Source organism: Bombina bombina, chromosome 2, assembly GCF_027579735.1.
Source record: "Bombina bombina isolate aBomBom1 chromosome 2, aBomBom1.pri, whole genome shotgun sequence".
In the NCBI taxonomy this organism is placed as follows: Eukaryota; Metazoa; Chordata; class Amphibia; order Anura; family Bombinatoridae; genus Bombina; species Bombina bombina.
The window spans coordinates 1,433,564,351-1,433,636,439 of NC_069500.1; the positions used below are offsets into that span (position 1 = coordinate 1,433,564,351).

Sequence of the window (72,089 nt, forward strand, 5' to 3'; positions counted from 1 at the left end):
CAAAAAGTGACCTCATTTCAGTAAGAACACTCTGAATGTCTTCCTTAGAGGAGAGGTGCAAAATGTCTGTTCTAGTGATATAGGGTGACTGAGGTATTTCAGTTTGGCTGTCCAGTGCTGGTGCAATATCCTGCTTGCCAGCCATGCTGTCTCTGTAGTTGTCTGACCTGGGTTCAATAGGCTTTAGAAATTGGTTAAGGGAGTTAGTGGGCCCAGGTGTCCCTGGTTTACTCTGTCTCTTACAAGGCATTACATCAAGCAAGGGCACTGGAGGAAAAAATAAAAAGTAATGTTCTGCTTTATGTTGGGCCCTGTGTTGTTGGCAGGGAGGGGGTATAAAGTGAAAAAAGCCTGTTCTCCTATATAAAGTAATGGGGATTCAGTGATTGAGAGGGCAACAATAATATCCCAGTTATAATGATATCCCTGTGGGCCGCGATGTAAATTAGGGGTTTGCTGAGTTGTGTGATGTGGGAAGTTGCCACGTGTGCACTAGGCCTGTGATGCAGATCCCTTTGTTGTATAAGGGCCTAATTGAAACTCCCTGTCCCCTTGTGCAGCGCTTGTTGTGGTCTCTTATTAATGGGCAGTAAAGGCTAATCCCTCGGTGTCATATGTTTAGCCCCTCTGTGCACAGACCACTGGACCTCCCTAAGGGCAAATACCAGAGTGACCAGCTGTCGCTATGAGGAGCGGGTATTTCCTTGCGAGCGTTCCCCTCTGAGAAAGGCGCAGTCACGGGGTGTCCCTGTCAGCCTCCGCTCATTCCCCCTGCTGGTCTGGGTTATTAGCGGTCTGGAGGGGAAGCGGGCTCAAACTGTATGTGTACCCGGTGCAAGCTTACCAAGCCAAGATGGCCCCAGGTGCGTAGCTGCGCCCTTCACTGCTCGGTCCCCTAGAGCTGCAGCGGGCAAGAGCGGGCTCTTATGCTGCCGATGTCGGGTCTTCCTCCTTGCTCCAGCGGGTCAGGGTTTTTACCTCAGTCTCCCCTCAGCCTTATGACGTTAAAGAGTGTGGATTATCAGAGCTCTTGCCATATTGCAGCGGTTATTGCTAGCAAAGGAGATAGGAGCCCTTTCAAAATGTGGCCATCTCCCAGCGTGGCCTGGCTCCGCCCCCCCGACCTGGTGACATTTTTAATGGATTTTAAGCTAATCAGTTAGCAGTATAAATTACCTTGATATAATATAATGTTAAAAACATAATTTGTTTGGTATCGGGGAAATCAGAAAAATTATATGATACTACCCCATCTATAATTAATATTGTAATTGATTAATGCAATGTTATAGTATTGTTTAAATGATCATTATATGGGAGATATTTAAGATGAATATTAGGAATGAATCTGTTTGTTTGTCATGTTGCCCCCGATGGCCAAAATCCGGTGTTGCGATGCAAGAATTACAGCCAAAAGACAATTGATTGTTAACAAAAAAACATTTTTCCCTAGCAACCATATATCCCAGTTTGTCCAATCAGAAGGGACAAGGATCCATAAGGGTCTATCCAATTCGTCAGTGATGGTACAAAACAAAAAGGGGTGGGGTAATATCAGATGATAAAAACCCCAAGCATAGAAAAGGCTGGGGGCTGTCTGTGTGTAAAAACTGTGACTGATAAAAACTTGGCTGCATTACATACAGTTACAAAAGGCATAATAGCTACCTTCTTTTCCACATGCAAAAACTAAAATTTTTTCTGAGATGAATTGGATAAACAAAGAAGTTTTTGGGAGGTTGAACTACAATTTGTTTCAAACTGGTGATGTATGGTTGTTCTAATTTTTAATATTTTAAACATAGGTAAACATTAAAAACAAAGATCCATTGTTGCTGTAAATAATAGATTAAAGAGAGCAGTTGTAATTTAGCTTATATTCATAGCCTGTGTATTTTAAACTAATCCAAATTTTAAGTTTATCTTTGAAAATATATATAGAATTGGTTTTACTTATAAGTAACTAAGAATTTATTTCAGTTTAAATAAATGGACATTTAAAGTAACTGTTTACATTAAGAATATATGTACTTTTAGTGTCCTAATTAGAATTGTATTAGAATCAACGGTAGCTATATAGCTGATTGTACTGTTGAATGCTAGTGGATTATATCTTAGTCTCATTGTGATATTTTAAATGCAACTCTGATTTGGAAGGCTAATTTTATGAGATTTGCATAGTACATTTTAATAATTCAAACGTGTATAGTATTGATTCATATTCTTGTTCCTACAAATATATTTCAATGTGTTTATAGATATTAACTAATAATAAAGAATTCAGGAATTTATATTAATTTTATTGTCTTAGTATATGCATATTTGATTGTGGGTTTATTTTAAAGAATAATTATTACATATATTGTGTTATAACCCAGCCATATACTGACAAAAAACAATTCAGTGATACAGACAAAAGCAGACATACCAATGTCATCATACAAAGCTGACGCGTTTCGGCATTATGCCGTACTCTAACCTAGATAATATCTATAATTTTACATCTGACATTTAAAAGCAAAAGAGCCTATTGATTAAAAAAAATAATGTCACAAATCCTGCTCTCTAATAACAGTATAAGCTTAATAAGGTAAACATGAATTTGATGTAATGTATGAACATAGATTCATATTTTACATCAAGTTCACATTTACCTTATTGAGCTTATATTGTTATTAGAGAGCAGAATTTGTAACATTGTTGTTCCTAACCAATAGGCTTTTTTTTGCTGATATTTACATGTTGGATGTCAAATTCTATAACATTGGATTAAAATAAACTTAATTTTTTATTCAAATTGTTACTCTGGTGCTCCTCCGTTCCATGTATTTGTTGTTTCTGGCCTCCTAAGAGTGAAGCACAGAGTGATGTCTGTAATTGTGACGGATGCATGGGTGGAACTAATCACATGCAGTGGTTTCCTGAAGGATCTGAAAGAGGGTGAGGATGTTAGCGGGTAATAGATGTGCATGGTTCGAATAACAGGAGTTCCACCTTAAGACCAGTTTACTGTGTAAAACTTGCTTTGGATACCAATACAGTGTTCAACTGCACAAGGTGGTTTAATAGTAAGCCTGAACTCTCACAAGTGAGTAACTTTATTTTACATGTCTATTATTACATGTTTATTTTCCGATCTTTAATTTGAGGTCAAACAATAAATGTAGCGGTACTCCGCTAGGGGTCTCCCTTCCTCAGTCCAAACCCAGGGATGGCCACCGGATAGTGGGACCAGAGATATAGTTGCTGAGACTGGAGTCAAGCCAGCGGCTGTATCTCCCCCAGCTGAGCTGGTCTCAATGGGCTCCCAGTCAGGTAGCGTCTTCTCTGCCCTGCAGCTCTTTCCTGGCAGGTATCGTCCCCTCTGCCTGTATGCTTCTAGGCAGGAATAAATCCCTCTGCCTGGCTGCTTCTTGGCAGTAATAGATCCCTCTGCCTCCAAATCGTTGGATCAGGTCTATCGTTGCTGAGACCTGGGTCAAGCCAGCGGCTGTATCTCCCCCAGCTGGGCTGGTCTCAGTGGGCTCCCAGGCAGGTAGCGTCTCCTCTGCCTGTCTGATTCTAGGCAGGAATAGATCCCTCTGCCTCACTGCACACCAGTAGCGTCCCCTCTGCCTGGCTTCTTCTCACTCCTTTCTTCAGGTAGGTATTGATTCCTTTCCCTACACTGTCTTTAAAAAGACAATTGGGGCTCACAAGGCCAGCTCTTTGCTTACAGGCCCACAGACTCTGTAGCAGGTCTCTCTTGCAGGGAAAGGTGCAGCGAGCATGCAAGGTCAGAACCTCTGCTACTGGTATACCTGAAAGAATCAGACAGGACCACCTGTTCCAGAAGGAACTACTACTAATGCTTTATTTCACCCAGGACTAGCTTTTACAAACACACTAGAAAGCTTATGGTGACACACACTCCTTAAAATATAAACATAGAAAAACATATAGGAAACAATATAATAAAGGAATATAACTAAGGATTTAGGTAGTTCTAAACAGTAAAAATAATAACCATCTGTTTGTATTTTTGCCCTATGCAAATATATGCAAATTAGGCATTCTTTTTCTTGTACCCATTTTGGTGGTGAACTTGCAACTAATAGAGGGTGCTGTGTTATGTTTTTGGCATAGTTTAACCAATACATGGTGCTGTGTAACACATTGTCCATGTATGTGACTAAAGAACCATCACAATAACAAAAGCCACAAGATTGACTTAAGCCTCAGCCTCCTAATTGCATGCTTGAGGTATAATATAATACTGTCAGATACCTACACTTTTGGGTTGGTGAGTGCCCATCTCTGGCTGTCGAGGTTGTGCAGCATGCAGGGATCACTTGCATGTGTTCTGTGCATACGTAGACATGTTTCTATGTCTGGCAATGAGGCAGGTGTTGTGTCTGGCTCTCATATTTGCTACCCACGTGCATGCACTTCCCATCTTCCTGGTGGTCGGTGTCATAGTTTACTATGCCTATGCACTTATACAAATATTCTGGCATGTGGAACACTGCTAGTAAAGCCCCACAGTCATTATAAGTAGTATCAGTCCACTTTTGTGTTTGTTTTGCCACGTTTGCAGCAATCTATCATTTTACTTTTTCTTAGTCTGTTTTTTCTTTATCCAGCCCTGACCTCAGATTGTATAATGACCTTGACTTTCCTTCTGCCAGCCCTGACCTCGGATTGTATAATATCCCTGTCTTGCCAGCTACCTTCTTTTTCCAGACTCTTGCATCTTCAGCCTTTGTTTGCACTAGTATAATGTAGTCACTGTCACTCCCATTAAAGTCATTTCTCCACCTGATTCCATCTAGAAGCCAGAAATAGGAAGGGTGAACTTTAATTGGTAGTGTAGTTACCTTCCTGAAATTACAAACAAGCCACAAGATGTTGGAAGCTGCAAGAGTCAACTGTCAATTGGAAGAGTTAACTCAACATATGTCACAGCTTAGCCAACTGGTTCGGGGGGAGGGCTTTTAACAGCTGCAAACTCAAGTATCTTTGCTACAATCTACAATTCAGAAGGAGTGTATACCTGTAGCACTTTTAGTACTTCCAGTACTTCTACTGTTTTGCTGCATGTTTACTGTCCGCAAGGAACACTCCATACTAATTTTTTTTGGTCCATGCTAAGTATAGACGTTTTAAGACATCCTGACAGTTATTGTTCTCTCTAAAACCACATACCTATGCCACTGACTTGTTAACAGTTCATACTATCATTACTTTACTAGAAGTACACTCCTTACTGATTGCACTAATTTACTCTCTCTTCAGCAAGGGAGTTTAGATGCTGGCCTGCTTTATGTGGCTGGAATGAAGTGGCTCTTAGGAGTCAACTTTGCCTTGGGTTTATCTGAATCTATTAAAGATGAATTAGCTCATACAGATTAATTGGAGGACGTGCAAGTGTAGACTTGAGTGATTTCATTTATATGTATGAGCTGATAAACATTTTGCTCGAAAGACCGCACATTCTCATTCTGCTCACCTTCCTGCACCGGTAGTTATGCCGGAACCTATGGAGATTGAAATGGCTCAGGGACCTCTTTTCGCCTGAAAAACAGGGCAAAAAGGAAAATGTTGAACCTTTGTATGTATTGCAATGGTACAAATTGCCTGAATTATCTCGGTCGAGAATCCTACTTCTCCAGAAGACTTTGCTTTGCTTGTTATACAGGTTGATCAGAGTATGCATGAGCAAAGATTTCAGAGTCTTAGTAATTTATATGTAGGAGCTGATACACTATTTGTCCAACAGGCCCCACATTCTCATCCTCCTCTTCTTCCATCACCAGTAGTTATGCCGGAACCTATGAAGATTGGTACGGTACAGGGACATTTTTTTCGGCGTAAACAACAGACTGGAAAGAGAATGTTGAGCCTATAAATTGTGCTAATTCAAATCACTTGATTCCTGTTCTTTAAGATGTTGTCACTTTTCTGGTGAGTCTCAACCCCATTTTTTTTTTTATCAGGAATAAAGAAGAAAATAAAAAAAGAGAAAAGTGGAATGGGGGGTTTAGGGTGCACAATCTTAAGCTAAAGTTTATTATTGTCTATTAAAATAAATATAAATATATATATATATACAGTATGTAAATTCCAGTTCAGACACTCTCAGTCTGTGTAGCTGGAATATAAGCCAACTGTGGCTCAACAGAAACCAACAGTTTCTCAATAATTAACGGCTAGATTACAAGTTGTGCGTTATGCATGAAAAAGCCTCATAACGCTGCTTTTTCCCTACCGCTGGTATTACGAGTTTCCGTAATGCAACAAAAATCACCATCTCCGCTCAAATTCATAACGTAAACCCAGACCCAGTAGTTAATCATATACCGGATAAAATGAGTGGACCCTGCGCTAATAACAAATACCTCTAGCTCCCCTCGGAAGGTCCCCTAGTGAACCTTGTGATAAACAGTATTAAAGGTAATGAAGCGAGCGCCACAATAGGCTGAGGTATGGGGTGGAAAGCTATTACATTTCCTAGACTTTTATACGGTATAAAATAAACACTTTAATACATAGCAGACAAATATATTGAAGGTACAATAAAAATCATGGATCCATGTATAACAAATAAAAAAAAGTTAAAATCGCATATAAAAGCACATATAGAGCATATATAAATACAGAGTGTCTTGGTAGTAGGTCTGATAGTAGCAATCCTATATATAAATATGTTTGTGGAAAATAGTGGATATGAATACCAAGGGTTCCTAGAATGATTAACACCAATACAGAAATAAAAGTCCAAATAAAAGTCCAAATAAAAATCTTATCATGAGTGTCCATGATGGTATAATACAAATAGTGATTGACGATATATTGAAGAAAAAATAGTGAAAAAATTATTATAATGGAAAAAATATATATAAAACTGTGAAAAATCGCTGTGAACCAAAATCGCAATTAGAATAGTTCACAGAGTGAAACATTATAAAAATGGGAAAAATCTAAATAAAAGTGGTTTAAAATAAAAAAAAAGTGATATAAAAAAACTAGTATAAAAACCAAAAAATTCTGTATGAAAAAATTCTTGTGTGAAAAACGTAAGTGAAGATAGGCTATAGTGGTAGATTCCTTGATTCTTTAAGATTCGTGGGTACCTCCAGTGTGTTTACAAAACTTCCCTATAATAACCTGTGGGGAAAAGACAAAAACAGTGCTGCAGAATGGTATACCCTTAAGAACAAATAAAGGTCATTCACTTACTATGGTTATGTCGACGCATTTTGGCCTCACAATGGGCCTTTAATCAAGACTAGCATTAACCATTAACTCATGCTACACCTGCTTTTATATATATATATAGATATATATATATATACACCACACCAGTGTCTCACAAAGTGAGTCACACCCCTCACATTATTGTAAATATTTTATTATATATTTTCATGTGACAACACTGAAGAAATGACACTTTGCTACAATGTTAAGTAGTGAGTGTACAGCCTGTATAACAGTGTAAATTTGCTGCCCACCTCAAAATAACTCAAACACACAGCCATTATGTCTAAACAGTTGGCAACAAAGTGAGTACACCCCTAAGGGGAAATGTCCAAATTGGGCCCAAAGTGGCAATATTTTATGTGGCCACCATTATTTTCCAGCACTTCCTTATCCCTCTTGGCCATGGAGTTCTCCAGAGCTTCCACAGGTGGCCACTGGAGTGCTCTTTCACTCCTCCATGATGACATCACTGAGCTGGTGGGTGTTACAGACATTGCGCTACCCTCACCTTCCATTTGAGGACACCCGCAAATGCTCTATAGGGTTTAGGTCTGGAGACATGCTTGGCCAGCCATTCGCCTTTACCATCAGCTTCATTTGCAAGGCAGTGGTTGTCCTTGGAGGTGTGTTTGGGGTCGTTATCATGTTGGAATACTGCCCTACGGCCCGACTCCGAAGGGAGGGATCATGTTCTGCTTCAATATGTCACGAGTACATGTTGGCATTTCATGGTACCTCAATGAACTGTAAGATCCCCAGTGCCGGCAGCACTCATGCAGGCCCAGACCATGACACTACCACCACCATTGCTTGACTGTAGACAAGTCACCACTTGGTCTTTGTACTTCTCACACTGGTTGCCACCACACACGCTTAACACCCTCTGAAAACCAAATAAGTTTATCTTGGTCTCATCGGACCACAGGACTTCAGCAAACTGTTTGCTGGATTTCTTGTGCATCATCTTTATATAGGCTTCCTTCTGGGATGACAGGCTGACCCCCCACCCCTTCACCTCTGCAGCAATGCTGGCAGCACTCATATGTCTTTTTCCCAAAGACAACCTCTGGATATGACACTGAGCATGTACACTCAACTTCTTTGGTCAACAAGCAAGGCCTGTTCTGAGTGGAAGCTGTCCTGTAAACCGCTGTATGGTTTTGCCCACCATGCCTGCAGCTCAGTTTCAGGGTCTTGGCAATCTTCTTATAGCCTAGGCCATCTTTTATGTAGAGCAACAATTCTTTTTTTCAGATCCTCAGAGAGTTATTTGCCATGAGGTGCCATGTGAAGTTCCAGTGACCATTATGAGAGAGTGTGAGAGCAATAACACCAAATTTAACACACCTGCTCCCCATTCACACCTGAAACCTTGTAACACTAACAAAATCACAATGGAAAATGGCTAATTTGGGCACAATTCGGATATTTCCACTTAGGGGGTGGTACTCACTTTTGTTGCCAACAGTTTAGACGTTAATGGCTGTGTGTTGAGTTATTTTGAGGGGACAGCAAATTTACACTGTTCTACAGGCTGGACTCTCACTACTTTACATTGTAGCAAAGTGTAATTTCTTCGTGTTGTCAAATGGAAAGATATAATAAAATATTTACAAAAGTGTGAGGGGTGTATTCACTTTTTGTGAGATTTGTATTTATACCTGTATATATTTATATATTTACATGTTTCTTCCCCTGCAGCAGCAGCTACATCAAGAACACAGTATAAAAATACAACTACTTCTAATTACGTCTGTTCTCAAATAGTTCTAGCAACAACAAAATTTCTCATTAAAACATCAATATTTTAGGAGCACTCCACTCAATAGTGGACCCCTACAAATACACCCCCCCCCCTTTTTCTTCCACAAACAAATATGAACAATTCTGTCCCAGTTGAATCTTAATTTAAGAGTCAATCTGGTTTTCAGCAACAGACCAAATTTAAATGAACCTTTAAACGAGTTATGTATATAAAACCAATTGTGCCTGTTTCTTTAATAATAGGCCTTTTATAAGCCTCTTAGTTTTACTTCTTGAATGTTGGTATTCCCTTTGTGTAATATATATTCTTTCCCAGTAGGGGCCTTTGTAAAGGTTAATCATTGATTTGCTAGCTTTTTCTTTTGTTTTCCTTTTTTTGTCCCCTTCTTACTTTTATTTTCCAAAAAGTGTGAGAATTGGCAGCATTTGTGAGCAGCAGTCTACCATTTTCTTTTATACACTCTGGGTGTCTTTTAAAAAACAGCTTTATACCCGCAGGCCAAGCCTTATCAAGCACCCTGATGGGGTTTTACCCGGTATCTTAATAGTTTTACTGTTTTTTCTTATTTCCCCTTATTCCTTTGTTAGATGACAGGTGGTGCAAGAGAGGCTACTGTTTAGCACTGGGGAATTTCCTTTTTTAGTACTCAAACCAAAAGGTGCACTATGGGTTCGAAAGTGGTCCTTTTTTTCTACCTCCCCTTTGATACTCCAACTACAAATTAGGTGGTCTAAGAGCAACCACTCTTTTACCATTTGGGGAATTTATTCACTCCTAACTATAATTTACTTATTCCCCTGGGATATTTATCAGAAAGAAAATATGAGGTAATATTACTTGTCTCTTAATTTAAGAGTATGACACAGTTTATTTGTTTTGTGTTTATTTTCCACTGTTTGTTTTATAAGTCAAATATATCATTGAACTTTACTGTGACTATTGCACTTATGTTGATGAAATATATATTATGATTGTCCAACAGTCTTTGTGAGGCCCTTTATGAATGAGACTGTGCACATATAATTTTAATGAACCTGTAAATTGCTTGTCTATTCACCCCAATAAGAAAACTATACAGAAAAAAACCTCATTAGTGTTAAAAGTGTAATGGCTAGATTACGAGTTTTGCGGTAACAGGGGTGCGGTGCTAACTTGCAGTTTATTCTCACTGCTCACTTCTCTGCAGCGCTGGTATTACAGGTTTTAACAAACCCGGCGTTAACAGGCAAGAAGTGAGCGTAAAGCAAAATTGAGCTCCACACTTCAGTCCAATACCAGCGCTGCTTAAGTTAGCGGTGAGCTGGTTATACATGCACGTGCACGATTTCCCCATAGACATCAATGGGGAGAGCCGGCTAAGAAAAAGTCTAACACCTGCCAAAAAGCAGCGTTTAGCTCAGTAACACAGCCCCATTGCTTCCTATGGGGAAACAAAATTTATGTTTACACCTAACACCCTAACAGTAACCCCTAAACACCTAAACACCACTAATCTTATACTTATTAACCCCTAATCTGCTGCCCCCGACATCGCCGACACCTGCATTATACTTATTAACCCCTAATCTGCCGCTCCGGACATCGCCACCACCTACATTATACTTCTTAACCCCTAATCTGCTGCCCCCAACATCGCCGACAACTACATTATATTAATTAACCCCTAATCTCCCACGCCCGATGTCGCCGCAACCTACCTACATTTATTAACCCGTAATCTGCTGCCCCCAACGTCGCCGCCACTATTTTAAATGTATTAACCCCTCAATCTAAGTCTAACCCTAACCCCCCTAACTTAAATATAATTTAAATAAATCTAAATAAAAATTACTATTAAGAACTAAATAATTCCTATTTACAACTAAATACTTACCTATAAAATAAACCCTAAGGTAGCTATAATATAACTAATAGTTACATTGTAGCTAACTTATGTTTTATTTTTATTTTACAGGCAAGTTTGTATTTATTTTAACTAGGTAGAATAGTTACTAAATAGTTATTAACTATTTAATAACTACCTAGCTAAAATAAATACAAATTTACATGTAAAATTAAACCTAACCTATGTTACACTAACACCTAACACTACACTACAATTAAATCAATTCCCTACATTAAATACAATTCAATAAATTAAATTAAATTAGCTAAATCCCAAAAACCCACTAAATTACAGAAAATAAAAAACAAATTACAGTTCTTTAAACTAATTACACCTAATCTAAAAAAGCCCTGCGAAATAAAAAAAAAACCCTAGCCTAAACTAAACTACCAATAGCCCTTAAAAGGTCCTTTTGCGGGGCATTGCCCTAAAGAAATCAGCTCTTTCAACTGTAAAAAAAAAAAATGCAAACACCCCCCCAACAGTAAAACCCACCACCCACACAACCAAACCCCCCCAAAAAAGCCTTACTAAAAAAGCCTAAGCTCCCCATTGCCCTGAAAAGGGCATTTGGATGCGCATTGCCCTTAAAACGGGCATTTAGCTTTATTTATGCCCAAAGCCCTAACCTAAAAAATAAACCCACTCAATACACCTTAAATAATCCTAACACTAACCCCCTAAAATTCACTTAACAGGAGAAGTCTTCAGCCAAGCGCAAGATGTCCTCAACGAATCCGGCAGAAGTGGTCCTCCAGATGGGCAGAAGTGGTCCTCCAGACGGGAAGAAGTCTTCACCCAGGTGGCATTTTCTAGCTTCATCCTGCTGGCGCGGAGCGGGTCCATCTTCAAGACATCCGACGCGGAGCATCCTCTTCTTCTGATGGACTAACGACAAATGAAGGTACCTTTAAATGAAGTCATCCAAGATGGTGTCCCTTAGATTCCGATTGGCTGAAAGAATTCTATCAGCCAATCGGAATTAAGGTAGAACAAATCCTATTGGCTGCTTGGATCAGCCAATAGGATTGAACTGTTCCAATCAGCCTATGGAATGTGAGCTCAAACCTATTGGCTGATCCAATCAGCCAATAGGATTTGTTCTACCTTAATTCCGATTGGCTGATAGAATTCTATCAGCCAATTGGAATCTAAGGGACGCCATTATGGATGACGTCATTTAAAGGTACCTTCATTCGTCGTTAGTCCGTCGGAAGAAGAGGAAGCTCCACATCGGATGTCTTGAAGATGGACCCGCTCCGCGCCGGAAGGATGAAGATAGAAGATCCCTTCTGGATGAAGACTTCTGCCCATCTGGAGGACCACTTCTGCCCGTCTGGAGGACCACTTCTGCCGGTGTCGTTGAGGACATTTTGTCGCTTGTCTGAAGACTTCTTACGGTAAGTGAATCTTCGAGGGTTAGTGTTAGGATTTTTTTAAGGGTGTATTGGGTGGGTTTGGTTTTTAGGTTAGGGCTTTGGGCCTGCAATAGAGCTAAATGCCCTAGCTTAGGGTTTATTTTATAGGTAAGTATTTAGTTTTAAATAGGAATTATTTAGTTAATGATAGTAATTTTATTTAAATTTATTTAAATTATATTTAAGTTAGGGGGGTTAGGGTTAGACTTAGGTTTAGGGGTTAATAAATTTAGATTAGTGGCGGCGACGTTGGGGATGGCATATTAGGGGTTAATAAATGTAGGTAGGTGGCGACGATGTTGGGGGCATCAGATTAGGGGTTAATAAGTATAATGTAGGTGGCGGCGATGTCCGGAGCGGAAGATTAGGGGTTAATAAGTATAATGTAGGTGGCGATGTTAGGGGTGGCATATTAGGGGTAAATATTATTTAATAAAGTATACATATAAATATACATAAAAATACTCATGGATCCATGATTACACTAAAAACAGGATAAAAAACAAGATAAAAAACATATATTCCTGAATGGTAAAAGGAACTATCTCCAATGTTAATGCGGTCTATATGGAAAAAAAAAATTCTCCAAAATGGCTGATAAGAATATTAGTCCAAGATGGCGGTCTAGAATGTTAGTCTAGCTATAGGATATAGAGAAGGCGCTGTGAGAAACCTAACATATGTAAATATTATTTAACTAGTGTTTGCGAGGCGGGAGTGCGGCGGTTTAGGGGTTAATATGTTTATTATAGTGGCGGCAATGTCCCGAGAAGCAGATCAGGGGTTACAAATTTTATTATAGTGTTAACAATGCGGGAGGGCCTCAGTTTAGGGGTTAATAGGTAGGTAGTTTATGGGTGTTTAGTGTACTTTTTAGCACTTTAAGTTATGAGTTTTATACTATGGCGTTGCAGTGTAAAACTCATAACTACTGACTTTAAAATGCGTTACAAATCTTGACAGGGTAGGGTGTACTGCTCACTTTTTTGCCTCCCAGGACAGACGCCTATTACTAGCGCTATAGAAGTCCAATAGGAAAAAGGGCTTACAGACTTTACGTAGGTCGGTTTGCGGTAAGGTCAAAAAAGTGTGCGGTGTCCCTAAACCTGCAAGACTCGTAATACCAGCGGTAGTGAAAAAGCAAATTAGGACCTGTTAACACTGCTTTTTCAGCTTACCGCAAAACTCGTAATCTAGCCGTAAAACATTTAATGTTATATTTTTTTATTTCTATCAAGCAAATAAGTTTTTGTGTTAGTTTCAGGTCGAAACAAAATGATAAAACATTTTGGTAAAAATATACAGCCTAGAAGTCCAGTATTAGACGCCAGTAGAGCAAATATCTCTACAGCCACCATCTGTTTTCCCTTTGTGCTGAGATATGCCGGGATCATGGCAATCCACACACTGCAGAACACCAGCATGCTGAAGGTGATGAACTTTGTTTCATTAAAGCTGTCCGGTAATGTCCTGGTATAGAAAGCGGTGTGATGAAACTTGCCGCTGCCAGAAGAAACATATATCCCAGGACAGAGTAAAAAGCAAGTGTAGATCCCTCATTACATTGTATGATAATCTTTCCAGCCTCAGAGTGCATGTTATACTCCTGGTAAGGTGGTGATATTGTCAACCAAACCACACAAATTAATCCTTGGATAGATGACAAACAAATAACTAGAGAATATGATAGTTTGACAGTCACCCATTTTCTCCAGCTGCTGCCAGGTTTAGTAGCTTTGAAAGCAATGCCAACCATGATAGTCTTGGCCAACAAAGAAGACACAGCTACTGAGAAGCTGATTCCAAAGGAGATCTGACGGAGCATACACGTTATATCCACAGGACGGCCAAGGAACAAAAACACACAGAGGTAGCTCAGCATGATGGAGATAAGGAGAAGGAAGCTGAGATTACGGTTATTAGCTTTAACAATTGGAGTATCAATAAAGCAAACAAAAAATCCAAAAACAAGGATTGTTAATAAAGCTAAAATAACTGATAAAAAAGCCAAGAGAATTGCTGTAGTATCATTTGTGTAGGACAAAAATTCTATAATTTTCATAACACATTTATCCTTTTTCTCATTTGGCCATTGATCTTCAAGGCATTTTTGACAGTTTTCACTATCTGTAAGAAAAATAAAAGGATTCAAACATAGTCATTTGTCGTATAGAATAAAGTTTAGCAGATAGAAATTGTCTTATGGCAGCATGCTGATAACCAACTGACAGACCCCATATGGAGTAATATATCTTCAAAACTCTATTAGCCAGGCTATGTTCTATGTGCCACCAATGTCATATGCCACATGAGTCCTCAGCTGGTTCTGATACAGAGCTGCCCCTGGTTACATTAATTCTATTATTTTTATTACAGCCATTTTTAAGTGGTACCAGGTGGATATAGAACAGAAAAAAAACATTTGCACTATATGATGTTTGTACAGAGGGAAATTGTAGAGACTCATGTATTATACACAATTGGCTATTATCCGCCATGGGTGTAATAGGACACTTCCCCGCTCCTCCCGCAAGTAAGCCACGCCCACTGGAGCTTCGTGAGTGTGGTGGTTTTGTTTGAGAGGAATACTTCGGTCTGGTGAGTGGAAGATTTTGGGAAAAACACCTAGCGGCTATATAGGAAATCCAGAGGACTGGGGAAGTGTCCTATCACAGAAAAGCAAAAACCCATACATTTATTGAAAATTCCATTAAAAAAGAATCCATCAGATAGACATGGAGGAAAACAGGCTGTCTTGCACCTATAATGGTTATACAGCTGAATCTTTGCTAATTTTCCATGTAATACATTTTTATTGAGGTTGTTAGGTAACACAACATTGATCACACATTTTACAGGAATATTGAAGGTCATATTCATCACTATTAGGACATAACAGTATAATACATAAACATGTCATTTCCACATATATCTAAACATTGTCAAGGAGGATAATAAACGACATTAGAAGAAATAACTGTATGTATACTGAGCGTAATACATTGGAACCTCTTTTTACACATTATTAATCCATCTCATTTTACATAGGGTCACTCATGGACCTGGACGAACAAGGATTATATTTAGAGGGAATTCTGATGATACATATGGTCCCCTTTAGACCTTTAAATCATAGCAAAGTTATTGAGCAATATAAAACGTTTGAACCTTGGAAATGATATAAACTAGTATATAGGATAAACGAGATAGCATATTATTGAATAAGCCAGTGAATAATATCGAGTTTATGCAAGAACACAAAAGTGTAAATATTATAGTGACATACCGAATATTCTGTAGTAGCTAAGTTTCTAGTGAGTAGTATTTCTAAAGTGAATAAGTACGGTCAGCTATGTTTAGGTCTAATAATCTAGACTAAAAACATAAGACTAAGTTCCTAGGTTAAACTGAGCATCAATCAACTTAGTACATCATATCTGACATTATTATTATTATTATAATTATTATCGGATACACGCTACTATACCCTGAGGCAGAGGCAACTAACGGCTGAATCAGAACACCTGGTGCACGCAGGGGTAGTGAACCGCCTGACAATAGACCAAGCATGGATAGCAGAGGAGCTGTGAGAAGAATACCCCATCAACGCTGATGCTATCACAAGCGCCCTGGGCCTGTACATTTAATTAGCGCCAGAGATGTCCCCCTTATCTTTGGAATTTGGGGCATAGCCTGAGAGGTCCAGGCTGCCTTGTGAGGTAGTGGAACGTAGGGTATCGGTGGGAGAATGGTGTGGCCTAGGCAGCTACAGGAACAGGTTGTTCAGTGTCAACTGAAAACAACATCGCCAGCCAGAAGAGGCACAAATAGCAACCGGTCAAGAGGGATCTCATGATCTACACCTGGGTAAAATCAACCACAGAGCCAATTTTCACCAAATTAGCTGGTGACGTATACGTGGTATACACAGTGAATAAGTAGTGGGGGCAATTGCTCCAATTTGGAGGATAGGAAATAGCTTTTGCAAATCTGAACCGTGCTGGTAGCAGAGGTGCTGTAGGTCCCAGGGGAGTGCTTGTCAATTGGCTCCGGAGTATCTATCCTTGGTGAGTCAGATAGCGCTAAAGACATGGATTCCATCACCCTCCTGCCTGGTGTGAAAGGAGAGGCTTCTCCCCGACATTTACATTGCTTTTTCTACCAGTTTGGCACAATTCAAAGGTTGCATTGCAATCTAATATACGCCTATGGGAGCCTTGATGTGAAGCGCAAGGGGGAATCAATGCATGAAGGAGCTCATAGTATGCTGACTATTCAGCCCACTATATAAAGCCTCTTATATGAAAACATTCCTACTTGCAAAATGTGCTAATTGCACAGGGGACACTATTACTGTCTAAATGGATATGGCACCCAAATTGGTGTTTTTTTTTGAAGGTGTATAAATCTTGTTGGCTAATTAATGTAAAATATATTTTTTTGGTATTCCAGTTGGCTGCACAGCTTGCTTGATATCTTGTTACAGGACCTACTTGGAGTGTGTCTTAAAATTCCGTGGTAAAATTCTGCATAGTTTTTGGCCAATTATCTTTTTGGGTTAAGCAGATCTCAGGGTAACAATATCTGTCATTTATTGGTGAAAGAATTGGATGAGATATGAGACAAGGAGATATGGAGCAGAATTACTAGTCAGAGTAGTAAAGGTTTTTTGTTGTTTCTACTCCTATAATTTAAAATAAAAATAGAAAAGGAAGGAATGAAGGAAAGGGAAAAAGAGAACAAAAAGGGACCTAGGCGCTTGATGGTGACACAAGATACTGTTATTCTCTATCACACCTGCACTCAGGTTGTACTAAATCACTAAAAACACTGTTACACAGATCTAGAATATATATCTAGAACAATAATTTGATGTTATTATTCTTCCCTTCAAAAGCAAGGGGGGGGGGGGTTACCTGTCAAGTCTTAGTATTGTATATAGGCCCACTTAGAGCCTGTCACTTTTTGTACTTTAGTTCACATTTCCTATTGCACTCACTATATTTGCATGTAGTATGCACATTCTACACACATTATGGATAGATTCATCACTAATTATAAGACCAAATCTTCCAACATGCCATCTAAAATTAGAGATAGGAAAAATAGGAGCAGTACTGACAATATTTTAAACTTACTCATATTTTCAACTTCATCAGACACATATAAACTCGACTCCCAAGATATTATCAAACAAATTACAGAATTTATAATACCATAATTTGAACAAAATCAGAATAGATATCTCGAACCTAACCTCTGAAATTAAACAGTTTACACATAGATTGGACGAGGGCCGAACAGCGTATCTCTGATTTAGAGGACGCCAATATCCAACAAGAGATAACTATCAGAGATTAGTCTATACAAATTATAAACATTCAATATAAGTTAAACGAGAATGAAGACCGTGCACAGCGCAATAATGTTAGATTTATTGGCATCCCAGAATCGAATGAGTACCAGGATTTACTCAAATTCATTTCCTTGACGCTGCCACAAAGCTTAGTAATCACTGCTAATCTACTACCGCTTGCAGTTGAAAGAGCTCACCGCATAGGGCCACTAGTGATGTCGTGAACCTAAAAATTTTCGGTTTGCGAAAAGCGGACTCAAATGTCCGCAACTGTTCGCGAACCGTCAAACCGGGTGAACCGCCATTGACTACAATAGGCAGGCGAACTTTAAAACCCACAGGGACTCTTTCTGGCCACAATAGTGAGGGAAAAGTTGTTTCAAGGGGACTAACACCTGGACTGTGGCATGCCGGAGGGGGATCCATGGCAAAACTCCTACGGAAAATTACATAGTTGATGCAGAGTCTGGTTTTAAGCCATAAAGGGCCTAAATCACCTAACATTCCTAAATTGTTTGGAATAACGTGCTTTAAAACATCAGGTATGATGTTGTATCGATCAGGTAGTATAAGCGTTACGCCCGCTTGACAGTGACAGACCAAACTCCCCGTGTAACGCACCACAAACAACCGCAAACAGTCCATTTGCTCAACCACGAGATAGATTTGATAGATAGATAGATAGATAGATACATAGATTACATAGATCAATAGATGCAATATAGATATGATAGATATAAATTACATAGCTCAATAGATGCAATATACATTTGATAGATACGAATTACATAGATCAATAGATGCAATATACATTTGATAGATACGAATTACATCGATCAATAGATGCAATATACATTTGATAGATACAAATTACATAGATCAATAGATGCAATATACATTTGACAGATACGAATTACATAGATCAAAAGATGCAATATACATTTGATAGATACGAATTACATAGATCAAAAGATGCAATATACATTTGATAGATAAGAATTACATAGATTAATAGATGCAATATACATTTGATAGATACGAATTACATATACACCTATCGGGGGCGGTGTATATGGCATGCATTTTAGGAACCAGGAGATGGAAAAAGTTGCTTGGTCGGTCCTCCTACTTCAAATTTAACCGAAACACAAGTGGCTGTAACAAAACAGTCCAGCCACGAGATCGATATATTTGATAGATAGATAGATACATAGATTACACAGATCAATAGATGCAATATACATTTGATAGATACCAATTACATAGATCAAAAGATGCAATATACATTTGATAGATACGAATTACATAGATCAAAAGATGCAATTTACATTTCATTGATACGAATTACATAGATCAAAAGATGCAATATACATTTGATAGATACGAATTACATGGATCAAAAGATGCAATTTACATTTGATAGATACGAATTACATAGATCAAAAGATGCAATATACATTTGATAGATACGAATTACATGGATCAAAAGATGCAATATACATTTGATAGATACGAATTACATAGATCAATAGATGCAATATACATTTGATAGATACAAATTACATAGATCAAAAGATGCAATATACATTTGATAGATATGAATTACATAGATCAATAGATGCAATACACATTTGATAGATACGAATTCCATAGATCAATAGATGCAATATACATTTGATAGATACGAATTGCATAGATCAATAGATGCAATATACATTTGATAGATATGATTGATAGTTAGATAGATTTGATAGATAAATAAATAATTTGATAGATATATAATTTCCCAGACAGAGAATTACAAAGATGTGCGGTCTGAGACCCATGGTAAGGTTACTTCCTTTTGCACAATCGAGTACAGGTTGGGGTCCGGGATTGCCTTTTGTGTAAAGAAATTGTGGCCGGGTATGAATTACATAGATCAAAAGATGCAATATACATTTAATAGATACGAATTACATAGATCAATAGATGCAATATACATTTGATAGATACACATTACATAGATCAAAAGATGCAATATACATTTGATAGATACGAATTACATAGATCAATAGATGCAATATACATTTGATAGATACGATTTTAAGGAGTGTGTGTCACCATAAGCTTACTGGTGTGTTTGTAAAAGATAGTCCTGAGTGAAATAAAGCAATAGTAGTAGTTCCTTCTGGAACAGATAGTCCTGTCTGATTCTTTCAGGTATACAAGTTGCAGAGGTTCTGACCCTGCATTCTGGCTGCACCTCTCCCTGCAAGAGAGATCTGTTACAGAGTCTGTGGGCCTGTATGCAAAGAGATGGCCTGCCTGAAAGGAGCAGCAAGGCAGAGGGATCGATTCCTGCCTATAAGAAACCAGAGGGCACACTACCTGCTGGAAGTGTGCAGTGAGGCAGAGGGATCTATTCCTGCCTAGAAGCAGACAGGCAGAGGGGACCCTACCTGCCTGGGATCCCACTGAGACCAGCCCAGCTGGGGGAGATACAGCCGCTGGCTTGACCCCGGTCTCAGCCACGATAGCCCTGGTCCCAATATTTGGAGGCAGAGGGATCTATTCCTGCCAAGAAGCAGCCTGGCAGGGGATTTATTCCTGCCTAGAAGCAGACAGGCAGAGGGGACGATACCTGCCAAGAAAGAGCTACAGGGCAGAGAGGATGCTACCTGACTGGGAGTCCACTGAGACCAGCCCAGCTGGGGGAGATACAGCCGCTGGTTTGACCCCGGTCTCAGCAACTATATCTCTGGTCCCACTATCCGGTGGCCACCCCTGGGTTTGGACAGAGGAAGGAAGACCCCCTAGTGGAGTACCGCTACATCCGGGAGATGGAAAAAGATGTTTGGACCCCCAGTACAGGTTGTTCTCCTTCAGCCTTTTTATACGAGGGTCCCCAACCCCAAACATGCACGACAGCATGAAAGACCCCATCTGCCATGACTTACTTTTGCACAATCGAGTACAGGTATGGCATCGATTTTAGGAACTCGGAGATTATTTTTAGGAACCGGGAGATGGAAAAAGATGCTTGGACACCCAGTAGAGGTCGTTCTTCTTCAGCCTTTTTATACGAGGGTTCCCGACCCTCAACAGGCACGACAGCATGAAAGACCCCATCTGCCATGACTTACTTTTGCACAATCGAGTACAGGTATGGCATCGATTTTAGGAACCGGAGATTATTTTTAGGAACCGGGAGATGGAAAAAGATGCTTGAACACCCAGTACAGGTCGTTCTCCTTCAGCCTTTTTATACGAGGGTTCCCGACCCTCAACAGGCACGACAGCATGAAAGACCCCATATGCCATGACTTCCTTTTGCACAATCGAGTACAGGTATGGCATCGATTTTAGGAACCTGGAGATAATTTTTAGGGACCGGGAGATGGAAAAAGATGCTTGGACACCCAGTACAGGTCGTTCTGCTTCAGCCTTTTTATACGAGGGTCCCCGACCCTCAACAGGCACAACAGCATGAAAGACCCCATATGCATGACTTCCTTTTGCACAATCGAGTACAGGTATGGCATCGTTTATAGGAACCCGGAGATAATTTTTAGGAACCGGGAGATGGAAAAAGATGCTTGGTCGGTCCTCCTACTTCAAATTTGAGGCACTGCGCGTGCAATCTACTCTGCCACCAGATATGAGTGGTGTGTTAAGTAGTACTATTCTTAACAGTTTAATCACTGTTATATGCCTTTTTTTTATTTGGGTTTTGTAGCCACAGTGCAGCACCAGAGGCCAGAAAAAATTTGGCATTACACATGCCTGAAAAATTAGGTATTGTTGCAGCCGCTGCTGTAGCAGCAGCCAGAAACAATTGATGTTTGTTTCCCAGGCAAAAGTGCCCTTAAACATTGCGGCTTGAACCCTAGTTGGTGGCGGATAAGTCACGCAAGTCATCCGGCATTCGAAGATAAAATACAGCAGCGTGTGGACCATTTTTAGCCCAAGGCAGCTCATCTCATCAGGCCTTTTTTACTCGAATGTATCGCCCAATGTCAGTTCCTTCAGGATCCATCCCTCATTCATCTTAATAAAGGTGAGGTAATCTAGACTTTTTTGACCTAGGCAACTTCTCTTCTCAGTGACAATACCTCCTGCTGCACTGAAGGTCCTTTCTGACAGGAAACTTGAAGCGGGGCAGGGCCAGAAGTTCTATTGCAAATTGGTATAGCTCAGGCCACAGGTCAAGCCTGCACACCCAGTAGTCAAGGGGTTCATTGCTCCTTAGAGTGTTGAGATCTGCAGTTAAGGCGAGGTAGTCTGCTACCTGTTGGTCGAGTCGTTCTCTGAGGGTGGACCCCCGAAGGGCTGTGGCGATGCATAGGATTTAAAAATCTCTGCATGTCCTCCATCAACAACACGTCTGTAAAGCGTCCTGTCCTTGCTGGCGTAGTCGTGGGAGTCGGAGGATTACTTTCAGCTCTTCCCCTGTTAGATTCACGTTGTGCTGTGACATCACCCTTATACGCTGTGTAAAGCATACTTTTTAGTTTATTTTGGAATGCTGCATCCTTTCCGACTTGTTGTAATTCGGTAACATTTCTGGCACTTTATGCTTATACGGGGGTCTATTAGTGTGGACACCCAGTACAGGTCGTTCTCCTTCAGCTTTTTTATACGAGGGTCCCTCAACAGGCACGACAGCATGAAAGACCCCATTTGCACAAGGTTGGATGCCGAGCTACTCATGTCCCGTTCCTCGTCCTCAGTGATGCTCACTGAAGGTATCTTCTTCCCCCCAGCCACGTACAACACCACGGGTACCAGATAGGTGACAACGAGCACCCTGGGATGCCTGTTGAGGTTGGTCTTCCTCTCCTCCTCAAAGCCACATTCCTCCTGTGACTCCTCTTCCTCACAATCCTCTTCCAGTGTTGCCGCAGGTCCAGCAAGCGATGCTGATAAGGCTGTTTTGGTGGTGATGGTGACCACAACTCTTCCTCTTCACGGCTTATCTCCGCCCAGCACTCTTCGCAGGGCACGCTCCAGGAAGCAAACAAATGGTATGATGTCGCTGATGGTGCCTTCTGTGCGACTGACTAGGTTTGTCCACCTCCTCAAAAGGACTCATGAGCCTATAGGCATTGCGCATGAGTGCCCAGTAACGTGGCAAAAAAATTCCCAGCTCCGCAGAGGGCTGTCCTAGCACCCGCGTCATACAAATACTCGTTAACGGATTTTTCTTGTTGGAGCAGGAGGTCGAACATTAGGAGTGTTGAATTCCAACGTGTCCGGGTTGTCGCAAATCAAGCGCCTCACTGGCATGTTGTTTCGCCACTGGATATCGGAAAAGTGCACCATGGCCTGTGTAGGAACGCCTCAAATGGCCACACACCTTCCTGGCCTGCTTCAGGGACGTCCTGTAAGCCCGGGTACTTATGCACAAAGCGTTGTATGATCAGATTACACACATGTGCCATGCACGGGACATGTGTCAACTTGCCCAATTTCAATGCCGCCACCAAATTACTTCCGTTGTCAGAAACCACTTTGCCGATCTCCAGTTGGTGCTGAGTCAGCCACTGATCCACCTGTGCGTTCAGGGCGGACAGGAGTGCTGGTCCGTGTGACTCTGCTTTCAGGCAAGTCAATCCCAAGACGGTGTGACACTGCCTTATCCGGAATGTGGAATAGTACCTGCGGAGCTTGGGGCGGTGCCGTTGATGTGGAGCAAGACGCGAGCAGCAGAAGAGGACTCAGCCGAGGAAGGTTATGGAAGAGGATGGAGTAGGAGGAGTAGAGGAGGTGGCAGCAGGCCTGCCTGCAAGTCGTGGCAGTGTCACCAACTCCTCCTCTGCAGAGGCCACGCATTCCATGCTTGGCAGCCATCAGCAGGTTTACCAATGCGCAGTGTAGGTGATATACCTGCCCTGACCATGCTTTGCAAGACCAGCTATCAGTGGTCATATGGACCCTTGCCCCAACACTGTGTGCCAGACATGCCATTACTTCCTTTCGCACAAACGAGTACAGGTTGGGGATTGCTCCTTTTGTGAAAAGAAATTTCGGCCGGGTACCTTCCACTGCGGTGTCCCAATAGCTACAATTTTTTTTAACGCCTCAGACTCCACCAGCTTGTATGGTAAAAGCTGGCGGGCTAAGAGTTCAGACAAGCCCAGCTGTCAGACGCCGGGCAAGGGGGTGACTTTGTGACATTGGCTTCTTACGCTCAAAACATGTCCTTGACAGACACCTGACTGGGGCAGATGAGCAGGAACTGCTCTGGAAGAGAGAGACGGAGTGGCGGATGGTTGAGAGGGAGCAAGGAGGACAGCAGTGGTTGACGTGGCTGAAGATGCTGGACCAGGAGGAGGATGGCGGCTTTGAGTTTGTGTGCTGCTTCTACTCATGTGTTGATCCATAGGCGTTTGTGATGTGCGATCATGTGCCTTCGCAAAGCAGTTGTATCTAGGTGGGTGTTGCACTTCCCACGACTCAGTTTCTTTTGGCACAGGTTGCAAATGGCATCGCTGTTGTCAGAGGCAGACACACAAAAAAATGCCACACTGCTGAGCTCTGCGATGACGGCATTCTGTTGGCTGGCAACAGCATGCGTTGATTGGCGTGCTGTCCGGCTGACCCCGGGTGCCGATGCATGCTGTCTGAGTGTGCCACTAGCTCCTTGCGATGACCTCCCCCTGCTTCCAACTCGTCTCCTCCTCCTCCTCTCTGTATCCCCATCTGAACTTTCCCCCTGTTCTTCTTCTCTTCTAGCAGGCACCCACGTGACATCCACGGAAGCATCGTCATCATCAACCGCTTCACTTGTATTTGACAAATCAACAAAGGAAGCAGCAGCGGGTACAACATCTCATCATCACACCGTACGTCCATGTCTGTAATGCTGCCTGACTGAGGACATATCACTGTTATCTACATCCTCTTTCAATGATGGTTGCGCATCACTCATTTCTTCCAACTGATGTGTAAAAAACTCCTCTGACAGATCAAGTGAAGTGGCTGTGGTGCTAGTGTTGGTGGTGCGGCAGGCGGCGCGAGTGGTTGTAACTTGAGAGGTGCCCAAAAATAAACTGGAGGAGGATGGTGCGTCAAGGTTCGGAGCGGAAGCTTTAGAAGATTGGGTGTCCTGGTGTTAAAAAGTCAACTATGTCCTCCTCAGAACTTTTCGAGTTCATGGTACACTGGCCTCTGAACACTGGGCATTATTCTATGGCCAAAGGGAATCACAGCACCACGACCCACAACGGCACCTGTGGGGTGGCCTGACTCTGCCTGTCATTTTTTTTTAAATGTACACTTACACTACTATTAAACAGATATGAGTGGTTGCCAATGGGCAAGTGGGCACAGTATACGCTGTGAGCCTGACACAAAAATGCATGATGATGTTTGACAGATGACTGATGTTTGACAGTCCAAAAAGTTTTTATTTTTTTAATGTACACTTACACTACTATTAAAACAAGATATGAGTGGTGCCACTGGGCAAGTGGGCCAGTATAGCTGTGAGCCTGGCACACATGCTGGCAGGGCAGGCAAACTGCAATTAGATTACACAAGCAGACTGATGTTTCACAGTCAAAAAAGTTTTTTTTTTTTTAAATTATTTACACTACTGTTACACCAGATATGAGTGATGGCACTGGGCAAGTGGGCCTGGCACACACGCTGGAAGGCAGGCAACTGCAATTAAAATACACTAGCAGACTGATGTTTCACAGTCAAAAAGTTTTTTTTTTTTTAATTATTTACACTACTGTTACACCAGATATGAGGTGGTGCACTGGGCAAGTGGGCCGGGCACACACGTTGACAGGCAGGCAACTGCAATTAGATTACACTAGCAGACTGATGTTTCACAGTCAAAAAAGTTTTTTATTTTAAATTATTTACACTACTGTTACACCAGATATGAGTGGTGGCACTGGGCATGTAGGCCTGGCTGGAACACACGCTCGCAGGCAGGCAACTGCAATTAGATTACACTAGCAGACTGATGTTTCACAGTGAATTTTTTTTTTTTAATTATTTACACTACTGTTACACCAGATATGAGTGGTGGCACCTGGGCAAGTGGGCCGGGCACACACGTTGGCAGGCAGGCAACTGCAATTAGAATTACACTAGCAGACTGATGTTTCACAGTCAAATTTTTTTTTTTTTAAATTCTTTACACTACTGTACACCAGATATGAGTGGTGGCACTGGGCAAGTGAGCCTGGCACACACGCTAGCAGGCAGGCAACTGCAATTAGATTACACTAGCAGACTGATGTTTCACAGTCAAAAAAGTTTTTTTTTTAAATTTACACTACAGTTACAACAGATATGAGTGTGGCACTAGTTGGCAAGTGGGCCTGGCACACACGCTGGCAGGCAGGATACTGCAATTAGAATACACTAGCTGAATGATGTTTCACAGTCAAAAATATTTTTTTTAAATATTTACAATACTGTTATTACAAATATGATTGGTGGCACTAGTTGGCAAGTGGCAAGCACTAGGAATCAATATATGGTCGAGCTGTCAGCTCCCGTAACTCCGAGTTCAGTAAGGTACCTTACTAGTTATAAAACTGTGACTTTCCCATCATACAGGAACTTTGTTGTATCAGACATCTGTTGATATATTAATTCTATTTGGAGCCAATACTTGTTTCTTGCCTAATACACTCAAGGGAGACGTCCCTAGTGTGAGTTTTATATATCAGTCAGCCATTTTTTTTATATACGAATGTTTAATGTCTAATATTAAATATATTTATGATTTTTAAACTATAGTAAGAGAGATTTATTTGCATATACCGGATCCTATATACTACAACAGATTTTTGTTTCACTTAGCAGACCGCTATACACCGCATTTGTATTTTGATGTATTTTGATATATTTTTTCACACATTGTATTTTGATATATATTTTTACACACTGTATCCTTTACACACTGTATCCTTTTCCTGCATTTTAATACTAGTTAAGGCTATTGTTAGATTCTAGTACACACTATAATATGGATTAGACCACAGAGTTTTATTATTTGCTTTTTAAGGTTTGACACCAAGTAGCAAGTGCACTTGTTATTTATAGGTAATTCACATATATGTGATTTTTGCCATACGAGTTTTTATTCACCACTGACGTCCAATATATAGGTATTGAATTCTATTTCCACCGTAGGTAGTGTAATCCTAGCTATTCATTTAGCGCCAGTTATTCATTTCCAGTTTTCTGTATTTAACTTTAATCCAACTACTAAGGAGGAGTAGTTTTCATAACTAGGCTTTTAGGATTACAGTTAGCGCCAACCCTTATTCTTTACCACACACGCTGGCAACTGCAATTCGATTGCACTAGCAGACTGATGTTTCACAGTCCAAAAAGTTTTTTTTTAAATATTTACACTACTGTTACAACAAATATGAGTGGTGCCACTAACTTGGCAAGTGGGCCTGGCACACACGCTGGCAGGCAGGCAGGCAACTTCAATTAGATTACACTAACAGACTGATGTAAAAGTTTTCTTTTAAAAAAGTTACACTAATGTTACAACAGATATGAGTGGTGGCACTGGAGGATGGAAGTAGGCACATTTTATGCTGGGAGCCTGACACACAGGCTGACACTAGTGGCAGGCTGGCCTGGCAACTAAAATTAAATAACACTAGCAGACAGATGTAAAAGTTTTTTTTTTTTTAAATTACACTAATGTTACACCAGATATGAGTGGTGGCACTGAGGATGGAAGTAGGCACAGTATATGCTGGGAGCCTGACACTCCGGCTGGCACTAGTGGCAGGCTGGCCTGGCAACTAAAATTAAATAACACTAGCAGACTGATGTAAAAAAAAAAAAATTACACTAATGTTACACCAGATATGAGTGGTGGTACTGAGGCTGGCAGTGGCAGGCTGGCCTGGCAACTGAAATTAGATTACACTAGCAGACTGATGTAAAAGTTTTTTTTTTTTTTAAATTTACACTAATGTTACACCAGATATGAGTGGTGGAAAACAGAGCAATTAGGCACAGTATATGCTGTGGGCCTAACACACAGGCCTGATGGAAAATGAAATTAGATTACACTAGCAAACTGATGTTAAAGTTTTTTTTTAAAATTTACACTAATGTTACACCAGATATGAGTGGTGGCACAGAGCAATTAATCACAGTATATGCTGTGAGCCTGACACACAGGCCTGATGGAAAAAGAAAATTAGATTACACTAGCAAACTGATGTAAAAGTTTTTTTTTTTAAATTTACACTAATGTTACACCAGATATGAGTGGTGGCACAGAGCAATTAATCACAGTATATGCTGTGGGCCTGACACACAGGCATGATGGAAAATGAAATTAGATTACACTAGCAAACTGATGTAAATGTTTTTTTTTTTTTTTTAAATTACAATAATGTTACACCAGATATGAGTGGTGGCACAGAGCAATTAATAACAGTATATGCTGTGGGCCTGACACACAGGCCTGATGGAAAATGAAATTAGATTACACTAGCAAACTGGGGCGCGATCCGATATAGATCGCAGTTTGCGGCGCAAGCGAGGGAACCGGCGTCGCCCGCAGTTTCAGCTCGCAACTCGAGCCATCCCATATAAGTCGCCGTCAGATGCTAACGTGCCGTAAGTCGGATAAACCAGCAATGTCCAGAAATCTGCGTAAGTACAAATTTCTGGCGTCGCCAGTGACTTGCGGCACGTTAGAAACTGCCGGCGCCTATAAAACCTGACTAAAGTCTAAAACACCCGCACTGTCTAACACGCCTCCCTAACATAGCCCGCACTGTCTAACACGCCTCCCTAACATAGCCCGCACTGTCTAACCCTCTATCCGCTATCCCCCCTCACTTTACTAACAATAAAAAAGCTATTAACCCCTAAACCGCCGCTCCCGTACCCCGCCGCCAGCTATATTATATCTATAACCCCCTAAAGTGAGCCCCTAACACCGCCGCCATCTATATTAAAATTATTAACCCCTAATGTAAGCCCCTTACACCGCCGCCATCTCTATTAAAATGATTAACCCCTAATTTAATCTACCTACCCCGCCGCCAGCTATATTATCTATATTAACCCTAAGTATATTATAGTTAATATAGGTATTACATTATATATATTAACTATATTAACCCTAATTATATTAGGGTTAATATAGTTAATATAGTTACTATAGTATTTATATTAACTATATTAACTCTATCTAACCCTAACACCCCTAACTAAATTTATATTAAATTAATCTAATTCATTTATAAACTAAAATATTCCTATTTAAATCTAAATACTTACCTATAAAATAAACCCTAAGATAGCTACAATATAATTAATAATTACATTGTAGCTATGTTAGGGTTAATATTTATTTTACAGGTAAAATGTTAATTATTTTAACTAGGTATAATAGATATTAAATAGTTATTAACTATTTAATATCTACCTAGTTAAAATAATTACCCAATTACCTGTAAAATAAATCCTAACCTAAGTTACAAATACACCTAAACTATCAATACATTTAATAAACTACAAACATCTATCTAAAAATACAATTACATTAACTAAACTAAATTACAAAAAAAAACAAACACTAAATTACAAAAAATAAAAAAAAGATTACAAGATATTTAAGCTAATTACACCTATTCTAAGCCCCCTAATAAAATAATAAACCCCCAAAATAAAAAAATTCCCTGCCCTATTCTAAATTAAACAAATTTCAAAGCTCTTTACCTTACCAGCCCTTAAAAGGGCCTTTTGTGGGGCATGCCCCAAAGAATTCAGCTCTTTTGCATACAACAAATACAATCCCCCCCCCATTACAAACCACCCACATACCCCTATTCTAAAACCACCCAAACCCCCTTAAAAAAGCCTAACACTACCCCCCTGAAGATCTCCCTACCTTGTCTTCACCACACCGGGCCGAACTCCTGATCCGATCCGGGCGATGTCTTCCTCCAAGCGGCAAAGAAGAATTCTTCCTCCGGCGATGTCTTCCTCCAAGCGGCAAAGAAGAATTCTTCCTCCGGCGACGTCTTCCTCCAAGCGGCAGCAAAGTCTTCATTCTTCCGGCGGCATCTTCAATCTTCTTTCTTCACTCCGCCGCCGCGGAGCATCCATCCTGGCCGACTGCTGTACTTGGAATGAGGTACCTTTAAATGACGTCATCCAAGATGGCGTCCGCCGAATTCCGATTGGCTGATAGGATTCTATCAGCCAATCGGAATTAAGTTAGAAAAATCTGATTGGCTGATTGAATCAGCCAATCAGATTCAAGTTCAATCCGATTGGCTGATCCAATCAGCCAATCAGATTGAGCTCGCATTCTATTGGCTGTTCCGATCAGCCAATAGAATGCGAGCTCAATCTGATTGGCTGTTCGGATCAGCCAATCGGATTGAACTTGAATCTGATTGGCTGATTCAATCAGCCAATCAGATTTTTCTAACTTAATTCCGATTGGCTGATAGAATCCTATCAGCCAATCGGAATTCGGCGGACGCCATCTTGGATGACGTCATTTAAAGGTACCTCATTCCAAGTACAGCAGTCGGCCAGGATGGATGCTCCGCGGCGGCGGAGCGAAGAAAGAAGATTGAAGATGCCGCCGGAAGAATGAAGACTTTGCTGCCGCTTGGAGGAAGACGTCGCCGGAGGAAGAATTCTTCTTTGCCGCTTGGAGGAAGACATCGCCGGAGGAAGAATTCTTCTTTGCCGCTTGGAGGAAGACATCGCCCGGATCGGATCAGGAGTTCAGCCCGGTGTGGTGAAGACAAGGTAGGGAGATCTTCAGGGGGGTAGTGATTAGGCTTTTTTTAAGGGGGGTTTGGGTGGTTTTAGAATAGGGGTATGTGGGTGGTGGGTTGTAATGGGGGGGGGATTGTATTTGTTGTATGCAAAAGAGCTGAATTCTTTGGGGCATGCCCCACAAAAGGCCCTTTTAAGGGCTGGTAAGGTAAAGAGCTTTGAAATTTGTTTAATTTAGAATAGAGCAGGAATTTTTTTTATTTTGGGGTTTATTATTTTATTAGGGGGCTTAGAATAGGTGTAATTAGCTTAAATATCTTGTAATCTTTTTTTATTTTTTGTAATTTAGTGTTTGTTTTTTTTTGTAATTTAGTTTAGTTAATTTAATTGTATTTTTAGATAGATGTTTGTAGTTTATTAAATTTATGATAGTGTAGGTGTATTTGTAACTTAGGTTAGGATTTATTTTACAGGTAATTGGGTAATTATTTTAACTAGGTAGATATTAAATAGTTAATAACTATTTAATATCTATTATACCTAGTTAAAATAATTAACAATTTACCTGAAAAATAAATATTAACCCTAACATAGCTACAATGTAATTATTAATTATATTGTAGCTATCTTAGGGTTTATTTTATAGGTAAGTATTTAGATTTAAATAGGAATATTTTAGTTTATAAATGAATTAGATTAATTTAATATAAATTTAGTTAGGGGTGTTAGGGTTAGATAGAGTTAATATAGTTAATATAAATACTATAGTAACTATATTAACTATATTAACCCTAATATAATTAGGGTTAATATAGTTAATATATATAATGTAATAACTATATTAACTATAATATACTTAGGGTTAATATAGATTAATATAGCTGGCGGCGGGGTAGGTAGATTAAATTAGGGGTTAATCATTTTAATAGAGATGGCGGCGGTGTAAGGGGCTTACATTAGGGGTTAATAATATTAATATAGCTGGCGGCGGTATAGGGGGATTAGATTAGGGGTTAATAATTTTTATATAGGTGGCGGCGGTGTAGGGGTCAGATTAGGGGATAGATAAGGTAGATGGCGGCGGTTTTAGGGGCTCACAGTAGGGGGTTTAGTTTATGTAGATGGCGGCGGGGTCCGGGAGCGGCGGTTTAGGGGGTAATAACTTTATTAGGGGATTTCGGGGGGGGGGGGATCGCGGTTGACAGGGAGATAGACATTGCGCATGCGCTTAGGTGTTAGCTTTATTTTAGCAGATCGCGGTTGACAGGGAGATAGACATTGCGCATGCGTTAGGTGTTAGGTTTATTTTAGCAGCCAGTTTTGGGGAGTTACGGGGCTCCAATAGTCAGCGTAAGGCTTCTTACGGCTGCTTTTTGTGGCGAGGTGAAAATGGAGTAAGTTTTCTCCATTTTCGCCACGTAAGTCCTTACGCTGCATATTGGATACCAAACTGCGCTGGTTTGGATATACCTGCCTATGGCCCAAAAACTACGGGCGACGGCAGAAATATACGCGCGTAACTTCTAGGTTACGCCGTATATGTGATACCAAATCCGCGCAAATATTGGCGTCGCCGGCTTTTGCGGGCGACGCTTTATATCGGATCGACCCCCCTGATGTAAAAGTTTTTTTTTTTTAATTTACACTAATGTTACACCAGATATGAGTGGTGGCACAGAGCAATTAATCACAGTATATGCTATGAGCCTGACACACAGGCCTGATGGAAAATGAAATTAGATTACACTAGCAAACTGATGTAAAAGTGTTTTTTTTTTTTTAATTTACACTATGTTACACCAGATACTGAGTGGTGGCACAGGAGCAAATAGACCACAGTATATGCTGCGGGCCTGGACACACAGGCCTGATGGAAAATTAAATTAGATTACACTACCAAACTGATGTAAAAGTTTTTTGTTTTTTTTTAATTTACCACTAATGTTACACCAGATATGAGTGGTGGCACAGAGCAATTAATCACAATATATGCTGTGGGCCTGACACACAGGCCTGATGGAAAATGAAATTAGATTACACTAGCAAACTGATGTATAAAGTTTTTTTTTTTTTTTTAAATTTACACTAATGTTACACCAGATATGAGTGGTGGCAGTGAGCAAGTAGGCACAGTATAAGCTGTGAGCCTCACAACAGGCTGACCGGCAGGCAAATGAAATTAGATAACAAAAAAAAAAAAAAAACTGAAGTTCTAGCCCTAAAAAGGGCTTTTGGGCTGAAGTTCTAGCCCTAATAAGGGCTTTTTGGGGTGATGTCCTTACAGCAGAGATCAGATGAGTCCTTCAGGACTGTAGTGTACACTGAATACACTAGCCTAGCTATCAATTTCCCTATAAAAATCACCAGCAGCAGCACTATCACTCCTCTCACTAAGAATGCAGGATCGTAATGAATCTAAAATGGCTGCTGCCCCAGGAGCTGTGAGGGGTCTGGGAGGGAGTGTCTGCTGCTGATTGGCTGAAATGTGTCTGCAGACTGTGAGATACAGGGTCAAAGTTTACTTAATGATGATGAATAGGGGGTGGATCGAACATCGCATATGTTCGCCCGCCGCGGCAAACGCGAACAAGCTAGATCGCCGGGAACTGTTCTCCGGCGAACTGTTCGCGGACATCACTAAGGGCCACTAAAAACTCTTCCTAGCGGCTCATACAAGAACAGACCTGTCATTGCAAAGTTTCTCAACTTCCAGAACAAGCTGAATGTCATGTATCATTATACACAAAGAATTCTGTTTTCCATTGGAGATATAAACAATATTATTATTTCAGGATTTTTCAGTGGAGACTTCCCAAAAGAGACGATAAATTACGCCTTTTTGTTCCAAATTAATAAGTAATGCATCAAGGCCACAGTCATTTATCTGCTAAAATTAAAATCCCACAGAAAATGATCCCATGATATTGTCAGCCACCCCGAGGAGGTTAAGGAATTTGCTAAAAATAAGGGTATTACCTTTTTTTTTTTTTTAAATCAAGGATTTTTATTGAGGTAATTCAATAGATAAGCATACAGTTTGCATTGTCACATATAAAGGATGCATAACAGAAAATGTCCCATATAACCATGTTAGGTATCGCATACATTAGTGCCAGACACAGGCACCTATATAGGAAAACTGCAAACAACATATAGAAATCTTATGTAGTATGGTGGAAACACATTACTTCTATTTGCTATATCAATCTTAAAATGCACAATAATAATTTGAAACCTCTTTTTTTATATGTAAAATAACTCAGGCTACAGTACCTCTAAGACATAAAATGCTGTCTATTAGAATGATATATTTTTTTTAAATTGCACTTGTATGCTTTACATACTCTTATCACTGAGAGGTAATTACATTTGTATATCATAGTGTATGTAAGTACATAAATATTAAACTAATGTAAAACAAATTGCAACTAAAACTAGCAAAAGTTCTAACCCCATTGATACTCGGGCCAACTCTTGGACCCTTGAAATAAAGAAATACAGAATATCTGGGATTAAGGACGAGGAGGATCAAGAGAAGATTAAAAATTAAAGATTAGCTCTTTGTATATTTAGTATAATTCTTCCTCTAGATCGCCTATGGCTTACAAGAAAACTCTTCGCTAAGTAGCAAGAAATTATATGGTGAGGCCCTGAAGCTTTCTCATGAACATACGCCAGGTATGATTTAATATAGAGGATGTATTACAGTCACAGTGGAAGCATCCTCTCAGGCATACCCCTTGCAAACAGCAAAGAGGATGCACATTTTTTAAGTGTAAACCCAATATGTTCTCTATATACAGAATTTATTTGTAGGTTGGGCCAATAGAGCAAATTCTGCACATCTGAATATTATTTGTTATCCACTCTACATTCAGACCCAGCTGGGTGGTAATAGGTTGGGCATATAAACATAACTAGTTCTAAATAATATGTTATACAATAGGCTATCTTGTGTCACTGAACTTTAAAAATGATAGTTACAATTAACTTGATAAGGCTACCTACACAAATCCTACCTGTAGTTGCTGCCCCATCATGCTTATGACTTATGAAGATGTCACTACTACCACCCACGCTATACATCCTCATACAAAAATGCATTGAGTTCACACTTTAAATCTAAAAGTCTGCCTCAAAACAACATAGGAGAGAAATCTGAAGACACAAACATGCAGTTTTGGAAATTAGTTTTTTCTTATAGAGTATGTTATTTTTGCAATTATCAGGCTTTGTCCTTATTATAAGTCCAGAGTACTGATTATGCTGAAGATGTAGCCAAGGGGCTATAAGGCAGCAAAAAACTTAACCAACTCCTGTTCTGCTCAAAGCAGAGTTCTCCCTTTCTCTTACCGTGAGCAGAAAGACAAGATCCAGCAATAAAATGTAAGTTCTGGTTGATCTCAATTTCAGAACACTCCCAGCACACTCATACCGGCTCTGGTCAGTGAAAATCCAAACCTTTAAGTTCACTATCTCAGCCGAAAAATTCCACGCAGCCCCAGGGCTATTGTGCAGATGCGGGACTAGCTGAGACCACATGGCCCTCTCATACCTCCCCGGGAGATCGGCCGCATCTCCCGCGATCGGGAAAAAGGGCCATGAGCAAAGCCCTGAGTAAAACTCTGCCTTCTCCTGTGTGCCTCCTGTGAATCGATCCGACGCCATAGGAGTTGCTCTTAAATTCGCGACCTGCTGATATTCATCTCCGGTGCATCCAGGAGCCGCCATTTCTATCTTACTAGATAAGTTGTCTGCGTCTCGTGGGTTTTGCAGGATCAAGACAAGATCTTCAAATCTGGTCTGTATTTGTAGCTCCAAGTCAGCCAGTAAGGATTGAATTAGGTCATAGTCTTCCTCCATGTTATTGAGATGGAATTTTAGTTGCTTAAATTTGATTGCAGGTGAATACTGCTTTACTCAGTTACAGAGGGAACCGAGGGGGGGAAATTGTATATGTGTATGTCAACCACCGCCTGCAGGCTCACAAAGTTAGGATTCTGCTTGTGCTATCGGATAAATAGTTATATCTATCAGCTCCTTGACTTCTCCTTAGCAAATATGTGAAAATGTGGATCAAAGTAATATATTTGAGAGAAGATACTTATGCAAATGTAATTTCTGTTAGAGGAGCCTTCCGAATTTGCTTCTTATCATGGCGCTGCTTAGACACGCCCCCCAGGGTATTACCTTTTAAGATTATATCTTGCTGACTGAATTGGTTGACTATTTAATGATTTATATGCAATCTCAGTTATATTAAGATGTATATTTCCCGCCTCGACTACTGCAATTCCGTCCTCTCTGGTCTACCTAGCTGCCGCATAGCTCCTTTACAATCCATTATGAATGCCTCTGCAAGGCTCATCTTCCTTACTCGTCGCTCTTCATCTGCTGCACCTCTCTGCCAATCTCTTCACTGGCTTCCTCTTGCCTCTAGGATTAAACATAAAATCCTCACCCTGACATATAAAGCTCTCAACTGCACTGCTCCCCCCTACATCTCAGAACTTGTCTCTAGATACTCTCCCTCCCGTCCCCTTCGATATCCTCCTCTCCTCCTCTCTTGTTACTTCCTCACATTCACATTTACAGGACTTCTCCAGAATGGCCCCCATCTTGTGGAATTCCCTGCCTCGCTCCATAAGACTCTCCCCTAGTTTTAACAGCTTCAAGCGCTCCCTAAAAACTCTACTATTCAGGGATGCATACAACCAACACTAACCTTTCCTAATGCCATCGCTTTCCCCTTGAACCCCTTAGATTGTAAGCCTATGGGCCCCAGCTGTTTACAGATCGCTTCATAAGAGCCGACTACAACAGTGAAACTCTCGGCAGGGCCCTCTACCCACTTGACCCCTACAAAAGCTATCCTGTACACTGACTATGTTTACAGCGCTGCGGAATCTGTTGGCGCTCTACAAATACCTGATAAATAAAGTTACAACGCATGTTTTTTTTTAAGTATACAGGGATTGTTACAGATGTTATGTTGTGTTCACTGTGTCTGTGTTTTTTTTGTTTTTGTGTTTCTTCCTCCCTCTCTTACCCACTCACTGCCTCTCACCACACTAGTGATACATTGTTTATAGATATTTGATAATAATGGATATTCATGTCCTGGTTAAACTAAATAAACAAAGGGACCAAATACATTGGCATCCTTTAATGTAGGTGGGAAATCATCTCCCCAAGAAAGGAAAAAAGATTTTAGCCCACTAAATCTTCATAATCCTGATATAGTACTGCTGCAGAATACACACCTAAAGAAATTGAATTGGTCAAACTTAAAACAGGATGGGTAGGGGAGGTAGTGGAAACACCCTGCGTACATAGGAAAAAAGGAGTTACCTTTCTTTTTCATAAAAAATTATAATATAAAATCCTGAGATCTGAGCCAGATCCAGAGGAAAGATTTTTAATTTTACAAGTTGAAGTGGAAGGTATGTCTTTAACCCTATGTAATATCGATGGCCCTAACAAATTGGATAAGGCTTTCTGGGAAAATTTACAAGTGAAACTTTTACCCTTCCACTCAAAAAAAACCTTATTATTGCCGTAGACTTCAATCTAGCTTTGTATCCCACTTTGGTTAGGCTTAAACCCTCTCTAACCAGAAACAGCAAAATGAATCTAAACTTTTTTAAGAATTTGGAAATACACTACATATGAAAGATATTTGGTGGGTTCAGAACCCAGATTTAAGGAAATTTACATGGGAATCAGAAACATATCCAACAATGTCTAGAATTGATTACTTTCTAATATCCGAAAAATTGCTGGGGTTTGAAATGGAGGCTGATATTAAAGAGATAATTATATCAGATCACGCTATCCTTACTTTGAAAATTAAACATAGGAATTACCAGGAAGTTAAACATAGTAGTTTTTTCCCCCTAGATATCTGATATCTAATGTACAGTTTAAAGCATGGCTGAAATTAAAATGGAAGGATTTTTACCAAATTATTTTTTCCTCTGAACTCCAATCTGAAATATTGTGGGAAACTTTTAAGACAGAAATAAGAGGATAAATTAAATCTTATTTAGTCATTCAAAAATTTAAAATGGTAGCCCGGGGACACTCAACTGGCCAACCACTTTCGTAATGCATATAACTCTTACATTAGTGATCCCTCTAAAAGACTATGGCGTATATATATATATATATATATATATATATAATATATATATATTAAAGCAAAAAGGGAAGGAGAAGTTTTCATAACACAAAAATGGCTCAGGAAGATCTAAGGACAAGGTTTTTTTTTTTACAGACATGGAGGAAAAGCAGGGAAGTTCTTAGCCAACTTAACAAAATCTAAAAGAAAGAAGTGCACGATAGAAGCCCTTAAGACAGGTAGAATTACTAAAACTAACAAATATATTCTGAAATATTTTCAAGACTTTATACTCAGGACTATACAATAAATACACAAATTAAAGATAAGTTTTGTAAAAATATCTAGACTCCAAATTTAGATAACCTGAATGCCCCTATTTCCCATAAAGAAGTTACTGATGCTATTAATAAAGCAAAAGCTAATAAAGCAAAAGCTAATAAAGCGGCCAGACCAGACCAGATCCCAGCTGAGTTATACAAAATATTATCAGAAGATATTGCCCAAACCATGGTTTATATTATTAAATAAATACTATGCTGAAGGCACTCCATGATGCTCTAGATACTTTACCTCATTGTTAATAGTTATGATCTTGAAAAAGCAAAGACCCAGAAGAGATTGGATCTTACAGACTGATCTCACTTTTGAATAGTGATTATAAGATCCTTATGAGTATCTTAGCAAATAGGATTAAAGCAGTTATTGACCCTCTTATACATAAGGACCAAGTCGGCTTCATGACGGAAAGAATTTCCTCCGTAATTAGAGGAAACTTCAATTGATATTAAATATTTATCAGTCACATACACAGAAAACAAAAGGCTCGGATGCCGCAATAATTTCTATAGACGTGGAGAAGGCCTTCGACTCCATTACCTGGGATCATCTGTTTTCAGTATTACCTAAGTATGGATTCAAATGGCCCTTTTTGAACTTTATTCATTCAACTTATAATGGATCCAATGCTTCTATTTTGATTAACGATACTCCCTCAGCCAATTTCATACTGCATAATGGATCAAGGCAAGGATCTCCACTCTCCCCTTAATTATTTAACCTGGCCTTAAAGCCTTTAGCAATTTGTCTGAGGAAAGAGATCAATGGGATTAAATTGGGGTCAAGAAAGGTCTCAACGCTACTATACGCAGACGACTTATTATTCTTAATGACCAATACAGGGAAAATATTCAAGTATTAAAGGGTCAGTAAACCTTAAAAAATAATGTTATATAATTCTGCACATAGTGCAGAATTATATAAACATTTATATTAGCCAAACTTTGTAAATCATATATTCCCTTTTTATTTTGTAAAAATACCGCTGTTTTACAGACCCGCTCTCTGTACTCTGCTGAGCGGGGTCTGTTGTTTTTACTGAGCGCATCGGGCCAGCTGTATAGTCACAGCCCGGCCCGACAGCGCCATTAGACACAGTGCAGCTCGCTCCTGCTGTCAGACAGAGCAGGAGCGAGCTGCACTTAGTCTGCACTATGTGCAGAATTATATAACATTATTTTAAGGTTTACTGTCCCCTTTAACTCATATACTACAGGACTTCAGTGCCTTCTCAGGTTACAGGTAAATACATCTAAAACAAAAACATTTTGGCTAAGCAAACAACAAGACTCATGCCAAATTTGTCAGTGTAAAGAGGCAAAATATGCTTTTATATACTTAGGCATTAAATTATCCAAGGATATTAATGAATGGTATGAGCTTAATTATCCCCACATTTTCTATAAAATAAAACACGATCTGGAAAACTGGGCTAAATTTAAGTTTACTTTATCATGCAAAACTAACCTAATAAAAATCGTAATATTCCCTAAATTACTATATTTAATGCAAACCTCCCAATTTTGTTAAAACAAAAGGATCTTAATGCATTTCAAACAGATGTATACACAGTTCCTTTGGGGAAAAAAGTGGAAGGCTATTGCGTTTAATAAACTGTCATTGTCTAGAACCGATGGGGGATTTGCTCTACCAGATATTGAAATATATAATCTAGTAGGTATTGGAAAGATCGCTATGGACTGGCTAACTGAAATAGATTATTATGCAGTCTATTCCGCAGAGGAAATTCTAGTACAGCCATACTCACTTAGAGCCCTTCTGCACTGTCCTTCCAATAAATGCCTTATTAAAGTCAAACAACTTATTGTCATTCAAAATGTGATTGTGGCCTGGCAAATAATTTTGAAAATTTTACATATTAATCCATTCTTTTCTAAACATCTATTACTGGTAATCCAAATTTTATTCCAGCATTAAATTCTAAAAACAAATTAAATACTGGGCTTCAAATGGACTTTAATATATACATCAGTTTAGAGAAAGAGGGACAGGGAGATGTAAGACATTTACTGACTTAAAACAAGAATTTGGTATTTTGAATAGATAATTTTTTATGTTCAGGAAACTGCAGACAGTAGTATAGATGAAGAAACTTGGTTTATTTTAGAACCTGCATTGAACTTATTCAAAGTAGGCAAATACTCTACCTCTCCATTATATAAAATAGTTATGAGCTTACAAGTCAATGTGCATAAATTAGCAGATGCTTGGCAGGTCCTACTGGAAATTATTTCCAAAAGCTTTAAACTTGCAGACACCGCTACACTCTCCTCTTCATGGAGAGGATCCCACACTAAACTTATAAACAGAATAAAAATTACACCATACATTAAGGCCAGATGGGATAAATCAGGCGTTCATTGTCATAAGTGTGAAATATTAAAAGCAGATATCTATCATTGTTTCTGGAACTGTCAGAAAATAAAGAAATATTGGTACAGGAATCTGTTGGTGCTCTACAAATACCTGATAATAATAATAATACAGTATAAGATCAACTACTGGGTAAAAAAAATTAACCAAAATCATATACAAATAACGGATAATCATGTGTTTTTTTTTTATAGATGGCCAAAAAGAAAATTCTGTGAAGAATGTTTGCCAACTAAATGCTTTAATTATGGTCGGTAGATTATTGATCCTTAAATACTGGAAATCCTGTAAAGCCCCCAGTGTGATAGAATTCCTCCATAAACATAAAAATCAGATGATAATGGAGCAAATGGATACCTCGATAAACTCAGAACTTAAAATTAAACGGTTCTACTTTAAATGGAAGAACGTCATTTTAAGCTACCCTAAAGAAATTCAAGTGCAGTTGATTGCTCCTTTTTGGGGCAGTTCCTACCTTCAATTGGCTATTGCAAACAATGAATTCCCTGTTTTTCGACTGTGGGGAGGTGTGAATGGTTGGAGTGGGGTTAAGAAAGGGAGGTGGTGTTGTGTGTGTTTTTTTTTCCCATTGTTGTTGTTGTTGTTTTGTTTGTTTGTTTGTGGTGTATATATTCTTTAACTAGAGATGAAAATTTGAAGACCAGAAAATTTAAAATATATATATATTTTTCAAAATAGAGATGGAAATCTAGAGACTAGAAAATGTATAGTTCTGTTTGTTTTTATTGACAGCTGATCACAATAGGATATTCCTGCATTTAATATCTATGATAGTTATTTGTCTATATGTTAATTAATTATTATGGACTATATCATTTGTATATTTATGAAAGAGTCCAGTGTGTTCCAGCACCAAGGTAACCCCCAGTATGGGGCTGCAAATATTTATTTATAAAATATTTTACCAGGAAAGATACATTGAGATTTCTCTCGTTTTCAAGTATGTCCTGGGAGGTGTGCAAAATATGCAGGTGTGCAAGCTATTCAAGACTGGCACCACAGTCTCAGATACAATATAGATCCAAAAAGAAACGATAGCAGCACCACCAAAAATTGTAGTAAAACTATTTATTTGCCAACATAATTAAAAAAGACAATGTTTCGGATTCACATCCTTAGTCATGTCTATTGTACAAACAATTAAAAACAGCCTTAAATAGACTCAAGGCCACACACATTTTTGTATAGGAATAGCTCCAGATAGTGGTTACATTATATAATGCTCTGGTTTAATACATCAGTTTGGGAATAGAATGACACAAATGTTCATGCAAATGTTGATAAAGTAACAGCACCCCCCTAACATATCCATAACAGCATTATCTATATTTAGAACTCATTTAAAGACATACACCCCACTCCATTTCCCAATTCATCCCACCCGGGGCCATAGCTACTAACTCATGAATCCAAAATAATTCTCTGCCCAGTAAGATTTTTGCCCTGTCACCACCCCTCCATGACATTTTTATCTGTTCCAAAATCTGAAACCTAAGTTGGTTGATTTGGTGACCAGCAGAAATAAAATGGTTAGAGACTGGTGCTTCTAAATTCCCTATCCTAATATTACTTTTGTGTTGGTTGATACGCTCGCGGACCTTACGGGTGGTCATGCCAACGTACCCCAACCCACAGGGACATTTAATAAGATAAACAGCATAGCTTGTATTACATCTATAGTGGTCCCTTAGGGGCATATCTATCAAGCTCCGTATGGAGCTTGATGCCCCGTGTTTTTGGCAAGCCTGCAGGCTCGCCAGAAACAGCAGTTATGAAGCAGCGGTCACAAAGACTGCTGCTCCATAACCTGTTCACCTGCTCTGAGCAGGCGGACAGACATCGCCGCAATACAACCCGATCTAGTACAATCGGGTTGATTGACACCACCCTGCTGGCGGCCGATTGGCCGCGAGTCTGAAGGGGCAGCATTGCACCAGCAGCTCTTGTGAGCTGCTGGTGCAATGCTGAATACGGCGAGCGCATTGCTCGCCGTATTCAGCTATGTCTGTCGGACCTGATCCGCACTGTCGGATCAGGTCCGACAGACATTGATAACAAGAGGCCTTTGTCTATACTTTTTACCTGTACGTGGATGGGTGCAAATTGGGCCTTTATTTATTTACTTATTTATTTATTTTATTTATTATAAAATATTTTGCCAGGAAGCATACATAGAGATTTCTCTCATTTTCAAGTATGTCCTGGGTCCACAAAACATTGCATTGATACAATAGGGTACAATAAAATACAAAAACAATAATAATACACAATATATGCAAAAAAAATAACATAGAACAGGTAGGAAATATTTAATCAATCATGACAGGTGCATTCTGTTTTGAGATATGTAGAGAGGGATCTCTTAAAGGATATTAGGCTTGGGGAAGGTTTGAAAGTGTGAGGTCATTCCATAATTGTGGTGCTCTGTAGGAAAAGGAGGATCGATCTGCTTTATTTTTGTATTGAGGCAAGCTAAATAATGTGCTGGTATTGGATCGGAGGTTATAGGAGGTGGGAATAGCTGGGGAGAGCATTCTGCTCATGTAGGGTGGGAGCTTCCCAGAAAGGCTCTTAAACACAAGGCAGGAAAGATGGAGGGAGCGTCTGGATTCCAGCGACAGCCAGTTTAGTTCTTTTAGCATGTCACAATGGTGGTTCCTGTAGTTACATTGTAGCACAAAGCGGAAGAACGAGTTATACAATGTATCAAGTTTATTAAGGTGAGTTTGCGGTGCAGGTGCATAAACTACGTCCCGTAATCCATGATAGGCATCAGCATTTGCTATACAATCTTTTCCTTTACTATAGGGCTGAGGCAGGATTTGTTTCTGTACAGGACACCTAGTTTTGGATAAAGTTTAGATGCAAGTTTTTCTATGTGGCCAAAATATAGATTGGGGTCTAACAACATACCCAAGTATTTGAAAGAGTGGACTGTGGTCAGCGTGCAATTGGATTTTGTTTTGATTCGTAGATGGAAATTTTTTAATTTGTGTAAATTAGGTCCCATTCCAAAGATCATTGTGACAGTTTTGTCAGTGTTTAGGAAGAGTTTGTTTTTTGAGATCCACTTTTCTACCTCTGTGAATTGGTCTTGGAGCACTGCTTCAAGCTGCAGCAGATCGGAATTGTTTGCATAGATTACTGTGTCATCTGCGTACATGTGTACAGTTGAGAATTTGCAGACATTAGGTAGATCATTTATAAATAATGTGAATAGTAGGGGGCCGAGAATGGAACCTTGGGTCTTGGAGCACTGCTTCAAGCTGCAGCAGATCAGAATTGTTTGCATAGATTACTGTGTCATCTGCATACATGTGTACAGTTGAGAATTTGCAGACATTAGGTAGATCATTTATAAATAATGTGAATAGTAGGGGGCCGAGAATGGAACCTTGGGGAACACCACACGTGACTGGGAGAGAGAGGGAGTCACGGAAAGAAACGGACACATATTGTGATCGATCCGATACATATGATCGAAACCAGGTTAGTGGACGATCACCAAAACCTGAGTTTTTTAGTTTGAGCAGTAGTATGTCGTGGTCTACTGTGTCAAAGGCCTTTGCAAAATCAAGGAAAATAGCTCCAGTTAGCTCTTCTTGTTCCATGCCAGTTTGGATGTCGTTGCAAACTTTTAGGAGGGCAGTTGTAGTGGAGGAATTCGGGCGAAAACCTGATTGATTAGGGGTCAGATAGTTAGATTGTTGGTAAAATTCACATAGTTGTGTATGAACGCATTTTTCTAAGATTTTGTGACATAACTGGGAGCAAAGATATAGGACGATAATTAGAAACCATGGTTAACTCCCCACTTTTATGGATAGGCACTACTCTTGCAGTTTTCCAAAGTTTGGGTATGTATCCAGACACCAAGGATTAGTTAATTAAGGTTGCGACGGGTTTAGCAATTGCCGGCACACTGAGCTTTAACAGCATTGCTGGGATTTGATCAGGTCCAGACTGGTTTTTCATTTTTAGATTATGAAGGTGTTTCTTAATGACATTGATGGGTACAGGTCTAAAATTGAACTTCTCTATATTGGGTCTTTGCTGATTTAGTGGGGCCTGATCCACATTTGTAGTTTCAGGATGCGTGTCATTTATTAGTTTGTCAATTAGGGTGGTGGATGATCCGTCAAAATAACTATTAAAGGCATTTGCTACTTCTAAGAGGAGTTGCAGGGTTTGGTTGTCCAAATTGACAGTGGGGGGTTGGGAGTGGATTGGTGGATTTTGTAAGTTGTTTATGAGTTTCCAAAACTTTCTAGTGTTTGATATGTTATTGTTCAGATTTTCACAGAAATATTGGGCCTTGGCCAATTTTGTTTGTTTAGTGCATATGTTTTGCCATTGTCTATATACACAGTGATCGTTCATAGAGCCTGTATGCTTGAACTTTGACCACAATGAATCCCGAAACTGGTACATTTGAATGAGGTCAGCTATGATCCAATTTAAGTGTGCTCCTTTTACTCTCACCTTACGCAGCGGGGCATGCAAATGCCAAACTTGTAGGAGTTCAGACTGAAAGAATTCAACTGCAGAGTCTAGATCTGGGATTAGGTTTAATCTGTGCCAGGGGAGGTTCTTAATGTCATTTAGAAATGATTGAAGATTACATTTTTTGAAGGACCTGGTGATTTTAACCTTGGGAGAGGATTTAGTTGCCTTTATTTTACTCACACAGTACACTAAGCAGTGGTCACTGAAATTGTTAGGGAGAACACCTGCCTCCTGGATTCGGTCGGGGGAAGTGGAGAGAATCCAGTCGAGCAGGGTGTGATTATGACTTTTGATGTTTATGTGAGTTAGGGAGGAGATTAATTGCGTTAGCTGCAAAGATTTAAACAGTGAGCGACAACTATTATTTTTTGGATTTAGCCAATCAATATTAAAATCTCCAAAAACCAAAAGTTCGCTTTTTGGGTTTTGAGCTATGGTTTCGCTAAGGAGATGGGCTATGTCAGAAAGGGAATGTACAGGGGAGCTAGGTGGGCGGTAGATTCCTGCAACAATTATTGATTTACTGCCTGGGATCTCAATTGTGCCAGAAAGGAAATCAAAGTTGGCAGGAGAGCTAGATTTTTGTAAGGGGGTGTACTTTGTGGAATTATCAACATAAATTACAATGCCGCCTCCTCTCTTTGCTCTATCATTTCTATGGCATGAATCCATGTATTGCAATGGCAGAGTCAGGTATTTTTGGCTACAATTCTGGCACCCTAAACACGGAAAGCATCCCAAATTCTTACTATAAATAAAGCTCTGTCTAGTTACTTTTTAAGGGCCAACATCTGCCTTCACCAATGTGTCCTTTCAAATTTCTCCCCCTCCTGTAAGTGGCCATAGGTAGATTTTCAAACTCCTTTACATCAGGGTTAGAAATCTGCAAAATATGTCAATGCTTGTGCAATATCCTTTGTATTTGGCTACTCCAAGGAGAATATTCATTTACAAATATCATTCTAAGGATTTTCTTAACTTTTGTTTTATCTTTTAACAAGGAGGCTCTGTGAATTTTTAATATAGCTGCTTTTTCCTTATCAATTAAATCTCCAGGGTATCCCCTCTGTTTGAAGCGTTTACCCATCTCAGTTAGCCTTTCTCCAATTAAATTTATATCTGAGACAATACGTCTCACCTGCATGAACTGACTTTTGGGTAAACTCTTAACCAGAGCAGGAGAATGTGCACTTTTAAAATGTAGTAAATTATTACAGTCTGTTTCTTTCTAAAATAGATCCACAGCCAACATTACTTCTTTCTTATATACTGCGTTGTCAAGTAAATCAATCCTTTCCTCACTCACATTTAGTTTAAAATGTATATGTTGTGTGGCACTATGAAGATCCTTAACAAAATCCTCCAGGGTTCCAATGTCGCCCAACTATATACCAAAATATTTGTCTATATAGTGCCACCAAGTGGCGCCATATAGCAGAAACAAAGGATGATCATAAATAAAATATTCTTCAAAGGTATTCTAAAAGATATTGGCATAGGTTGGAGCGACATTGGAACCCATGGCCATACCCTGTAGCTGCAAATAGAACTGGTCTTGGAACAAAAAATAATTACATCTCAGAACAATGCAGAAAAGATCCAAAATAAATTACCTTTGTACATTGCTTATATCAGTATCTTGTACCAAGTATCTATTTACCGCTCCCAGACCTGCCTCATGTGTAATAGATGTATATAAGCTTGTAACATCCAGGCTGTATAAAATGCCCTTGTTGTTTTCCAATGTTACATTTTGAAATTTGTTCACAAAACCCCCTGTGTCTTTGATAAAAGAGGTAGAGCTAACAAATGGTCTTAATATTTTATCAAGGTATATCGATATTTTAGATAATATGGAACCAACCCCTGCCACAATTGGATGGCCCGGAGGACCTTAGTGAGTGTATATAGTTCAGGTACAATGTCTTCTGTCTCTAAGATGAACTTAACCATTTTGCTATCAATCATCCCATTTTTTGGGCTTTCTTAACACAAGCCTCAATCTCTTTTTTAATCCTGTGTGTTGGGTTGTTTGGTAGCAATTTATACACACAATTTTCAAAGCACCTCTTTCCTCTTAAAGTTATTAGCCACATTCACATATTTGGAGTAACCTTTTTCCATTTTTTTGAGCAAACCATTAACATCATGTTCCACTAGCTGAATAAATGTACTGACCCCTGGGTTCACCTGTTGCGGTGTAAAGTTAATTTTATTATTTAAACCCAGTGATTTCAATTTCAACTAATTTTGCACATTTAAATTATGAATAGATTCTTTCTCAATATCACATACTAAACCAGAAAAATTACATTTTAGTTTTAATGCTCTATAGAACTGTTGTAAGTCCCTTCGCAGATCAAAGGTATTAACCCTTTGTTGCATAGGGCAGAATGACAGTCCCTTTGAGAGAACCCTTTGCTCTTCTGATGTTAACGGTTCAGTACTCAAATTTAAGACTACTGACCGTGTTGGCTGCAGGTCGTTATCCGGTAGACAGATGTCCGTACATTTATTCAGCTAGTGGAACACGATGTTAATGGTTTGCTCAAAAAAAATGTAAAAAGGTTACCCAAATATGCGAATGTGGCTAATAACTTTAATAGGGAGGACAGGGGTGCTTTTAAAAATTTAAAGGAGAAAAATAACCTCATTTTTAAAGAGGCTGATAAGCAGGAATAGGCACGGAATAGGCACGGACCAAAACATTTTCCAAAGTACAGACGTTAGTGAAGGACACCAAGGTACATTTCAAATTAAAAAACATTAAAAAAACACTCTCTTTACAGAGAGGGTAGTAGATACATGGTGGAATAGCCATCCAGCAGAAGTGGTAGAGACAGTGAAGTAGTTTAAACATGCATGAGATAGGCATAAGGTTATGCTAGATATAAGATAAGGCCAGGAACTAATGAAAGTATTCAGAAAATTGGTCAGACTAGATAGGCTGAATGGTTCCTATCTGCCTACATATTCTATGTCTCTATAAGTCAGGAGAGTGACACTTTGCTGTCAAATGGGCTGCACATTGATGCCCCTGGTCTAGTTCCACAAGTACAAATTAGTCATCTAATCAAATAAGTTTAAAAAAAACATTTATATAAAGACTGCTTGCGGTATTACCTTTTATTCTTTTTTTGGTTATATTGAGAGTCTGCAACTCCTGACCAAACCCACCCACCTTGATGTTAATTGCATGATCATCATGGTTGGTTACTTACTTGGTTACGTAAGGTTTGTCAGAGTAGGCAGCGGTCTTCTACACACAGATACCAGCACCACGCTGCTGCACAGATCAAGGAATTTGTATGGGTCATGACTCACGGTTAGTTGACTGCAGGCAGCTTGCTTCTTCCCTCACTTTCCTGCTACTAAGCGTGGCGCCACTTGGGTCAAGGAGGAGTGACCAGCATTCATCTATCCTACTCCTCCCTCCCCTCTGCAAAACCGGTAGCGGACACTGCAAGGGCCAGTCATGGACACAAGTGTCCATGTACGGAGACCTTGCCTATCCCTGGTTACAAGGTCTCAGGTGTGAATGGGGAGCAGGTGTGTTAAATTTGGTGTTATTGCTCTCACACTCTCTCATACTGGTCACTGGAAGTTCCACATGGCACCTCATGGCAAAGAACTCTCTGAGGATCTGAAAAAAAGAATTGTTGCTCTACATAAAATTAGGCTATAAGAAGATTGCCAAAACCCTAAAACTGAGCTGCAGCATGGTGGGCAAGCCCATACAGCTGTTTCACAGGACAGGTTCCACTCAGAACATGCCTTGCCATGGTCGACTAAAGAAGTTGAGTGCACATGTTCAGCGTCATATCCAGAGGTTGTCTTTAGGAAATAGACATATGAGTGCTGCCAGCATTGCTGCAGAGGTTGGAGGGGTGGGGGCTCAGCCTGTCAGCGCTCAGACCATACGTTGCACACTGCATCATATTGGTCTGCATGGCTGTTGTTCCAAAGGGAAGCCTCTTCTAAAGAGGATGCACAAGAAAGCCTGCAAACAGTTTGCTGAAGACAAGCAGACTAAGGACATGGATTATTGGAACCATGTCCTGTGGTCCAATGAGCCCAAGATAAACTTATTTGGTTAAGAAGGTGTCAAGCGTGTGTGGTGGCAAACAGGTGAGGAGTAGAAAGACAAGTGTGTCTTGCCTACAGTCAAGCATGGTGGTAGTAGTGTCATGGTCTGGGCCTGCATGAGTGCTGCCAGCACTGGGGATCTACAGTTCATTGAGGGAACCATGAACGCCAACATGTTCTGTGACATACTGAAGCAGAGCATAATCCCCTCCCTTCGGAGACAGGGCCACAGGGCAGTATTCTGACATGATAACAACCCCAAACACACCTCCAAGATGACCACTGCCTTGCTAAAGAAGCTGAGGGTAAAGGTGATGGACTGGTCAAGCATCTCTCCATACCTAAACCCTATTGAGCATCTGTGGGGCATCCTCAAAAAGAAGGTGGGGGAGCTCTCTGTGAAGCTCTGGTGAACTTCATGCACAAGAGGGTTAAGGCAGTGCTGGAAAAAAATGGTGGCCACATAAAATATTGACACTTTGTGCCCATTAATGTCTGCGTGTTGAGTTATTTTGAGGGGACAGCAAATTTACACTGTTATACAGGCTGTACACTCACTACTTTACATTGTAGCAAAGTGCCATTTCTTCAATGTTGTCACATGAAAAAAATATAATAAAATATTTACAAAAATGTGAGGGGTGTACTTTTGTGAGATACTGTGTATATATATAATACTGTATATATATATGTATAAATATATACATACATATATAAAGTTACTTTTTTGTGTGGGTGATATTAAAAATAAACAAACCGGTCTGAGAGACAAACATACTGCATACCTCATTGAGTACTTGACTAGATCAGTCGGTCACCAGGTCTGATGTAATTTTAGACAGTCAGTGTCACACACAGTGAAGTGACAAATTGCTGTGGACTGATTGAACGGCATGCAGACTCAGAAGCACTCAGCATTCAGCAGCCAGTTAACAGCACAGCCCGTGGGTCTTCTCACTGACGTGACATCTCGTGCATGGTGTGATCATGTGACGTTCATCCAACAGAGTCTCAGTCAGTGCAAGTTGTGCGGTTGTGCCCACCAGGAGTCCGGCTCCAGCTGAGCTAATAACAGCCAACTAACAGGCTAGATTGGGTGCCGGACTGCCGGTTTGGAGTGAGACACAGGCTGGGAGTGGGACTCTAGGAGGGAACTTGTTAGAGGAGCGGATCATCATGAATAAAAAAAATATAAGTACAGACAGTGTGACTGACTTAGAGAGTTTATTTTTACTCGTATTACTGGGCAGCAACTGAAAATACCGGACTGTCTGGTCAAATACCGGACACCTGGCAGCCCTAGATACCACTGATCCTATAACCAGCCCTCCTCTGGCTATACCCATGAACCAGTGTCACTACTGTGTCTTTGTATAGTGCTTGGTGTTATTATACTGATGCGGATACTACTGATCCTATAACCAGCCCTGAGCCCTCCTTTGGCTATACCCATGAGCCAGTGTCACTACGGTGTCACTATATAGAGCTGGGTGTTATTATACTGATGCAGATACCATTGTTCCTATAACCAGCCCTCTTCTGGATGTACCCATGTGCCAGTGTCACTACTGTGTCTTTGTATAGAGCTTGGTGCTATTATACTGATGCAGATGCCACTGATTCTAAAACCAGCCCTCCTCTGGCTATACCCATGAGCCAGTGTCACTACTGTGTCATTATATAGAGCTGGGTGTTATTATACTGAGGCAGATACCATTGATCCTATAACCAGCCCTCTTCTGGCTGTACCCATGTGCCAGTGTCACTACTGTGTCTTTGTATAGTGCTTGGTGTTATTATACTGATGCAGATGCCACTGATTCTAAAACCAGCCCTCCTCTGGCTATACCCATGAGCCAGTGTCACTACTGTGTCATTATATAGTGTTGGGTGTTATTATACTGATGCAGATACCACTGATCCTATAACCAGACCTTGTCTGGCTATACGTATGTGACAGTGTCACTAATGTGTCTTTGTATAGAGCAGGGTGTTATTATACAGATGCAGATACACATCCAGTATTTCACCCAGGCTTTATTTATTCCATAACTTATCACCCATTATCGCTAGCAGTCTCTTGACAAGCCACTAACTTTATTCACACTACATATTTTTTTTTATTCCTATTATTTAATCAGAAAGAAAACATATACTAAGGTAGTGGCGGACACTGCAAGGACTAGTCACGGACACCAGTGTCCGTGTACGGACACCTTGCCTATTCCTGCTATGTGCTAGTATGTGTTAGTCAGTATAGTCAGTTTGTGTTAATATTTGCTATTATATGTCAGTTAGTAAAATCAGTTTGTGTTACTATGTGTTATTAAATGTTAGTTAGTATAGTCAGTTTGTGTTACTATGTGCTATTATGTGTTAGTTAGTATAGACAGTTTGTGCTACTATGTGATAGTATATGTTAGTATAGTCAGTTTGTGTTACTATGTTCTATTATGTGTTAGTTAGTATAGTCAATTTGTGTTACTATATGCTATTATGTGTTAGTATAGTCAATATGATTTACTATGTGCTATTATGTGTTAGTTAGTATAGTCAGTTTGTGTTACTATGTGCTATTATATGTCAGTTAGTATAGTCTGTTTGTTTTACGATGTTCTATTATATTTTAGTATAGTCAGTTTGTGTTACTATGTGCTATCATGTGTTAGTATAGTCAATATGAGTTACTATGTGCTATTATGCGTTAGTATAGTCAGTGTGTGTTACTATGTGCTATTATATGTTAGTCAGTATAGTCAGTCAGTGTTACTATGTGCTATTATATGTTAGTTAGTTTAGTTAGTTTGTGTTACTATGTGCTATTATATGTTAGTTAGAATAGTCAGTTTGTGTTACTATGTGCTATTATATGTCAGTTGTTATAATCAGTTTGTGTTACTATGTGCTATTATATGTTAGTTAGTATATTCAGTGTGTGTTACTATGTGCTATTATATGTCAGTTAGTAAAATCAGTTTGTGTTACTATGTGCTATTATATGTCATTTAGTAAAATCAGTTTGTGTTACTATGTGCTATTATATGTTAGTTAGTATAGTCAGTCTGTGTTACTATGTGCTATTATATGTTAGTTAGTATAGTCAGTTTGTGTAACTATGTGCTATTATGTGTTAGTTCGTATAGTCATTTTGTGTTACTATGTGCTATTATGTGTTAGTATAGTCAGTTTGTGTTACTATGTGCTATTATATGTCAGCTATTAAAATCAGTTTGTGTTTGTATGTGCTATTATATGTTAGTTATTATAGTCAGTGTGTGTTGCTATGTGCTATTATGTGTTAGTTAGTATAGTCAGTTTGTGTTTATATGTGCTATTATGTGTTAGTTAGTATAGTCAGTTTGTGTTACTATGTGCTATTATGTTTTAGTTAGTATAGTCAGTTTGTGTTACTATGTGCTATTATATGTCAGTTAGTAAAATCAGTTTGTGTTACTATTTGCTAATATATGTTAGTTAATATAGTCAGTTTGTGTTACTATGTGCTACTATGTATCAGTCAGTATAGTCAGTTTGTATTACTATGTGCTATTATATCTTAGTCCATATAGTCAGTTTGTATTACTATGTGCTATTATGTGTTAGTATAGTCAGTCTGTGTTACTATTTGCTATTATGTGTTAGTTAGTATAATCAGTTTGTGTTAATATGTGCTATTATGTGTTAGTTAGTATAGTCAGTCTGTGTTACTATGTGCTATTATATGTTAGTTAGTATAGTCAGTTTGTGTTGCTATGTACTATTATATATTAGTCAGTATAGTCATTTTGCGTTACTATGTGCTATTATGTGTTAGTTAGTATAGTCAGTTTGTGTTACTAAGTGCTATTATATGTCAGTTAGTAAAATCAGTTTGTGTTACTATGTGCTATTATGTGTTAGTTAGTATAGACAGTTTGTGTTTCTATGTGCTATTATATGTTAGTCAGTATAGTCAGTCAGTGTTACTATGTGCTATTATATGTTAGTCAGTATAGTCAGTCAGTGTTACTATGTGCTATTATATGTTAGTTAGTATAGTCAGTTTGTGTAACTATGTGCTATTATATGTTAGTTAGTATAGTCAGTTTGTGTTACTATGTGCTATTATATGGTAGTTAGTATAGTCAGTTTATGTTACTATGTGCTATTATATGTTAGTTAGTATAGTCAGTTTGTGTTACTATGTGCTATTATATGTTAGTTAGTATAGTCAGTATGTGTTACTATGTGCTATTATATGTTAGTTATTATAGTCAGTGTGTGTTACTATGTGCTACTATGTGTTAGTTAGTATAGTCAGTTTGTGTTACTATGTGCTATTATGTGATAGTATAGTCAGTTTGTTTACTATGTGCTATTATGTGTTAGTTAGAATAGTCAGTTTGTTTTACTATGTGCTATTATATGTCAGTTATTATAATCAGTTTGTGTTACTATGTGCTATTATATGTTAGTATAGTCAGTGTGTGTTACTATGTGCTATTATATGTCAGTTAGTAAAATCAGTTTGTGTTACTATGTGCTATTATATGTTAGTTAGTATAGTCAGTTTGTGTTACTATGTGCTATTATGTGTTAGTCAGTATAGTCAGTTTGTGTTACTATGTGATATTATATGTTAGTTAGTATAGTCAGTTTGTGTTACTATGTGCTATTATATGTTAGTTAGTATAGTCAGTCTGTGTTACTATGTACAATTATATATTAGTCAGTATAGTCATTTTGTGTTACTATGTGCTATTATGTGTTAGTTAGTATAGTCAGTTTGTGTTAATATGTGCTATTATATGTTAGTTACTATAGTCAGTGTGTGTTGCTATGTGCTATTATGTGTTAGTTAGCATAGTCAGTTTGTGTTAATATGTGCTATTATATGTTAGTATAGTCAGTTTGTGTTACTATGTGCTATTATGTTTTAGTCAGTATAGTCAGATATTGTTACTATGTGCTATTATATGTTAGTTAGTATAGTCAGTTTGTGTTACTATGTGCTATTATATGTTAGTTAGTATAGTCAGTCTGTGTTACTATGTAATATTATATATTAGTCAGTATAGTCAGTTTGTGTTACTATGTGCTATTATGTGTTAGTTTGTAAAGTCATTTTGTGTTACTATGTGCTATTATGTGTTAGTATAGTCAGTTTGTGTTACTATGTGCTATTATATGTCAGCTAGTAAAATCAGTTTGTGTTTGTATGTGCTATTATATGTTAGTTATTATAGTCAGTGTGTGTTGCTATGTGCTATTATGTGTTAGTTAGTATAGTCAGTTTGTGTTTATATGTGCTATTATGTGTTAGTTAGTATAGTCAGTTTGTGTTACTATGTGCTATTATGTTTTAGTTAGTATAGTCAGTGTGTGTTACTATGTGCTATTATATGTCAGTTAGTAAAATCAGTTTGTGTTACTATTTGCTAATATATGTTAGTTAATATAGTCAGTTTGTGTTACTATGTGCTACTATGTATCAGTCAGTATAGTCAGTTTGTATTACTATGTGCTATTATATCTTAGTCCATATAGTCAGTTTGTATTACTATGTGCTATTATGTGTTAGTATAGTCAGTCTGTGTTACTATTTGCTATTATGTGTTAGTTAGTATAATCAGTTTGTGTTAATATGTGCTATTATGTGTTAGTTAGTATAGTCAGTCTGTGTTACTATGTGCTATTATATGTTAGTTAGTATAGTCAGTTTGTGTTGCTATATGCTATTATGTGTTAGTATAGTCAGTTTGTGTTAATATGTGCTATTATGTGTTAGTTAGTATAGTCAGTTTGTGTTACTATGTGCTATTATGTGTTAGTTAGTATAGTCAGTTTGTGTTAATATGTGCTATTATGTTTTAGTTAGTATAGTCAGTTTGTGTTACTATGTGCTATTATATGTCAGTTAGTATCGTCAGTTTGTGTTACTATGTGCTAGTATGTGTTAGTCTGTATAGTCAGTTTGTGTTACTATGTGCTATTATGTGTTAGTTACTATAGTCAGTTTTTGTTACTATTTGCTATTATGTGTAAGTCAGTATAGTCAGTTTGTGTTACTATGTGCTATTATATGTTAGTTAGTATTGTTAGTTTGTGTTACCATGTGCTTTTATGTGTTAGTATAGTCAGTTTGTATTACTATGTGCTATTATATTTTAGTTAGTGTAGTCAGTTTTTTGTTACTATTAGCTATTATGTGTTAGTTAGTATAGTCAGTTTGTGTTACTATGTGCTATTATGAGTTAGTTAGTATAGTCATGTGTGTTACTATGTACTATTATTTTTAAGTCAGTATAGTCAGTTTGTGTTACTATGTGCTATTATATGTTAGTTAGTTTAGTCAGTTTGTTGTTACTATTTGCTATTATGTGTTAGTTAGTATAGTCAGTTTTTGTTACTATATGCTATTATATGTTAGTATAGTCAGTTTGTGTTACTATGTGCTATTATTTGTTAGTTAGTATAGTCAGTTTGTTTTACTATGTGCTATTATGAGTTAGTTACTATAGTCAGTTTGTGTTACTATGTACTATTATATGTCAGTTAGTATAGTCAGTTTGTGTTACTATGTGCTAGTATGTTTTAGTCCGTATAGTCAGTTTGTGTTACTATGTGCTATTATGTGTTAGTTAATATAGTCAGTTTGTGTTACTATGTGCTATTATATGTTAGTTAGTATAGTCAGTTTGTATTACTATGTGCTATTATGTGTTAGTTAGTATAGTCAGTTTTTGTTACTATATGCTATTATATGTTAGTATAGTCAGTTTGTGTTACTATGTGCTATTATATGTTAGTCAGTATAGTCAGTTTGTGTTAATATGTACAATTTATTTTTAGTCAGTATAGTCAGTTTGTGTTACTATGTACTATCATATGATAGTTAGTATAGTCATTTTGTGTTACTATGTGCTATTATATGTTAGTTAGTATTGTCAGTTTGTGTTACTATGTGCTATTATATGTCAGTTAGTATAGTTAGTTTGTGATACTATGTGCTAGTATGTGTTAGTATAGTCAGTTTGTTTTACTATGTGCTATTATATGTTAGTTAGTATTGTCAGTTTGTGTTACTATGTGCTATTATATGTCAGTTAGTATAGTTAGTTTGTGTTACTATGTGCTAGTATGTATTAGTTAGTATAGTCAGTTTGTGTTACTATGTGCTATTATATGTCAGTTACTTTAGTTAGTATGTGTTACTATGTGCTATTATATTTTAGTTAGTATAGTCAGTCTGTGTTACTATCTGCTATTATATGTTAGTTAGTATAGTCATTTTGTGTTATTATGTGCTGTTATGTGTTAGTTAGTGTAGTCAGTTTGTGTTACTATGTGCTATTATATGTCAGTTAGTAAAATCAGTTTGTGTTACTATGTGCTATTAAATGTTAGTTAGTATAGTCAGTGTGTGTTGCTATGTGCTATTATGTGTTAGTATAGTCATTTTGTGTTACTATGTGCTATTATGTGTTAGTTAGTATAGTCAGTTTGTGTTACTATGTGCTATTATGTTTTAGTCAGTATAGTCAGTTAGTGTTACTATGTACTATTATATGTTAGTTAGTATAGTCAGTTTGTGTTACTATTTGCTATTATGTGTTATTCAGTAGTGATGTCGCGAATTGTTCGCCGGCGAAAAGGTCCCGGCGAACATAGCATGTTCGCGTTCGCCTCGGCGGGCGAACATATGCGATGTTCGATCCGCTCCCTATTCGTCATCATTGAGTAAACTTTCACCCTGTACCTCACAGTCAGAATACACATTACAGCCAATCAGCAGCAGACCCTCCCTCCCAGACCCTCCCACCTCCTGGACAGCATCCATTTTAAATTAATTTGGAAGCTGCATTCTTAGTGAGAGGAGGGACAGTGTAGCTGCTGCTGATTTAATAGGGAAATCGATAGCTAGGCTAGTGTATTCAGTGTCCACTATAGTCCTGAAGGACTCATCTGATCTCTGCTTTAAGGACAGCACCCCAAAAAGCCATTTTTAGGGCTAGAACATCAGTCTGCCTTTTTTTTTTTCCTGTGTAATCTAATTGCAGTTGCCTGCCTGCCAGCGTGTGTGTCAGGCTCACAGCGTACACTGTGCCCACTTGCCCAGTGCCACCACTCATATCTGGTGTGATAGTGGTGTACATTTAAAAAAAAACAACAAATTTTTTGACTGTGAAATAATAGCAGACAGCTGCCAGTACCCAAGATGGCCGCCAATAAGGCAGATGGGGAGGGTTAGAGAGCTGTTTTGGGGGGGATCAGGGAGGTTGGGGGCTAAGAAGGATGCTACACCACAGCATATGTAAATATGCTAAAAAAATGTAAAAAAAACTTTTATTTTAGTACTGGCAGACTTTCTGCCAGTACTTAAGATGGCAGGGACAATTATGGGGTGGGAGAGGGAAGGTTTGTATAGGTGTTAGTATAGTCAGTTTGTGTTACTATGTGATAGTACATGTTAGTATAGTCAGTTTGTGTTACTATGTTCTATTATGTGTTAGTTAGTATAGTCAATTGGTGTTACTATATGCTATTATGTGTTAGTATAGTCAATATGATTTACTATGTGCTATTATGTGTTAGTTAGTATAGTCAGTTTGTGTTACTATGTGCTATTATATGTCAGTTAGTATAGTCTGTTTGTTTTACGATGTTCTATTATATTTTAGTATAGTCAGTTTGTGTTACTATGTGCTATCATGTGTTAGTATAGTCAATATGAGTTACTATGTGCTATTATGCGTTAGTATAGTCAGTGTGTGTTACTATGTGCTATTATATGTTAGTCAGTATAGTCAGTCAGTGTTACTATGTGCTATTATATGTTAGTTAGTTTAGTTAGTTTGTGTTACTATGTGCTATTATATGTTAGTTAGTATAGTCAGTTTGTGTTACTATGCGCTATTATGTGTTAGTTAGAATAGTCAGTTTGTGTTACTATGTGCTATTATATGTCAGTTGTTATAATCAGTTTGTGTTACTATGTGCTATTATATGTTAGTTAGTATATTCAGTGTGTGTTACTATGTGCTATTATATGTCAGTTAGTAAAATCAGTTTGTGTTACTATGTGCTATTATATGTTAGTTAGTATAGTCAGTCTGTGTTACTATGTACTATTATATATTAGTCAGTATAGTCATTTTGCGTTACTATGTGCTATTATATGTTAGTTAGTATAGTCAGTTTGTGTTACTATGTGCTATTATATGTCAGTTAGTAAAATCAGTTTGTGTTACTATGTGCTATTATGTGTTAGTTAGTATAGACAGTTTGTGTTACTATGTGCTATTATATGTTAGTCAGTATAGTCAGTCAGTGTTACTATGTGCTATTATATGTTAGTATAGTCAGTTTGTGTAACTATGTGCTATTATATGTTAGTTAGTATAGTCAGTTTGTGTTACTATGTGCTATTATATGTTAGTTAGTATAGTCAGTTTGTGTTACTATGTGCTATTATATGTTAGTTAGTATAGTCAGTTTGTGTTACTATGTGCTATTATATGTTAGTTAGTATAGTCAGTATGTGTTACTATGTGCTATTATATGTTAGTTATTATAGTCAGTGTGTGTTACTATGTGCTACTATGTGTTAGTTAGTATAGTCAGTTTGTGTTACTATGTGCTATTATGTGATAGTATAGTCAGTTTGTTTACTATGTGCTATTATGTGTTAGTTAGAATAGTCAGTTTGTTTTACTATGTGCTATTATATGTCAGTTATTATAATCAGTTTGTGTTACTATGTGCTATTATATGTTAGTTAGTATAGTCAGTGTGTGTTACTATGTGCTATTATATGTCAGTTAGTAAAATCAGTTTGTGTTACTATGTGCTATTATATGTTAGTTAGTATAGTCAGTTTGTGTTACTATTTGCTATTATGTGTTAGTCAGTATTGTCAGTCTGTGTTACTATGTACAATTATATATTAGTCAGTATAGTCATTTTGTGTTACTATGTGCTATTATGTGTTAGTTAGTATAGTCAGTTTGTGTTAATATGTGCTATTATATGTTAGTATAGTCAGTTTGTGTTACTATATGCTATTATGTTTTAGTCAGTATAGTCAGATAGTGTTACTATGTGCTATTATATGTTAGTTAGTATAGTCAGTCTGTGTTACTATGTAATATTATATATTAGTCAGTATAGTCAGTTTGTGTTACTATGTGCTATTATGTGTTAGTTCGTATAGTCATTTTGTGTTACTATGTGCTATTATGTGTTAGTATAGTCAGTTTGTGTTACTATGTGCTATTATATGTCAGCTAGTAAAATCAGTTTGTGTTACTATGTGCTATTATATGTTAGTTATTATAGTCAGTGTGTGTTGCGATGTGCTATTATGTGTTAGTTAGTATAGTCAGTTTGTGTTTATATGTGCTATTATGTGTTAGTTAGTATAGTCATTTTGTGTTACTATGTGCTATTATGTTTTAGTTAGTATAGTCAGTTTGTGTTACTATGTGCTATTATATGTCAGTTAGTAAAATCAGTTTGTGTTACTATTTGCTAATATATGTTAGTTAATATAGTCAGTTTGTGTTACTATGTGCTACTATGTATCAGTCAGTATAGTCAGTTTGTATTACTATGTGCTATTATATCTTAGTCCGTATAGTCAGTTTGTATTACTATGTGCTATTATGTGTTAGTATAGTCAGTCTGTGTTACTATTTGCTATTATGTGTTAGTTAGTATAGTCAGTTTGTGTTGCTATATGCTATTATGTGTTAGTATAGTCAGTTTGTGTTAATATGTGCTATTATGTGTTAGTTAGTATAGTCAGTTTGTGTTACTATGTGCTATTATGTGTTAGTTAGTATAGTCAGTTTGTGTTAATATGTGCTATTATGTTTTAGTTAGTATAGTCAGTTTGTGTTACTATGTGCTATTATATGTCAGTTAGTATCGTCAGTTTATGTTACTATGTGCTATTATGTGTTGGTTAGTATAGTCAGTGTGTGTTACTATGTGCTATAATGAGTTAGTTAGTATAGTCAGTTTGTGTTACTATGTACTATTATATGTCAGTTAGTATAGTCAGTTTGTGTTACTATGTGCTAGTATGTGTTAGTCTGTATAGTCAGTTTGTGTTACTATGTGCTCTTATGTGTTAGTTAATATAGTCAGTTTGTGTTAATATGTGCTATTATATGTTAGTTAGTATAGTCAGTTTGTATTACTATGTGCTATTATGTGTTAGTTACTATAGTCAGTTTTTGTTACTATGTGCTATTATATGTTAGTTAGTATAGTCAGTTTGTGTTACTATTTGCTATTATGTGTAAGTCAGTATAGTCAGTTTGTGTTACTATGTGCTATTATATGTTAGTTAGTATTGTTAGTTTGTGTTACCATGTGCTTTTATGTGTTAGTATAGTCAGTTTGTATTACTATGTGCTATTATATTTTAGTTAGTGTAGTCAGTTTTTTGTTACTATTAGCTATTATGTGTTAGTTAGTATAGTCAGTTTGTGTTACTATGTGCTATTATGAGTTAGTTAGTATAGTCATTTGTGTTACTATGTACTATTATTTTTAAGTCAGTATAGTCAGTTTGTGTTACTATGTACTATTATATGTTAGTATAGTCAGTTTTTGTTACTATGTGCTATTATATGTTAGTTAGTTTAGTCAGTTTGTTGTTACTATTTGCTATTATGTGTTAGTTAGTATAGTCAGTTTGTGTTACTATGTGCTATTATGTGTTAGTTAGTATAGTCAGTTTGTTTTACTATGTGCTATTATGAGTTAGTTACTATAGTCAGTTTGTGTTACTATGTACTATTATATGTCAGTTAGTATAGTCAGTTTGTGTTACTATGTGCTAGTATGTTTTAGTCCGTATAGTCAGTTTTTGTTACTATGTGCTATTATGTGTTGGTTAATATAGTCAGTTTGTGTTACTATGTGCTATTATATGTTAGTTAGTTAGTATAGTCAGTTTGTATTACTATGTGCTATTATGTGTTAGTTAGTATAGTCAGTTTTTGTTACTATATGCTATTATATGTTAGTATAGTCAGTTTGTGTTACTATGTGCTATTATTTGTTAGTTAGTATAGTCAGTTTGTTTTACTATGTGCTATTATGTGTTAGTTAGTATAGTCAGTTTTTGTTACTATGTGCTATTATATGTTAGTCAGTATAGTCAGTTTGTGTTAATATGTACAATTTATTTTTAGTCAGTATAGTCAGTTTGTGTTACTATGTACTATCATATGATAGTTAGTATAGTCATTTTGTGTTACTATGTGCTATTATATGTTAGTTAGTATTGTCAGTTTGTGTTACTATGTGCTATTATATGTCAGTTAGTATAGTTAGTTTGTGATACTATGTGCTAGTATGTGTTAGTATAGTCAGTTTGTTTTACTATGTGCTATTATATGTTAGTTAGTATTGTCAGTTTGTGTTACTATGTGCTATTATATGTCAGTTAGTATAGTTAGTTTGTGTTACTATGTGCTAGTATGTATTAGTTAGTATAGTCAGTTTGTGTTACTATGTGCTATTATATGTCAGTTACTTTAGTTAGTATGTATTACTATGTGCTATTATATGTTAGTTAGTATAGTCAGTCTGTGTTACTATCTGCTATTATATGTTAGTTAGTATAGTCATTTTGTGTTATTATGTGCTGTTATGTGTTAGTTAGTGTAGTCAGTTTGTGTTACTATGTGCTATTATATGTCAGTTAGTAAAATCAGTTTGTGTTACTATGTGCTATTAAATGTTAGTTAGTATAGTCAGTGTGTGTTGCTATGTGCTATTATGTGTTAGTATAGTCATTTTGTGTTACTATGTGCTATTATGTGTTAGTTAGTATAGTCAGTTTGTGTTACTATGTGCTATTATATGTCAGTTACTTTAGTTAGTATGTATTACTATGTGCTATTATATGTTAGTTAGTATAGTCAGTCTGTGTTACTATCTGCTATTATATGTTAGTTAGTATAGTCATTTTGTGTTATTATGTGCTGTTATGTGTTAGTTAGTGCAGTCAGTTTGTGTTACTATGTGCTATTATATGTCAGTTAGTAAAATCAGTTTGTGTTACTATGTGCTATTAAATGTTAGTTAGTATAGTCAGTGTGTGTTGCTATGTGCTATTATGTGTTAGTATAGTCATTTTGTGTTACTATGTGCTATTATGTGTTAGTTAGTATAGTCAGTTTGTGTTACTATGTGCTATTATATGTCAGTTACTTTAGTTAGTATGTATTACTATGTGCTATTATATGTTAGTTAGTATAGTCAGTTTGTGTTACTATGTGCTATTATATGTTAGTTAGTATAGTCAGTTTGTGTTACTATGTGCTATTATATGTTAGTTAGTATAGTCAGTATGTGTTACTATGTGCTATTATATGTTAGTTATTATAGTCAGTGTGTGTTACTATGTGCTACTATGTGTTAGTTAGTATAGTCAGTTTGTGTTACTATGTGCTATTATGTGATAGTATAGTCAGTTTGTTTACTATGTGCTATTATGTGTTAGTTAGAATAGTCAGTTTGTTTTACTATGTGCTATTATATGTCAGTTATTATAATCAGTTTGTGTTACTATGTGCTATTATATGTTAGTTAGTATAGTCAGTGTGTGTTACTATGTGCTATTATATGTCAGTTAGTAAAATCAGTTTGTGTTACTATGTGCTATTATATGTTAGTTAGTATAGTCAGTTTGTGTTACTATTTGCTATTATGTGTTAGTCAGTATTGTCAGTCTGTGTTACTATGTACAATTATATATTAGTCAGTATAGTCATTTTGTGTTACTATGTGCTATTATGTGTTAGTTAGTATAGTCAGTTTGTGTTAATATGTGCTATTATATGTTAGTTACTATAGTCAGTGTGTGTTGCTATGTGCTATTATGTGTTAGTTAGTATAGTCAGTTTGTGTTAATATGTGCTATTATATGTTAGTATAGTCAGTTTGTGTTACTATATGCTATTATGTTTTAGTCAGTATAGTCAGATAGTGTTACTATGTGCTATTATATGTTAGTTAGTATAGTCAGTCTGTGTTACTATGTAATATTATATATTAGTCAGTATAGTCAGTTTGTGTTACTATGTGCTATTATGTGTTAGTTCGTATAGTCATTTTGTGTTACTATGTGCTATTATGTGTTAGTATAGTCAGTTTGTGTTACTATGTGCTATTATATGTCAGCTAGTAAAATCAGTTTGTGTTACTATGTGCTATTATATGTTAGTTATTATAGTCAGTGTGTGTTGCTATGTGCTATTATGTGTTAGTTAGTATAGTCAGTTTGTGTTTATATGTGCTATTATGTGTTAGTTAGTATAGTCATTTTGTGTTACTATGTGCTATTATGTTTTAGTTAGTATAGTCAGTTTGTGTTACTATGTGCTATTATATGTCAGTTAGTAAAATCAGTTTGTGTTACTATTTGCTAATATATGTTAGTTAATATAGTCAGTTTGTGTTACTATGTGCTACTATGTATCAGTCAGTATAGTCAGTTTGTATTACTATGTGCTATTATATCTTAGTCCGTATAGTCAGTTTGTATTACTATGTGCTATTATGTGTTAGTATAGTCAGTCTGTGTTACTATTTGCTATTATGTGTTAGTTAGTATAATCAGTTTGTGTTAATATGTGCTATTATGTGTTAGTTAGTATAGTCAGTCTGTGTTACTATGTGCTATTATATGTTAGTTAGTATAGTCAGTTTGTGTTGCTATATGCTATTATGTGTTAGTATAGTCAGTTTGTGTTAATATGTGCTATTATGTGTTAGTTAGTATAGTCAGTTTGTGTTACTATGTGCTATTATGTGTTAGTTAGTATAGTCAGTTTGTGTTAATATGTGCTATTATGTTTTAGTTAGTATAGTCAGTTTGTGTTACTATGTGCTATTATATGTCAGTTAGTATCGTCAGTTTATGTTACTATGTGCTATTATGTGTTGGTTAGTATAGTCAGTGTGTGTTACTATGTGCTATAATGAGTTAGTTAGTATAGTCAGTTTGTGTTACTATGTACTATTATATGTCAGTTAGTATAGTCAGTTTGTGTTACTATGTGCTAGTATGTGTTAGTCTGTATAGTCAGTTTGTGTTACTATGTGCTCTTATGTGTTAGTTAATATAGTCAGTTTGTGTTAATATGTGCTATTATATGTTAGTTAGTATAGTCAGTTTGTATTACTATGTGCTATTATGTGTTAGTTACTATAGTCAGTTTTTGTTACTATGTGCTATTATATGTTAGTTAGTATAGTCAGTTTGTGTTACTATTTGCTATTATGTGTAAGTCAGTATAGTCAGTTTGTGTTACTATGTGCTATTATATGTTAGTTAGTATTGTTAGTTTGTGTTACCATGTGCTTTTATGTGTTAGTATAGTCAGTTTGTATTACTATGTGCTATTATATTTTAGTTAGTGTAGTCAGTTTTTTGTTACTATTAGCTATTATGTGTTAGTTAGTATAGTCAGTTTGTGTTACTATGTGCTATTATGAGTTAGTTAGTATAGTCATTTGTGTTACTATGTACTATTATTTTTAAGTCAGTATAGTCAGTTTGTGTTACTATGTACTATTATATGTTAGTATAGTCAGTTTTTGTTACTATGTGCTATTATATGTTAGTTAGTTTAGTCAGTTTGTTGTTACTATTTGCTATTATGTGTTAGTTAGTATAGTCAGTTTGTGTTACTATGTGCTATTATGTGTTAGTTAGTATAGTCAGTTTGTTTTACTATGTGCTATTATGAGTTAGTTACTATAGTCAGTTTGTGTTACTATGTACTATTATATGTCAGTTAGTATAGTCAGTTTGTGTTACTATGTGCTAGTATGTTTTAGTCCGTATAGTCAGTTTGTGTTACTATGTGCTATTATGTGTTGGTTAATATAGTCAGTTTGTGTTACTATGTGCTATTATATGTTAGTTAGTTAATCTCACTCACAACACCGTACCGCTACTGACTCTGGCTGACGTCACTCTCAGCTGTTCTCTACACAGCTTGACACTCCCCTGTCAGCACTTGCTAAGAACGGTGATCGGCTATCACGCTGCATACAGATACACACTGAGCTGTTCTTCACTGCAGGTCACGCCCCTGTCAGCTCCTGCAGCACTGAGTCTCCCTCCTCTCTCACGCAACAGAGAGACACAAACAGAGCAAGAAGTCATTATATTTGGATACTATCAAAACATAATTTAGAAGTTGATATTATTTCTATAACTATTTACACAGTTGGCTTACTATGCTGATATAATAGCCTGTCTCTAAGTAGTGAAACATCTATACATTTATTTAGCTCTGCAATTGTCATCCAGTCATCAAAAGTACCTGATACAACACCTAACATATAATGGCATGTCTGGCACACAGTGTTGGGGCAAGGGTCCATCTGACCACTGATACCTGGTCTGCAAAGCATGGTCAGGGCAGGTATATCACCTACACTGCGCACTGTGAAGCGGGCGTAACCCTTACACTACCTGATCGATACAACATCATACCTGATGTTTTAAAGCATGTTATTCCAAAGAATTTAGGAATGTTAGGTGATTTAGGCCCTTTATGGCTTAAAAACAGACTCTGCATAAACTATGTAATTTTTCATGGGAGTTTTGCCATGGATCCCCCTCCCGCATGCCACAGTCCAGGTGTTAGTGCCCTTAAAACAACTTTTCCATCACTATTGTGGCCAGAAAGAGTCCCTGTGGGTTTTAAAATCCGCCTGCCTATTGAAGTCTATGGCGGTTCGCCTGGTTCGTGAACTTTTGTGGAAGTTCAAGTTCTCTGTTCGCGAACCCAAATTTTTAGGTTCGCGACATCACTATTAGTCAGTATAGTCAGTTTGTGTTACTATGTGTTATTATATGTTAGTTAGTATAATCAGTCTGTGTTACTATGTGCTATTATATGTTAGTATAGTCAGTTTGTGTTACTATGTGCTATTATGTGTTAGTTAGTATATTCAGTTTGTGTTACTATGTGCTATTATGTGTTAGTATAGTCAGTTTGTGTTACTATATGCTATTATGTGTTAGTTAGTATTGTCAGTTTGTGTTACTATGTGTTATTATATGTTAGTTAGTATAGTCAGTATGTGTTACTATGTGCTATTATATGTTAGTTAGTATAGTCAGTTTGTGTTACTATGTGCTATTATATGTCAGTTAGTAAAATCAGTTTGTGTTACTATGTGCTATTATATGTCAGTTAGTATAGTCAGTCTGTGTTACTATGTGCTATTATATGTTAGTTAGTATAGTCAGTCTGTGTTACTATGTGCTATTATATGTTAGTATAGTCAGTTTGTATTACTATGTGCTATTATATGTTAGTTAGTATAGTCAGTTTGTGTTACTATGTGTTATTATATGTTAGTTAGTATAGTCAGTATGTGTTACTATGTGCTATTATATGTTAGTTAGTATAGTCAGTTTGTGTTACTATGTGCTATTATATGTTAGTTAGTATAATCAGTTTGTGTTACTATGTGCTATTATATGTTAGTTAGTATAATCAGTCTGTGTTACTATGTGTTATTATATGTTAGTTAGTATAATCAGTCTGTGTTACTATGTGCTATTATATGTTAGTTAGTATAATCAGTCTGTGTTACTATGTGCTATTATATGTTAGTATAGTCAGTTTGTATTACTATGTGCTATTATATGTTAGTTAGTATAGTCAGTTTGTGTTACTATGTGTTATTATATGTTAGTTAGTATAATCAGTCTGTGTTACTATGTCCTATTATATGTTAGTTAGTATAGTCAGTTTGTATTACTATGTGCTATTATATGGTAGTTAGTATAGTCAGTCTGTGTTACTATGTGCTATTATATGTTAGTATAGTCAGTTTGTATTACTATGTGCTATTATATGTTAATTAGTATAGTCAGTCAGTGTTACTATGTGCTATTATGTGTTAGTATAGTCAGTTAGTGTTACTATGTGCTATTATGTGTTAGTTAGTATAGTCAGTTTGTGTTACTATGTGCTATTATATGTTAGTCAGTATAGTCAGTTTGTGTTACTATGAGCTATTATGTGTTAGTCAGTATAGTCAGTTTGTGTTACTATGTGCTATTATATGTTAGTCAGTATAGTAAGTTTGTGTTACTATGTGCTATTATATGTTAGTATAGTTAGTTTGTGTTACTATGTGCTATTATATGTTAGTCAGTATAGTCAGTTTGTGTTACTATGTGCTATTATATGTTAGTCAGTATAGTCAGTTTGTGTTAATATGTGCTATTATATGTTAGTCAGTATAGTCAGTTTGTGTTACTATGTGCTATAATGTGTTAGTCAGTATAGTCTGTCTTTGTTACTATGTACTATTATATGTTAGTATAGTTAGTTTGTGTTACTATGTGCTATTATATGTTAGTCAGTATAGTCAGTTTGTGTTACTATGTGCTATTATATGTTAGTCAGTATAGTCAGTTTGTGTTACTATGTGCTATAATGTGTTAGTCAGTATAGTCTGTCTTTGTTACTATGTACTATTATATGTTAGTCAGTATAGTCAGTTTGTGTTACTATGTGCTATAATGTGTTAGTTAGTATAGTCAGTTTGTGTTACTATGTGCTATTATATGTTAATTAGTATAGTCAGTCTGTGTTACTATGCGTTATTATATGTTAGTATAGTCAGTTTGTGTTACTATGTGCTATTATGTGTCAGTTAGTATAGTCAGTTTGTGTTACTATATGCTATTATGTGTTAGTTAGTATAGTCAGTTTGTGTTACTATGTGCTATTATGTGTTAGTTAGTATAGTCAGTTTGTGCTACTATGTACTATTATATGTTAGTTAGTATTGTTTGTGTTACTATGTGCTATTATATGTTAGTCAGTATAGTCAGTTTGTGTTACTATGTACTATTATATGTTAGTTAGTATAGTCAGTTTGTGTTACTATGTACTATTATATGTTAGTTAGTATAGTCAGTTTGTGTTACTATGTGCTATTATATGTTAGTCAGTATAGTCAGTTTGTGTTACTATGTACTATTATATGTTAGTCAGTATAGTCAGTTTGTGCTACTATGTACTATTATATGTTAGTCAGTATAGTCAGTTTGTGTTACTATGTGCTATTATATTTTAGTTAGTGTAGTCAGTTTTTTGTTACTATTTGCTATTATGAGTTAGTTAGTATAGTCATTTGTGTTACTATGTACTATTATTTTTAAGTCAGTATTGTCAGTTTGTGTTACTATGTACTATTATATGTTAGTATAGTCAGTTTTTGTTACTATGTGCTATTATATGTTAGTTAATATAGTCAGTTTGTGTTACTATGTGCTATTATGTGTTAGTTAGTATAGTCAGTTTTTGTTACTATGTGCTATTATTTGTTAGTTAGTATAGTCAGTTTTTGTAACTATGTACTATTATTTTTAAGTCAGTATAGTCAGTTTGTGTTACTATGTACTATTATATGTTAGTATAGTCAGTTTGTGTTACTATGTGCTATTATTTGTTAGTTTGTATAGTCAGTTTGTGTTACTATGTGCTATTATGTGTTAGTTAGTATAGTCAGTTTTTGTTACTATGTGCTATTATATGTTAGTCAGTATAGTCAGTTTGTGTTAATATGTACACTTTATTTTTAGTCAGTATAGTCAGTTTGTGTTACCATGTGCTATTATATGTTAGTATAGTCAGTTTGTGTTACTATGTACTATTATATGTTAGTCAGTATAGTCAGTTTGTGTTACTATGTGCTATTATATGTTAGTTAGTATAGTCAGTTTGTGTTACTATGTGCTATCATATGTTAGTTAGTATAGTCATTTTGTGTTACTATGTGCTATTATATGTCAGTTAGTAAAACCAGTTTGTGTTACTATGTGCTATTATATGTTAGTTAGTATAGTCAGTGTGTGTTGATATGTTCTATTATGTGTTAGTATAGTCAGTTTGTGTTAATATGTGCTATTATGTGTAAGTTAGTATAGTCAGTTTATGTTATTATGTGCTATTATGTTTTAGTCAGTATAGTCAGTTTGTGTTACTATGTACTATTATGTGTTAGTTAGTATAGTCAGTTTGTGTTACTATGTGCTATTATGTGTTAGTTAGTATAGTCAGTCTGTGTTACTATGTGCTATTATGTGTTAGTGTATTCAGTTTGTGTTAATATGTGCTAATATGTGTCAGTCAGTATAATCAGTGTGTGTTACTATGTGCTATTATATGTCAGTTAGTATAGACAGTTTGTGTTACTATGTGCTCTTATGTTTTAGTCAGTATAGTCAGTATGTGTTACTATGTACTATTATATGTTGGTTAGTATAGTCATTTTGTGTTACTCTGTGCTATTATGTGTTAGTTAGTATAGTCAGTTTGTGTTACTATGTGATATTATATGTCAGTTAGTAAAATCAGTTTGTGTTACTATGTACTATTATATGTTAGTTAGTATAGTCAGTTTGTGTTTCTATGCGCTATTATGGGTTAGTTAGTATAGTTAGTGTGTGTTACTATGTGCTATTATGTGTTAGTATAGTCAGTGTGTGTTACTATGTGCTATTATGTGTTAGTATAGTCAGTTTGTGTTACTATTTGCTATTATGTTTTAGTCAGTATAGTCAGTTTGTGTTACTATGTACTATTATGTGTTAGTATAGTCAGTTTGTGTTACTATGTGCTATTATGTGTTAGTATAGTCAGTTTGTGTTACTATGTGCTATTATGCGTCAGTTAGTAAAATCAGTTTGTGTTACTATGTGCTAATATGTGTCAGTCAGTATAATCAGTGTGTGTTACTATGTGCTATTATATGTCAGTTAGTATAGTCAGTGTGTGTTACTGTGTGCTATTATATGTCAGTTAGTATAGTCAGTGTGTGCTACTATGTGCTATTATATGTCAGTTAGTATAGTCAGTGTGTGCTACTATGTGCTATTATATGTTAGTATAGTCAGTTTGTGTTATTATGTACTATTATTTGCTAGTTAGTATTGTCAGTTTGTGTTACTATGTGCTATTATGGGTTAGTTAGTATAGTCAGTTTATGTTACTATGTACTATTATATGTTAGTTGTATAGTCAGTTTGTGTTACTATGTGCTATTATATGTTAGTCAGTATAGTCAGTGTGTGTTACTATGTGCTATTATATGATAGTCAGTATAGTCAGTGTGTGTTACTATGTGCTATTATGTGTTAGTCAGTATAATCAGTTTGTGTTACTATTTGCTATTATATGATAGTCAGTATAGTTAGTGTGTGTTACTATGTGCTATTATGGGTTAGTTAGTATAGTTAGTGTGTGTTACTATGTGCTATTATGAGTTAGTATAGTCAGTTTGTGTTACTATGTGCTATTATATGTCAGTTAGTATAGTCAGTTTGTGTTACTATGTGCTATTATATGTCAATTAGTATAGTCAGTTTGTGTTACTATGTGCTATTATATGTTAGTATAGTCAGTTGGTGTTACTATGTGCTATTATTTGTTAGTATAGTCAGTTTGTGTTACTATGTACTATTAAATGTTAGTATCGTCAGTATGTGTTACTATTTGCTATTATGGGTTAGTCAGTATAGTCAGTTTATGTTACTATGTGCTATTATGAGTTAGTTACTATAGTCAGTTTGTGTTACTATGTGCTATTATGGGTTAATTAGTATAGTCAGTTTGTGTTACTATGTGCTATTATGGGTTAGTATAGTCAGTTTGTGTTACTATGTGCTAATATGTGTCAGTCAGTATAATCAGTGTGTGTTACTATGTGCTATTATGTCAGTATAGTCAGTTTGTGTTACTATGTGCCATTATGGGTTAGTTAGTATAGTCAGTTTGTGTAACTATGTGCTATTATATGTTAGTTAGTAAAGTCAGTTTGTGTTACTATGTGCTATTATGGGTTAGTTAGTATAGTCAGTTTGTGTTACTATGTGCTATTATGGGTTAGTTAGTATAGTCAGTTTGTGTTACTATGTGCCATTATGGGTTAGTTAGTATAGTCAGTTTGTGTAACTATGTGCTATTATATGTTAGTTAGTAAAGTCAGTTTGTGTTACTATGTGCTATTATGGGTTAGTTAGTATAGTCAGTTTGTGTTACTATGTGCTATTATGGGTTAGTTAGTATAGTCAGTTTGTGTTACTATGTGCTATTATGGGTTAGTTAGTATAGTCAGTTTGTGTTACTATGTGCTATTATGGGTTAGTTATTATAGTCAGTTTGTGTTACTATGTGCTATAATGTGTTAGTTAATATAGTCAGTTTGTGTTACTATGTGCTATTATGGGTTAGTTAGTATAGTCAGTTTGTGTTACTACAGGGAGTGCAGAATTATTAGGCAAGTTGTATTTTTGATTAATTTTATTATTGAACAACAACCATGTTCTCAATGAACCCAAAAAAACTCATTAACATCAAAGTTGAATAGTTTTGGAAGTAGTTTTTAGTTTGTTTTTAGTTATAGCTATTTTAGGGGGATATCTGTTTGTGCAGGTGACTATTACTGTGCATAATTATTAGGCAACTTAACAAAAAAACAAATATATACCCATTTCAATTATTTATTTTTACCAGTGAAACCAATATAACATCTCAACATTCACAAATATACATTTCTGACATTCAAAAACAAAACAAAAACAAATCAGTGACCAATATAGCCACCTTTCTTTGCAAGGACACTCAAAAGCCTGCCATCCATGGATTCTGTCAGTGTTTTGATCTGTTCACCATCAACATTGCGTGCAGCAGAAACCACAGCCTCCCAGACACTGATCAGAGAGGTGCACTGTTTTCCCTCCTTGTAAATCTCAAATTTTGATCATGGACCACAGGTTCTCAATGGGGTTCAGACCAGGTGAACAAGGAGGCCATGTCATTAGATTTTCTTCTTTTATACCCTTTCTTGCCAGCCACGCTGTGGAGTACTTGGACGCGTGTGATGGAGCATTGTCCTGCATGAAAATCATGTTTTCCTTGAAGGATGCAGACTTCTTCCTGTACCACTGCTTGAAGAAGGTGTCTTCCAGAAACTGGCAGTAGGACTGGGAGTTGAGCTTGACTCCATCCTCAACCCGAAAAGGCCCCACAAGCTCATCTTTGATGATACCAGCCCAAACCAGTACTCCACCTCCACCTTGCTGGCGTCTGAGTCGGACTGGAGCTCTCTGCCCTTTACCAATCCAGCCATGGGCCCATCCATCTGGCCCATCAAGACTCACTCTCATTTCATCAGTCCATAAAACCTTA

General features: G+C 37.2%; 1 pseudogene; it reads right to left on the reverse strand.

Annotated features, from left to right (window-relative positions):
• Positions 1 to 13,514: 13,514 nt before the first annotated feature.
• On the reverse strand, positions 13,515 to 35,255 carry LOC128647606 (vomeronasal type-2 receptor 26-like; annotated as a pseudogene).
• Between the last annotated feature and the right edge of the window lie 36,834 nt (positions 35,256 to 72,089).